The 63,163-nt window shown below is 38.1% G+C and overlaps 1 protein-coding gene across 3 annotated transcripts; it reads left to right on the forward strand.

The window, feature by feature from the left end:
• Nucleotides 1–32,869: 32,869 nt before the first annotated feature.
• Nucleotides 32,870–60,141, forward strand: CHODL (chondrolectin). Of its 3 annotated transcripts, none has more exons than XM_027449272.3 (8): nucleotides 32,870–33,082; nucleotides 47,503–47,815; nucleotides 48,493–48,650; nucleotides 51,899–51,946; nucleotides 52,317–52,400; nucleotides 55,386–55,488; nucleotides 57,797–57,875; nucleotides 59,592–59,730. In XM_027449272.3, the coding sequence occupies exons 1-8, from the start codon at nucleotides 32,938–32,940 to the stop codon at nucleotides 59,592–59,594; spliced, it is 933 nt and encodes a 310-aa protein (XP_027305073.1). In that variant the 5' UTR covers nucleotides 32,870–32,937; the 3' UTR covers nucleotides 59,595–59,730. The 3 variants fall into 3 exon arrangements, with proteins under 3 accessions (XP_027305073.1, XP_027305074.1, XP_027305072.1); XM_027449273.3 differs by lacking the exon at nucleotides 57,797–57,875 and adding an exon at nucleotides 57,593–57,665 and having other exon boundaries at nucleotides 59,592–59,694; XM_027449271.3 differs by lacking the exon at nucleotides 57,797–57,875 and having other exon boundaries at nucleotides 32,871–33,082; nucleotides 59,592–60,141.
• Nucleotides 60,142–63,163: the final 3,022 nt, after the last annotated feature.

Raw genomic sequence — 63,163 nt, forward strand, 5'->3', positions numbered from 1 at the left:
CAGTGGAAACTGGATTGAGGAAAGAAAGCTTGAAAATGATTTTAAAAAATGACAAGGAAAGAATTATCATCACAATGCTTTAGAAATAATATTGTAAACAAAGTATGTATAAAGAATAGGAGGAGACAAGATAGGATCTCTTGAAAGCCATGTTGATTTACACCACCTGAGAATCTGGCAATGACCGTAAGAGGACAATCAGGCTCTTTCTTCCAAGCACTGAACTGTTCTTACAACAGTACTATTATATTATAATATGACTAGGAAATGCTGCAAATGGATCTAATTATTATTATAATCCTAACATTATAATCTTGAAGTCCTTGTCAAATGTTATTTCCAAGACATAGAGAGATGTCCTACAGGCAGAAGAATTAAAATAAATAGATTAAATAATTTCCTACTGGCGAGATATCCTAAAAAGCTAATAGGTTTACATTCCAGATTGGATTCTGTACCAAAGATATTTGATTTACTTGTCAAAATTTAAATATCTTACAGTGCTCCATCAATCATTATGTATCAGATTGGTTAATATAGAAAATCAAACTCAACAATTACCATCCAGAAAATATTATAGCAAGGTCTCTTACAGAGGGATGAAGTAGGATTGTGCCTTTAGTCTTACATTTTTACTGATGTTGGGTATATGTGTAGTTAGTACTAGTGAATGTTTTCTGCTGTTGGAGAGGAGAGGAGAGGAGAGGAGAGGAGAGGAGAGGAGAGGAGAGGAGAGGAGAGGAGAGGAGAGGAGAGGAGAGAGAAGACTAGTGGCTTGCAAATCCTGTGAACACTGAAATACTGCAAAATTGGAATGACCGACTCTTATTTATGATTACTTGAGTGATAAGGATTGAAAGCAAGAGAGATAAATAAGTAAATCAATATTTGAACCAAAAACATTCTTCCAACCCCGTCAACTTTCTCTCATCTTTAGAAAACTGTTCTGATAATTCTTCATGAAACATCCACTCTTATTGTAAACAAAAGTTCAGAATTGCTTCAGTTGCTTCAAAAGGGATCTTATGGTTTGAAATATATTGGACTGGAAATAAGACCAGTCATTTAATTTGACCTTTGTGACATTTGAATAGTTTCCAGATGACTTCCAGATGGCAACAGTCCCTCTTTGGAAGTAACTCTTGCCTGATTAAGGGAATCAAGTTCATTAAAAAAAGAAAATAAAAAAACTCCATGTCCATAAATATTATCAATCAGCTCAGTGGTGTTTCAGAATGAGCCAGCATCCCTTATCTTACTTTAGGTTGAGAGTACTGCCATCTGGTACACTTAAAAGCTTTCAAACTAAGAGAGAAGAAATATTCTGTTAGTAAATTCTGCTCACGTACCTTCTGCACTTGTGCTTGGGGTCCTGACAAAAAATCACCTCTGGTATTCTTTGTCTCATAGATGTCTCTCTAGAGTCTTATGTGGTGGAGTTAAAGACATCATATGGTTACTACAAAAGCTACTCCACTTCTGGTGTGCCTCTCACTGAGAGAGGAAAATATGAAAACACCTGATTCTCTCTGTGCAGTCAGCAAAGCAATTTGGTGAAAGGATGGATGAAATGACAGTCATAGTGTCAGCTATGAAATCATGCACAACCACCACAGACCTTGTCAGCATGAGGATATTATGTTTTCTTATCAGCAGTGACTTAAAGTTTCTGTCCATGTTTGGCATTTTTTCACTTTCATAGAGCTACAAAAAACTATCCCTGTTAAGTGCACAAAACATCATTCTTGCCCAGAGGCAGATGATTCTTTGGACATCTCACATGTGAGGTTCTGAAGAGAGACCTTGCATTTGTAGTTGTCCATATACAATTGCAGACTACAAGCCTGTCTTGAGCTATCAAGAATTGGAGAACAGCTTTTCAAAATACTGGCTCTAGTCCTCACCATAACTCCTAGCTAATATTATAGTCATGAATATTGTTATAAATGCACAACCTTATCAATAAGCTTCACCTTTAGGGACAGTAGGGATCTGAATCTTGAGTCTTACTGTGTCAAGATTTCATTCTCCACTCCGATGCAGACTTCTATGAACTACTGTCAAATCACAGTTTCTGTGCCTCAGGTTCTATGCTATAAAGTCGCTTTCCTGTCTCTCAAGCATTTTGCAGGGATATGTGTGCTAAAGTCAGAAAGTCAAAAATTTGTGATACTGAAGGGAAATGAGGCTTGCTGAAGTTCAAAGAAAACATGAGAACATGCAACAAATAAATCTGAAGAGTTAACTGAGGGACAAGGTTGCTTTAAATATTATTAGTTCCACAAAGGGAAAAAGTCACAATTTGTGCACTTTCCAAAATACAGGTGCTAAACTTGCTAATAAATTAATGATTAATTATACTAATTAGTATAATGTAAATTAGATGTATTGCCTGTGGTAAATACTCTTATGTTCAAAATATTGTTATGGGCAAAGGGAGTATGCCATTTATTGCTTTTCCAATTTGCATTTTAACTGTTAAATATTTCAAGTTATCCAATAAAAAAGCCTCATTAATATTACAGACCAAGTTGTTACATGTACAGAAACACCTTCCTGGTATATACCCCTTCTCTCTGGTGTTGTCATCAATCTCATGGCCCATTCTATGCTACTCCACACTTTGGGATGACCTGGGACTGTCAGGCCCTTACCCCCAGGGCACTCACAGAGCTGAAGCTCAACCAGGCCAGGCAATGGGCTCTGGGTCTCGAGGCACTGGGGAAACCCAGCTCAGCCCTGCACAGGCCCAGGGCAGCGCGGCCACGCCTGGGGCCTGGAACAGAGTGACCACGAAATGGTGGAGTTCTCTATTCTTGGTGAGGCCAGGAAGGGGACCAGTAAAACTGCAGTATTGGACTTTCGGAGGGCTGACTTTGGGCTGCTCAGGACACTAGTTGGTGGAGTTCTTGGGAGGCGGTTCTGAAGGGCAGAGGGGTCCAGGAAGGCTGGGAGCTCTTCAAGAAGGAAATCTTAATGGCGCAGGAACGGTCTGTCCCCATGTGCCCAAAGATGAGCCAGCGGGGAAGAAGACCAGCCTGGCTCAACAGAGAACTGTGGCTTGAGCTTAGGAGAAAAAAGAGGGTTTATAATCTTTGGAAAAGTGGGCAGGCCACTAGGGAGGACTATAAGGATGTAGCGAGGCTGTGCAGGGACAAAATTAGGAAGGCCAAAGCTCATCTGGAGCTCAATCTGGCTACTGCCGTTAAAGATAACAAAAAACGTTTTTATAAATACAGAATCAGAATCACAGAATCACAGAATGTAGAGCTTAGGGATATGGTTTAGTGGGGACTGTTAGCGTAGGTCAGAGGTTGGACTCAATGATCTTGAGGTCTCTTCCAACCTAGAAATTCTGTGATTCTGATTCTGTGAAGAACAGCCTTGACCCTGCCTCTCCAATGCCAAATACATTGGCATACAATGTACAAGTTGGCATACAAGTTGGTATGCCAAATACATTGGCATACAAGTACAGTGACTGGGTTACAATGTGGCATAATTAATTAAAAGTAAATAAAATAAAATAAAATAAAATAAAATAAAATAAAATAAAATAAAATAAAATAAAATAAAATAAAATAAAAATGAAGGGAAACTACACAGCATTCTGTACTGAATTTCACACTGAGAAATACTGACAGAACTGATGGGAAATGTATATATATTTTTTAATAATATAAATTCTTTTTAATAATGACTTGCAATTCCTTTTTTTTGATAAAATTAATGTTATGCATATTCTCATAACATATTTCATAAATTATGAGTGATTTATGAAAGATCTGCTTGTGATGAAGAATTAAAAATATGCAAACACAGATTCAAATCTTAATTAAATACTTTGTGTTTCCTAGTAATTTGATAATAAATCTTTCACATTTTATTGCTATAGGCTAATGTTAACAGAAAAAAATCATTTAGTTTTCAATAAAGAGGTTAGTTATTTCTCTGCTTTATTTCACCATATCCTGTGTGATACAAGGTAAGTAGCAGGTGTTTCTCACTTGTCTGCAGGACTCCAGCCAGTGTTCAGACTAGAAAAAGAACATTACTTATGCCTGAAAGGAGACCACCAAATAAACAGTCCCTCTAACATTAAATACTCATCTAGGCATATAATTATCTAGTCTGAAAACTATGAATTTCCTTTCTTTATTGTAAATCTAGGCCTTATTTTACCAGAGAAAGCCATTCCCATTCACTTGGCCATGAGGCACCTATGAAAGCCAGCACAGCCCAAGGCAAGTCCAAGGTCTATGGTTTTCTCGTAGAGATGGGAAAATCATATTTATCGGGCTACCAATTGCATTAATCCTTCAGTGCTGACCTTAGCAGGGCTACAACCCATAAGGTATTGCCTTCATTCAGGCAAATGAACATCATGCTACTAAAACCAATATGTTATCAAGTTTCTAATAGGAGAGATTGTGATGCACTGATGCATGGCAGAGAGAGCATTACAGAGATGCTCTTACTTGCACAGAGTAAAATTTCTTCTCTCTATCTGAGAATGTGCATGGTTCCTTTTAAAAGAAGTAACTATGTTCTGTTTTAAGTGTGCTTGCCACTCAGCTTCCCAGTAATTTTTCTATCAAAACCAAAAGACCACAGATCTAAACTACATTTCAAGCAAAATAGTAGCAAGACTCAAAACTGCTCTTTTACTTTAAGCCTTTTAGGTGTTTTACTTAGTCTATGACAATTCAATGAGTATTTGCATACCACTGATTTCCTTCTAAAACTAAAGTCATTAGAGTATTGGTTCAAAGACAATTTTACCAAACTTGGATGAAAGTCACAGCATAAATTTAAATGTATAGCTAGAATACTACTCTGAGATTTTCTCCAGTTGTTGAACTGTCAAAATAAAATGCTGAATAAACCCTCATGTCTTGTATCATTACATTTGTTGTTGAAAACTACTGGTCGATATTTGCTTACATATTAACTAATAGCACTGACTATTTCACTGCCTATAGAGTATCACAGTTAAAAGCAATCAAGATACCTCACATCACAATAAAAAATGGCCTAAAAAAAATCAATAGATTCCCTGTTTTGTATCCGGGAAGACAGATAAACAATAAAACATGTAATTTGAAATGATTGTTCAGTCTGACAGTGTGCAATTCAGAACCGGTTTGAACAATAGGTAGAGTCAAATAAGAATAAGAAATTCATCTATGATTTTGTAGCTTCTGTTTAGGGACAGGTCACTGCAATAGTGTCTCAATGAATTTTCTGAGCAAAAGTGTATAGTACAAGTGTGGAGTTCACATTACCAGTTCTGTCTGGTTAGTGCTATTAGTGGACTATAGAAATTAGAGCAACAAAATTTGTCTCATGGTGTACCATGAGTTTGCAAATCAAACTGTAATTTGCAACAAATATAACATACATTCAGAATAAACTGAATGAACAAAATGAACATCCTTGGGTTTTAAATAAAGCGTCCTAACGTTCTTTCAGGAAGAGACATTTACCAACAAGAAGACATCCGGCATTTACCAATACAAATCAACAAGCAGATAAGGCATGCAGGCTATGACAGTAATGGTACACACACATCAAAATGCCATGGCTTTCTGGCATTTGCTTAGACAAAAGAAATATTGCTGCTTTTAAGAAAAGAGTTGTCACAGTTTCATTATAAGGATTTACATACAGTTTTATTGTAGTTTCGAGCCAAATGAGGTATATTAAAGATGCAGCATCAATGATGTTTTAGCATGACAAAAATCATCTTAATTCATACTCATGGTAGAAGAATCTCTTATCTTTTATATCGGAACAAATAATTGCTTGCTGTGAGACAAAAGTGCTGTTTATATTGTGCAATCGTCTAATACATCACAAATTCAGCATGGATAATTGCTGAATATTCTTGACAGGTAGTCCTCTTGGTACCTCCTAATCAAGGACAGTGTCTTTCCTGCTAGTCCTATATTTCACTGCATTGGAGCTATGTTTCAATGTTTCAAACTCACTCCACTGTATTCCAGAAAGATTTTTCTTTGTACCAGAACAAGAAGTGTTTTGGAGTTTTTGGAGAAAATAATATTTGAAGGATATCTCAAAGAATTAAATACTGTAGTTTTTTTTTTTCTTTCATGGTCGCAATACTTTTGAGTTTTGCATTATTTTGCTTTCTATGTAACAAAAATAAATAAATAGCAAATAAATAAATAAATAAGAATGCACAGACACAAATCCAAACCTGCAACCAAACCAAATGAAAATCTAATACATATTAAATTGATTAGCTACATTATACAGATTTTAAGTTCTTTATTTTTTCCTGACAGATTAAAAAACAAACAAACATGAGCACCTTGAGGTATAAAAGTAGTTTAAGAGACATTGCCTTATTTAAAAAATGACATTAAAAAGTCATGTGCAACAAATATTTCCAAAAATCAAATAATACTTTTAAATTTGACCAATGTAGACTAAAGGAGTGTTAGATTGTAATACTTTTATTTCAGATTTCTAAGTGCTACTGCAATCATAATGTAGATAAGGGAAAGAATGTAAATGAAAAGGTAATTTTAATGTAGAAATGTCAAAATATGAGAATTTGGAGAAAGGAGAAATCAAGGTTGTAAGTAATTGCTGTGTATTTGTCTTGGAGAAACTGGAAATTTGTAAGCAGAGACAAGGAGAAAAGAAAAATGGACAAATGGAAATAGAGTATACAGGAAGGAAGAAGTAAGATGTATCTAGGAGAAAGAATTGTTAGGATATTGAGAAAGTAAAGAATCTGAAAAATGAAAATGAACAGAGACATGACAGGTCCCTTTTCTACCTATTGGATTTCCTGACAAGCACAATACGACATGACTGAACGCCAGTCTCATCTGTGTGGCAACTATTGATTGTGGTTCCATATGCACAGCCAGTGAAAGCAATGAATTAAAGATAGTTATCAAAAAGATTTTCATCACTGTGGTGAAGTAGCTTCTAGCAAAGGCTTGAAGATATTTGCCACATCAGTTTCTAATTGTCTGCCTGCTATCAATTAGTCAACATTGCAAACATTTTGTCTCATCTTTATTTCTCTAATATCAAAGACTTGCTAATTAGATGCTTTGAATATGCATTTAGTTTACCCGTGTTATTTTTTTCATACATTTACATTTTTCATCACAACTCATGAAGACTAGCAGAATTTTTAATCTTCACACTTTTCATGACATTGCTTTTATGCTGGTGCCAATAATTTCATCAGCTGAAATTACAAAGCAGTGTGGTTGATGATTTCTCATTAATTTTCCTAACAAAAGTTATTGAATTGTCAAATGCAACTGTCTGAATTGCAATCAGATAAAGATCTTCTTTGTTTTGATTTTTTCATCCTATTATAAACTTAAATAAAACTGGGAAATTATTCTCACCATAGGGAAATAAGTGGGGACCCCTTCCATTTTTTGTTACTAAACAGAACCCTAACATAAGCCTACTTCCCTGAAGATGTTTTCCAGAATTCTTACTTCTTCCCCTGACTCCAGAATCTGGAACTACTAGTAAACAGCTGTGCTATCAAAGCATTCCTGTCTCAAACATATCAAAAATGCCAAACTGGAACTGAATGTTCTGTAAAAGTATTCTGAGCCTGTACACCTGAAGAGAAAGTTAAAACTGTAACATGGGGATATTCTTATTTTAAAGGATGATTTGCTGAGAAGCCAGTTACAAATTAGGATGAGCTAGTGGTAGCAGCAAGTCCCTAAGAAGCATAATAATTATAGTAGCAATAATACATGCATGGAATAAAAAATAAAAATAAACAACTTGTTCAGAATAATACAGATATTCTTTATTTTCATTAATTTATTTTTTACCATAGACTTCTGTGATGACTGCTAGGAGTCACATTTAAATGGATCTGAAAAGCATTACTAATATCTAAACTTTTTTTTTTTTTTAATTTCTTGGGTAAAGAAATTCCATGTAAGAAATTAGATTTCTTAGCTGACTGAGACACATTTTAGAGTCTACAGAGAGGTAGAACAAGATAACAACTTTTTTCTCCCACTAAACACAAGAAAAAAACAGCATTGTCTGGCTATCTTTAGAGTCCTCTGACAGATACTACACCTTCATAAGCAGGAACTACATGTAATTCGGGAAGATCCTCTATTATTCTGATGTCACAACAATCCAAATATTTCCATGCTTCTTTGCTGCCCATTTTGAGTGATGCATTTTTGTCTAGAATAAAGTTTAAAAATATTGAACTTTATACAAATAATGTCAAAGCAGTTTGGTTTTATGCCATGTTAAATTTGATACTTTGTTGTGGTTTAACCCTGGCAGGCAGCTCAGTACCACACAGACCCTCACTGACATCCCAGGTGGGATGGAGGAGGGAATTGGAAAGGTAAAAGTGCAAGAATTCATGGGTTGAGACAAAGATAGTTCACTAGATAAAGCAAAAGCTATGTGCTCAAGCAAAGCAGAAGAAGGAATTAATCTGCTACGTCCTACTGCCAGGCAGGTGTCAGACACTTCTCAGAAAGCAGGGATCAGCACGTGGAATGGTTCCTTGGGAAGACAAACAGCATCACTCCAAATGTCCCTCCCCTTCCTCCTTCTTTACCACAGCTTTTATTGCTGAGCATGATGCCTCTTGGTGTACGACATCCCTTTGGGCAGGCCAGGCCAGCTGTCCTGGCTGTGTCCCCTCTCTGGTCCTGGTGCACCCCCAGCTTCCTCGCTAGCAGGGCAGTACCAGGAGCTGGAATGTCCTTGGCTCTGTGTGAGCGCTGCTCAGCAACAGCTAAAACGTCACCATGTTATTGCCACTATTTTCATCAAAAATCCAAAATGCAGTATCATACAAGTCTTTACGAATAAAATTAACTCTATCCCAGCCAAAACCATCATATACTTCTAGACTCTTCCTGTCACATTAATCTGTGTGATTTATTGTAGTAAGGAACACAAATTCAGGGAGATGGAAAGAAATCCTAACAGCAAGTTTGCTCTAAGTCTACTGTTATCACAAAGAACAGTTTTTCCTAAGGAGACTGCCTACAGATAGATGCCTACAGATAGATAGGTTTCATCTAAAATTTAATATCAGCTTTTATGATAGAAAGGGAAAACTGAAATAAAATGAGCATAAATGAAATAAATTATACAAAAATTACTATAATTACGAACATCAAAGTTGCTTATCAAAACTCCATCTTCTTTATGCTAATTATTTTCCCAACAGATTATTCTGAATAGGATGAAGCCATCTCACTTATGAAAGAAAACTAGTGTTTTCCTGTTCCCTGATAATTAGTCATTCATATTTAGATAGCCTTCATTCACTGCTGCACAGGTGCCTCAACCTTTGCCTTATAATGTTGAGCTGTATTTAAAGAAATACTCTTTGAATACTTCTAAAGGAATAATAAAAAACTGTGTTTACAGCTTAATCACCCTACATCTCTCCAAACAAGAGACCTGTCATGTGAAATTCATCTGTTTTGTCAAAAGCATGCACAAAACAGTTCTGACAGACTAAAATACGGCAACGTTGTATCAGCAAGCCTGCTTCACCAGCCCTGTTAATTTAACACCCTATTCAGGAGATATTCAGTTTCCATGGCTGCTGGCCATGAAATTTCAGTGAACTTCTATGGGTTGGCACCTGCAATCCATATAATAGATTTCTGTCTTCCTGATGGCAAATGTGTTAACTGCTGACTATGACTCTCCAGCAGAAGCATGTCCTATTCACATGCCTATATATCATGCCTATATTCACATGCCTATCAGCATTACATGTCCATCAGACTTGTAGACTTAGGTTTGGATAGACCACAACTGATGACATATGAGTGGGAGGAAAGCCCGTGAAGAATGACGGAAATACAGATGTGCTCAGAAATGCCAACAGGAGAAATGTTCCCTGATAAACACATTCCCATTTGTGTGGACTCTGAATAAATTATTTACTTACTGTAATAATAAGTACTAGCAACACTTTTACAATACATAAATAAAATAAAAAAATCTCCAATATCTTCTGTGCTACTACATGGCTTCATAGGCAAAGTAATGTAGCTGTGTAACCTATTCAATTATCACTGCCTCATCAACCATAACACACCTTAATCTCCCACTGACACTGATTGGTGCATTAGGACTGATTAGTATATACAGGGAGTTCATAGAATATTAAATAAGGGAATAATAATTCTAAACCACCAGGCTATTTATTTTTACCATCTCAGTCACAAAACATCTCAAAATCTCAAATATGATCTATTTTAATCATAAATTTCTAAACAAAACAATTCAATGTTTTCAATTAAAACTGTCATGAGATGTTTAATTCATAAGATCAAAATTCCAATATTTTCAATATTTTCACTTTTTAACATGATTTATGGTTAAAATTCAATGAAATAAACAATGAGATAGTAGTCTGGTATTTCAATCAGCTACCTAATTGAGTGTCATCCATGAACAGAAAAAGAAATTGTCAGTGAAACATATATCACTACTTTTAATTAAAAACAAACAAGCAAACAAAATCCACCCGGATTAACTGTATCCCTGCAAATACATAGTAAGCAGATCAGGCCAATTTAGAAGGCAATGGGAAGAGCTACAAGAGTTTCTCATCAGATCACATTGGCTGATCTACAGTTGTGCTCCCAGTTCAGTATTGTTAGATCCTTGCAGTTTCATGGGCCATTTAAAAAATATTAAAATAATTGATCAGACGATAAAGCAAATATAATTGCTTGATTGCTGGAATAAGCAGGATATTTTTTTTCTACTGTTTATTTAATCCAGATTCTTGAATTCTTAGTGTTAGACATATTCAACAGGGTGTCTATAGTACAGGTTTTATGGTAGAGATACTTATGTTAAACAAGCTGATTCAAAAGCTAGAAACTACCTAGACAGAAGAACAGAAAACTTGGCATGGAATAGTTTGTCATGCAGAAATAAATTAAAAAAAAAAAAAAAAAAAAAAAAAAAAAAGTATGACACTGATTGATTTATGTACCCTAAATGTACCCTAAAAAGATCATACAGACTGCATAATGTCCAAGATGCTGACTTCCTTTACTTTCCTCCATTATTTTTTTCCCCCTCTTACGTCTTTTGCAGCAAGTAACTGTATTTCAGATGACCCTTTTGGATGATCAGAAGGGTTTCCATTAACAGAACTCCAACAGCCTTAAGCCGGAATAACAAAGAACTGCCTGACTTACCTCCTTTGCTAGTAAATATTAAAAGGGATGAGAGATGTATGTGCCATTACTAAACTGATCTCAGTTGATCTGATCACCTTAAGGAAAGAATATAATTGTTGGATGTACTTATTTTTATTGCATCTTTAATCATTAAGAACCACTTGTATTTTATTCCAGCAGAACATTCCTTGTTACACATAGAAGAGCTATACTTCTATCTTGACCGTCCTCTCAGTGTCATTTGACTGGCTACTGAAAGATTAATGACTAGCAAAGTACAATTGGAATTGCAAAGTTTTACACCAGGAATGTTGAATCATGATCTCTAGAAGCTGTCTATCTATCTCTTTCAGCCAAGATATATTAGCTTGCCAATAGCTATCTGTCCATTTGAAACCTTTCATTAACCAGTTCACAACATGGCATGCTAAATAAGAGTAATAGGAAACCCATGGAACAATAAGAATAAAGAGAAGGACTTGAGGATGAAAATAGAGTTAAAAGAGGTAGAAAGAAAGCAGAATGACACCATACTAGCACTTCTGAAGTGCAAGATGGTGACAAAATCAGGAGAAAGACGTTAGAAGAAAAAAATAAGAAGGGAGAAAAGTAAAGGAAGTCAGTAACTTGGACATCTTTCTGTCATTTGACATGGAGTTTTCATCACTTTTCTATTGACACTATTGAACAGCTCTTGAGCTTTTTGTTATACAGGGAAAACCTGGCCTGTCTCTGCTAGTAACCTGAAGAAATCTAACTTTGCAAACTATTCAGGTGAAAGATATCACTCAAAACCACATCTATTATTTTTTTTTTCAACCTTCCTTCACGTAATGATGAACTCCTATGATGAATTACACATTTGTAGTACTCTTCTGAGTAGTGCACGCAAGAGTATTGAACAGAATATTGCAGACAGTGTAGTGGGTTATTCTTGGACCAGGAGAAAGCTTTTATTTTCTATAATGTAATAAAATATACCAGTGCTTGCACGTTAGTCAAAATATCACAACCAGTCCTTCAGTCTTTTCAGTCTTTTTTTTTTTCCTTTTTAAACTATTGGATAATGACCAGTGTGCTGAAGCTCTCTTATGACTGTTTTTCCTCACTAATTTGGCCTCATTTCACAACTGCAGTTTGCTTGTGCCAAGATTTTATACACTGCTTTTTTTTTTTTTTTCACTGTGCCACTAAAAATATTTTTCATTTGAAGTCTTAAATTTAATTCTTTCAGTGTCACTTAAAGGAATAAATCTATCATAGAGTAAGGTACAAGTCAATAAAGTAATGTACATACATCAAACAAACTTTTTACCAGCTAAGGTACTATTGTAGAGATAATAGAATTATTTGAAATATAATATAAGGTAATATTTTAAACTGTAATAATTTCTGCAGTAAGCCAATAAATCTGTGGTTTTATGCTCTAATAAAGGCCAGTTTTAAAATATCCTAAGACACCTTAGATTCTTTTAACCTTTGAATTAATTGCTCTTTTGAGTTAAGTTGGAAATACGTTTTATCACTTTTTTTTCTTTCTTCAGAAATGATGGAAAAAAGTCTCTGTAGTTAGTAGAGCTTCCACAGAATATCTGTAATGAAGACCTCTACCTCCTAATAGACTCAAACTTACTGAAACTGTATGGTTTCATAAAATAATTATTTGGAGGTAGCAGTAGAAGTAAAATAGATACTGACAAATATAGTTCATCATCTTACTTATCTGGACAGCCCACCTTAAGCCAGAGGGAGCTGTGCTCAAGCCAGAACCTTACATTAACAGACTGATCTTTAGACTACCTAATACAGTTGGCAGGAAGGTTTAACTGTATTTTTTCAAACAGTTTGCTGGGAAATAAAAAAGCCCAGACAGCAAAGGGATCTATTTTGTGGAGTTAGCTCTCAGTGTGCAGGCTGAAATGTTGGCTAGACAACCTTTAGGCTGGCTTCTGTCAAAAATTTTGATGGAACCATCAAGCTGTCCACACAAACATAATGCCATCTGTAGTGGGCATTACAATTGTATTAAAAAATAGTCAGATGAATAGGCATAGATATATTTCTGAAGTTATGTTATGATAAGACAGATTCACCTTATTTCCCTTGCCATGTAGGCATTTTCATTTCATTTTTCATATAGAACCTCTTAAAATTTTCTTTAAAACAGTACATAAGGAATGATATGCAAGATTTTGGTATTGTAAACAGCTTCTCCCAGACAAGCCATATGTCCATGCCACATTACACTGATTTCAGACTTCTGTGTATGCTGTGAGTCAGTAACTTTATGATCAAATTTACTGTGATCATATGCAAACTGGTGTTTTGTTTAGATTTTATTACTAACAGCTTTGTCAGACCATCCTTAAATCTGAATACCAAGCTACTTTTTTCCCCTGTTCATGTATTTTTCCGGTAGCAACGAGCTCTCCAAGGGCCTAATTTCACCCACGCTTCAAGTGGCATGAGTCCCATTTCAGGAAGCTTAGATTGAGTTCACTTGTTCAAATGACATGCTGCACAAGTTGCAGTATACAATTCAATAAAAAAAAAAGAAAAAAAGGAAAAAAAAAAGTTACCATTCACTGGTTAACGTCATGGAAGGAGCATGGTAGGAAAGTAACCACAGATATCTGAATACTGAGCAGCTAACTTATGAATGCTGTATTTTTTATTTTATTTTTTTTCCATCATTGAAGGCAATAGGCAAAAAGAACTGTTTTTACTACTGTATCTATTTGCTGAAGAGTTTGCCAAGATTTCCAAGTGCCTGCTGATGTTCCAGTGACAGACAGGTCAGAAGACTAATTACCAGCCACCCCAAATGGTAGCAGAAAGCAGACATTTTCCTCTTTTAGGAGAAAGAATGCTGATTAATTTGCAGATGAAATTTATCAGAAGAGAGTATTTTGCTCTAATGCTCTGCTTCAACTATGACAGTGAAGTACAATGCATTAGCAAAGACAAGAGACACAAATTGCTAATGACAAAAAAAGAAGCAAAATCATCTTCAGAGTCTCTATACAAACTAAGATATGTATCATCTCTTCTCTGGAATGATTTGTGCACAGCATTATTGTTTTCATTGCTAAATTGCCCACAAAACCCAGCCATTATTGTTAGCACCTGTGCTAGTATGTTCTAGAAGGAAATCTTGCCTTCCTCAGATAGAAGTCTACTTTAAAAACAAAACACAGGCAATCAAATTCCACAATGCTGGAAAAAACAGAAGTGTTGTCCCTCTCAAAGACTGGCCTTGACAACAAAATGATTGTTTCTTGTCATCTTTTCACTTATCTATTTTTAGAACAAGAATGACAACAGAAGCCCATCTGACAGCCGTTCTTCTGAGTGCTAACACTGTGTTACTACACTCTGGGGGACTGGGTATCCAGTTGGCTGATTGCATATTTCAAGTAGTTTGGTCCCATAGGTTTATATGTTTTTGAGGCAGAATAAAGGGGTTTTAGTTATTACTAAGGTTAGGCTTTGATTAGCTAACAGAACAGAATGCAGCATTACTGGCTTACCAGGGTTGCACACAATACCTAAAAACTTCCATCAGATGACACCTGCTGACAGATAAACAGTAACCCAGCTGACATTGGGAAAAGCCTTCTTTAGTGGATGTAAGGATGTTCAAACTTCAAAACAGGCAACAGGTATTTGCCAAAATATTTGACATATATCTTGATATGTTTTCCTGGATTCAGACCTTAAATTAAAGACCTTAAATTCACAGCTTTGTGAAATGGCACAGTGTGAGTGAACTTCAGAAAAAGAAATATGCAGAGATAAGCAAGTGAGTAAAGGAGGAGAGCAAAAGGGCAATAGAGAAAAACTGTAACAGAAGAGGATAATTGAAATAGGACCTAATTAGTCTCAGTTTGTCAGTAACTAGCATGGCCTAAAATGTAATGTACATATTGAACATTATCTCTAGGCAAATTTAAAACAAGAAAGAGAAGGGAAAGCCATTTATGCCTGCTAAGCACAAGACAGATGTACAACAGACCTTCAGGACCTCAGTGGTATGTTACAGTTCCAGGGCACATTTGGGAAGTAAACACAAAAGATAGTTTGACCCAGTATCAGCAATAAGACATTGTGCCTTGCAGGCCAGGATGCTTACAAATGCTGGAGCATAGATTTCTCAGCAGGAGAGAGACAGACTAGCGATAGCACACTCCCAATCCTCATTTCAACCCTCAAATTCCAGACTGTGTTCCCTTGCCATTTGAAACAAACATTAGACTAAAAGTTTTCCCCCAAAAGGGCTACATGTGCTATCTATCAATACCAAAACAACTTTAGTTTCCTATAGGATCTTCCTGTTCCCACTCTCCTGCAGCTGTACTCTGTGTTTAATCTTTGTTGTAACACTCTCCCCTGAATTTGGCCACTGACAAGAGCAGAGGTTCAAAAATGGTCATTCACTTTTGAAAATAAAAAGTTCACTTGTTTTGATTTTCTTTGTTGACCATTCCACTGCAATGCTGAATTTCAGGCTACGTTTATTATTATTATTATTATTATTATTATTATTATTATTATTATTATTATTATTATTATTATTTAATGAATGAACTAGAAGCAAGGTGTTATTAGTCAGGTCTGAAATAAAATCAAACTTTTACATTTATACTTTTGCAGCTTCAAATTAATTTTTTTTTGTTGTTGTTGTTCTGAATGTTCTTATTCACATTTCATTTTAGTACTTCCAGGTGGAAAAATTAAACTGTTTCTCCAAGGGAAAAATTCTGCTTTCTGATCAAGTCTACCCCAAATTGTAAAAATCAAATCCACAGCATGCAGAGAAGTCTGTGTTCCAGATAAACACCTTCCCTAACTCAAGTACTTATTCTGACCATTTAGTTCACCTTTGTTCTCTTCCTCTATTTCACAAAGATGACGTGAGTAATGATTATTACATTAGCTCTGGTACCATGAATGCTACAGCAGACTGGCAGCATAATTGTCTTCTTCCTTGGGGAATTGGTATTTTTATTCACAGCACAAGAAAACCAAGTTTGAGAACAGAATATTTTCCCCCCATTTCTGTTTCTTTATTTGGTGTTTTGATGCAATAAATTGATTAGATAGACTAGACATAGTTTCATAATCCTGTTCTGAGCTTACCAGAATTAATTATCATTCACATAATACTATTCAGGAAGTATGTTTAAAAAGCAGAATCCTCATTATGATATAATTTTCAAAGATGCCATCCACATGGTATAATTCCCAGTAGTTACGGGGACTGGTTCTTGCATATTGCAGAAGGGCAAGATAGTTAGCAGGTGGGGAGCTAGCCAGTAATGCCAACTGGTGCAATGTGTGAGGCTGTCACAGCATAGTTCTTCCTTCTGCCCCATTATATTAAATTTCACCTGCCCTGGCTACAAGTACCAGTATTACACCAATGGATGTTGATGAGGTTAAATAGCTAAATAACAGCATTTCCACTGTCTTTAAGACATTTGGTGCCTGGACTTCAGCACAGTCCTTTGCACAAGGCTTATGACAATTTTGATCTAATTCCCTAGACTCAAATAACACAAAGACAAAATAAAAGGCATATGAAAATGTATTTATCTGGAGACCTCTTTAGTGTTGCTGTTTTGTGAACAATTCTCAGCATCCACAACTGAAGTAAAGTGACAGCTGCACTTACAGACTGTGAAACTGTAGTTTCCAATTCATCTTGTCCAGCTTACTTTTAATACTGCACTTTTATCTGATGTGTCCCTCAACTAAATACGGGAAAAACCTCTGGTCTTGTTAATACACAAACACAAGCACATTCCACAAAGGACTTAGCACACTCATAAATCTTTATGATGGCTAAATTTGTTCTCTAGATGAATGCAGAAGGGTTTTCTTTCACTGAACTCTCTTTATGCCCTGAAAGGTAGCCATAGCATCCTTTCTATTACAACATTCTCACTAAACTTATCATGTTTATCAGTGAGTCAAGAGAGTACTTAACGTACCAAAGCAGTACAAAAATTCTGAGGTTAGTACAAAAGGAATGATTCCTCAGGATGATCTTTCTACAGCAGATGGATTTAGTGAGTTCAGAGAACCATTTCAGTCCTGCAATTACAGAGATAAACTTATCTAAAGCTTAAGCTTGAAGATTGGAAACCCTTTTCTAGGGTTTCTTCTTATAATTACATTTGCACACTTTACTACTCCTCATACAGAGAAGTGATCATAGTTGTCCCTATATGGACCCTGCTGTTGTCCTTGCAATGTTTTGGTTTCTGTAGTAATACACCTGGAAACACACCTGTTACACACCTGAAAAACTACACAGCCGTTAAAGATGGAAACACTTTAAAATCATTAGAAGGGATGGGGTATACAGATCACTACTGAAGGTGGTCGTTCTCGCAATAGTGGTGTATAGATAAATGTAAAAAGATTTTCAGAATATAGATGTTGTACCATAGAATCACAGAATCATAGAAACATGAGGTTGGAAAGGGCCTACAAGATCACCTACTCCAACCATCAACCTATCACCAATACTACCCATTAAGCTATAAAATCGTATCTTGTAGCACCTTTTCTAGGTGTTTCTTGAACACCGTGAGGGATGGTGACTCCACCACCTCCATAAGCAGGCTGTTGCAGTGCCTGACCACTCTTTGAGAGATTTTTTTTCCTGATCTAAATCTCCCTAGGTGCAATTTGTGGCCATTTTCTCGAGGCCTGTCATTAGCTATCTGAGAGAGAGGTTTCATCACAACCTCTCTTCAGGAAGTTATGGAGTGCAATGAGGTCTCCCCTGAGCCCCCTTTTCCCCAGACTAAACAATGCCAGCTCCCTCAGCCACTCCTCGTAAGACTTGTATTTCAGACCCCTCACCAGTTTTGTTGCCCTTCTCTAGACATGCACCAGGGCAAGCCATATTGAACAAAAGTAAATATGTGAGTTTATATTTATAAATGAAATATCGCCATATTGAACAAAGTAAAGTTAGACAGTGAAGATTCATGTCCTTTCCATCAAAACTTAATAAATGGATACAGAAATTACATTGATTTTCATGAATATGTGAGTAGATCTGAAATCTGAAAATTTAATGAAATATACTTGTAAATTATGGAATAGAGAGCATGTGTGATGATCTCATAATAGGAGGAAAAATCCATTATTTAGAGAAAGTATGCTAGACTTTGAAAGTTTATTTTTACACATTGTCACAACAGGGTTGCTTTTGTTAAACATATGTTGACAAATTTATTGTGCCATTAGGATTCTCTGAAGTCTTTACTCTAACCATAGAAAGCCCTAATGTGGAATACCTAATTTGTCACAAAGAAAAAATTGTAATTGTGAAAGCAGTAATGTGAGAAAGGTAACTTCAGCCAGTGCAACAGAATGAAGTAATATAAAAGAAAAACTAAGTATCTTGTAGTTTTAAATAAGAATTTGGCAATCAGATTCCAGATTCATTGCTTTTAGAATCATCAGGTGAAAACAGTTTTACCAGAGATAAAGATTTTCTACATAATAGTTCCCTCTGAATTTATTTATTTATTTATTTATTTATTTATTTATTTATTTTTAGACAATATGTCTCCACAGATTGCTATTTCTAATAAAGATTTATTCTAACAAAATCATTTTGTTTTGTTATAAAACAAACATGAAACCTTTCAAACGTGTAACTCAAATACTTTTGTTTTGTTTTGATTTTGCTTTACTTCCCCCCCCCCCCCCCCCCAAAAAAAAAGACAGTATTTTTCCAAAATTACTTTGGTTAGTTTCTATAACTACTATGATAACCACCACAATATATTATTAATAAAGGTCTGAAGATGCAAGCAGACCATCTTGGTTATTTTTATCTACGTCATAGAGCCAAGTCACAAAGCTTAACTATGGAAAACACTCAAGCATCATAAATCCAAGTGTTATGTAGAAGTCAAGAAGATGCAAAATGGTGCTTAACAATCTCCATGTTTCTTGAACTCTGCAAACTGGTTGGAGAGCTCAAGAAGGAGCTTTTCCATCTTTTGACAACAGCTTGTTTTTCTGAAGTTTTTACATTGTTCATTTCTGTTTTATTTCTCTTCCCTTCATGTCCCCAGAAGATGGCAGTATAGGACGCTTAAGGAAGTAGTAGTAGGTCAACGTTTTTGTCCAATTTCCATCAGAAAATGTGTATTTTTTCCATTTTTTTTCTTTTTTTTTTTTTAATTAGATTTATGTCATGAATATATTCATATTAATTACAGAGGAATAAATTCATTTTCCAGAAAGCTTTCCTCCATTCTCCAGAACCTTGGAAATTTCATCTACCCATACATACAATGTGCATTCACCTGGGAGCATCAATGAAGATATTTGTGGAATATTACTTCTGGTAGTTCACCTCTCCTAGACCCTATATTAATGCAGGCCACACAACTAAGACTCAGCTTCCCTCAAGTCTACAGGCAACTCTGTACGGATCATGTGACTCAAGACAATCCTGGTTATGGCTCTACAGGCTCACGGCAATGTGGGAATTATCTGAGATGTCTGGGGATTGTTTGGTTACATCACATCAGTCTAGATCAAAAACATATGGAGTCAATGTTATTTGTAGAAAGAAGATTTGCAAGTCTTGCATCATTCAAGTCACCATGGAATCTCTCATTGGCCTCAAGGCAAGTAGGATAAGATTTGCAACACACATGAGATCATAATAGGATACTTTGAGAATTTGAAGTTTTTCTTTAGATCAAAAAGTTTTATATTTAAACTATTAGTTTTATATTTAAACTGTTTGGATGCTCAAAACTTTCTAAATACAGTTTCTCCTATAATAGACAAGTGAACAACTCATTTCTAACCTTTTATTTCAAGATGTGGAGTGAATAGACAACTGGGGTAGAACACTTAAGGAAAAAGAAGAAAAATAAAATTTTAATTAAAATTCCATTTCCATTCAGGTATTTCTACAGTACTACTTGCAAACATTTGCAAATTCTCGGTGATTATAAAGATGGCTTGTTTTTAATTTATTTTCCTTAATATGCTTGGGAAAATTTTTGAAATACAGTGCCTTACTGTACATGTAATTTAGCTCACAGCTTTACTGATGGCTATTAACAATTAGACCAAACCCAATCCTTTCCTGAGCTAATCCAGCACCATGACATAACTATGCAAACTAAGACCACAACTTCTAGGACAGTTGCAGTGCAGACACTTGGCTGCAATCCCTTTGTCCGTTTCACTAAGAAACTCTCTCGTTTTCTGTATTAGGCAGCTGGAACAGCCACAAACACTAAGATGTTTTGCATTTAATGCTTTCATCAATTTTTTCCCTTTTCAGAAAACAGAAATATACACCTTGTATATGCTAAATGTTTTTCTTTCGTCTATGGTTAAATAGCCTCATATTGTCAGTGCTTTTATAAAGAAGGATGTTGTTATTAGCATTCCCTTGCTATAAGGAGGAAAGAGGACCAGAAAACTGCATGCAACAAACACTGCTGGAATAGAAGTCATAACAATAGAGGAGGATATTAAAAACAAACAAAAACAAACAAACAATCAAAAAAAAAACAACAACAAACAACAACAAAACAACAACAACAAAAAACAGTGTCTGAAGGAAAAGATTCAACAAGTAAGAGATTATGAAGTATTGGAATGGAATCATCTTCTTCTGTGGGAAATTTAATCCTAACCAGAAGAATGGTTAAGCAGGATGTATGCAATAAGGAAAATCAAGAAATCCCTAGATAAAATCGGATGTTTTTGTTGGGAGTCAACTTAGTTGACCAACTATTGGTCAACTTTATCAAATAACAGAAGAAGACTGGTCTCATGGTAAAATCCATGGAGAATCTACAAAGGAACAGGAGAATCTACAGAGAAAGAAGAGCAAAATAGCCTGATATTCATATTTTCGGATAAATAGGGATGGAAATACGGTAGCAGTCGTTATGTACTTATCACAAAGATACATTCCTGCTCCATAACAGATACATACCCCATACCCTGCCCCAAAACAGACACATTTGTCATCTTTTAATAAATTGTTTAATTGTATGTTCTCAGTTTTCAGCTTTCCTCCCCCCCTCCCAAAAAAAAAAAACAACCAACCAACCGAACAAACAAAAACACTTAAAAATTTGGCAACTACTCACAATTAACCTCTTGGCTACAGTTAAGTTAGGCAAACTGTAGCAGCCTAACATTCCTGATTGTATCAGATATGTCTTTAACTCTCTCTAGATTCTAGCACAAAGACAGATACGTGACCTAAATGAAATGATCAAATTTTTCAGTTTTATGACTGTAGCAGCTTACATGTATACAGAATATAGGAAATAATAGGTTTTTTGTTTGTTTGTTTTTTGTTTTGTTTTGAGACAGGTAACTGTGTTTACAGCACTTGATTACTTTATAGCTACCATCACTCTACCTGGATAGTAGGGTGTATTATACTCTAATATCTAACATATATGTATGTAAGTATATAATTTATAACAAAATATTACTTTATATTAACATATTAGTATAAATATGTGTGTAAGTATATATATGTACATATAATACATATTATATAACTCTTGTGGCAGCTTAGGTCTCCCTAAAACAAAGTATTTAAAAAAAAAAAACACACATATTTTCAATCTTGTCCACCATACAGCTAAATAAAAACATCATACGATGGGTGAGCAATTGGCTAACGGGCAGGGCCCAAAGGGTTATGGTAAATGAGGCTGCGTCAGGCTGGCGGGCGGTCACCAGTGGGGTCCCTCAAGGCTCCATTTTAGGGCCGGTACTTTTCAATATTTTTATAAACGATCTGGATGTAGGAATAGAAGGTATTTTGAGCAAGTTTGCTGATGACACCAAACTTGGAGGAGTTGTGGACTCTTGAGGGTGGAAAGGCCTTGCAGAGGGATCTGGATAGGTTGGAGAGCTGGGCGATCACCAACCGCATGAAGTTCAATAAGAGCAAGTGCCGGGTCCTGCACCTGGGACGGGGAAACCCCGGCTGCACGTACAGACTGGGCGATGAGACGCTGGAGAGCAGCCTAGAAGAGAGGGATCTGGGGGTCGTGGTAGACAGCAAGTTGAATATGAGCCGGCAGTGTGCCCTGGCAGCCAGGAGGGCCAACCGTGTCCTGGGGTGCATCAAGCACGGCATCGCTAGTAGGTCAAGGGAGGTGATTGTCCCGCTCTACTCTGCGCTGGTGCGGCCTCACCTCGAGTACTGTGTGCAGTTCTGGGCACCACAGTATAAAAAGGACATGAAACTGTTGGAGAGTGTCCAGAGGAGGGCTACGAAGATGGTGAAAGGCCTGGAGGGGAAGACGTACGAGGAACGGCTGAGGGCACTGGGCCTGTTCAGCCTGGAGAAGAGGAGGCTGAGGGGAGACCTCATCACAGTCTACAACTTCCTCGTAAGGGAGTGTCGAGAGGCAGGAGACCTTTTCTCCATTAACACCAGCGACAGGACCCGTGGGAACGGGGTTAAGCTGAGGCAGGGGAAGTTTAGGCTTGACATCAGGAGGGGGTTCTTCACAGAGAGAGTGGTTGCACACTGGAACAGGCTCCCCAGGGAAGTGGTCACTGCACCGAGCCTGACTGAATTTAAGAAGAGATTGGACTGTGCACTTAGTCACATGGTCTGAACTTTTGGGTAGACCTGTGCGGTGTCAAGAGTTGGACTTGATGATCCTTAAGGGTCCCTTCCAACTCAGGATATTCTATGATTCTATGATCTTTGCCTCCTACTGAAAAAAAAATAAAATAAAATTAATTAAACAACAAGTCTAACAGAACATATAATAATAATGTGATCTTTCAGAGATGAATGTTTTTTTCTTGCTGCTCTTAGGAACAATCCCAATTCATATGAGCAGTCCTTTTGAAGTCTGAGGCTTTGCAAAGTGCTAACCTGCATGAAGTTAGTAAACTCCAAATAGACTCACAAGTCTGATTTTATACTCACTTTTAACCATTTTTGTTCAATTTTAATATAATTACTCATTTAATTTTCTTTCACTGAGCTATGAAAAGTAGCTAGCATTTAGTGTTGGTTAAGTAGCATATTTACTTCACCAATGTGTTTGTTAACAGGATTTTGAGAAAGAAGAGAATCCAAACACATTCAAGAGATTAAGTGTCCTTTGTTTGGGAAGGTGAGTGCAAAAGGCTAAGAGTAATCATCAATTATCTTGCCTTGTGAACTAGCCACATGGTGAAAGCTTTGTCAGTGAGACTAACTCTGCAGTTTTGCTATATATATTCCATAATATCTGAGTTGTTCTACAGCTAGTTTAAAAAACTAAAAGTTAAGAGTTTACATCACATGCAGAAGAATAGCCATGTGATGTCAGAAGGAACAATAAACACTGAAATAACTTTTTCTGAAGTGAGTTTCCTCCAAGAGGACATGAAGTATTTTCCATCTCATCCACTCATGGATACATCCTGTCATTTGGCATTCAGCCCTGGTTACCTGAAGGCATTCCAAGTTTGGAAACCTATAAAGCCATGGGTCAACTCATGCAACATAGATTTTGACAAGAATCATTTTAATGAGCAGATATCCTTAAGGTATTCCACATATTTAAAGTCAGCGTATGTATCACATAAGCTTATTACATAGAGCTTTCATTGTGGAAAGTGTAACTGGCATTCTTGGCATACCAGTATTTGTTTTTGCTTACTTTTAGCTAAGACTAAATCCCCAAATATTCGAAGTATTACCCTGGGTGACATACCCTCTTGCAATAAAATAACCTTTGCCAAATATTCTCTAGGAACAGAATCGTCTCTTCTTTCTTTCTATAAAGCTATGCAGTTCTTTCCAAGATTTTACCAACCAATTTTCTTAATACAATCGAGGCTTTAATTCAATGACATAATTTTGTGAGATTATCCATTGTTCTCCTTAAAGATGAAGTAAAATCTACTGATCAGACTTTCTAAAGGATGATTTTGTATTTCATGTTATCTATTAAACTTGTTGTTTCAGGGTGTTGTTGTTGTTTTTATTATTATTTTATTTTATTTTATTATTTTATTTTATTTTATTTTAAAGAGATTCTCAGCAAGAAGTTGCAGGGAAAAGGGGAAGAAAAGAAAGGAAGAAAACAAAACTATTTAGAGAAAGTAACATTATCAGACGGTATTTCTGGCTGAAGCTCAGCTTTGGACAGAAGCACGAGAGCCAAGACTTTAGAGTTCCTGGCATCCCCCGTATTGATTAGGCCTCATTGGGAATGCAAGAACTGTAGTTATATCTGGCATTCCTGCTTCTGCAACGTAGGGAGGATCACAAGATAGCTTAGCTATGTGAAAAAAGATACCAGTATGTCTTGAAGAAAATGAATTCTGCTTCCTGCTGAATCAGCCACCTTACCCCCGCAGAGTCTAATTAGCAAAACATTTGACAACTGCAACTGAATTAATCCCAGCTCTCCAGGAATTAGAGTCATGAAACAGTGAGGAGTCATTGACACCCTATTACCACCATCTGAATTACTGGAAGTTATGAGTCCATGGTAGTTCTCTGAATTGAAAAGAGATCTATGACCAAGCTACCGCTTATTGGAGAAGTAATCTCCCAAGGTATATTTAGCTGTAATAGACCTCGTGTCTGGAAAACACCACCACCTCAAGAGAACAAATCCATGGAGATCACTTTTCTTTAGTGTCATGTGTTAGGTTACAATACCAATACCACGTTTGGTTCAGCCTCTTCCAGAGCTTTAGCATCACAGTTTATTTGATTCTGGTAGGAGAACTAGATCATCTTAATGGGCCACAATGTCTCATGTTTCAAATGAAACACTATAAGGCCAGTAAAGGAGGCAGGGAACACCACAAGTATGGAAATGTATGCCAGAAATGGAAGGTGATCATCTTACTGTAGAAATACTGAGCATTTTCCTTAATCAGAGCACAAATGGTTAAGTGTGTTTGGAATAACAGTCTATGCTTTTGCCTTATTTGTGGCTAGCTCCCAACCAAACTCAAAGTATTTCTCCCTCCATCCCCATTCCCCTTTTTTGTATTTATAAAAGCAACCCATTGTCATTACAGAAACCTTTTAATTTTAAACTGTATCTATACACAAAAAGCACAGATATATACAAGTCTGATGTGCTGGCTGCTCAGACAGAAAAGCTGTGATCCATCTGCTCTGGGATCCAGTTGCCAGCAGCTGAACCAGTAAGATGGTAAGACAGAAATCTGGGATCTTACAATAATATCACCAGTCACCATCCCTTCTGTTTCCACCAAGGGGCAGCTTTCAAGAGTGTCTATTTTTGCAAGACAAGTCCCTAATCTTTATACTTCATTTTCCTGGGGCTCTTTACTGTTTGACTACAGCCTGCAGAGTAGAGATCTTGGCCTCTCTCTCCCCAAGGCTGGCCCAGAGAAGTCATGCTCCAGAGTATCATCCTTCATCCCAGGAATAAGCAGAGCTCTTTCTTAGAGGAAACTTGGACTCAAGTGACAGAAGATCAAATCAGATGCCTGCAAATGAGGATATCATAAGCTGGGAGGCAATGTAAAATTTCAAGCTACCAGCATTTGAAACACCAATAGGGAATTGCAGGTTAGAGATATGGGGATTTCTGACTTTATTTTTTATATTAAGGACATAGGCCTTGCCAGCCTGGAACTTCAAGCAAGATTGACAAATACTTACTGCACCACATGATTGTAAGGTGACCTTCTGGTGTTAGGCCTCTTCCTCTAAGGAACTTTGGACTGACCCTTAAAAAAGGAAAACATTATTAACTCAGGAACCAGATTTTTTTTTTTTTTTTCCCAAGTAATATTGGTATTGCTGGCGAGAACGTCTGGATCAGAAAGGCAATAAGAAAAGCTTGAAATATCTGCTGCTGACAACCAAATGCAACAGCATCTGGAGCAACACAAAACAATTTACGCATATGTGTATTTCTGATTTCCCTTTCCCTTTGCTCTTGCATTTCTGCTATATTTGATCATGACACTCCATAAATGTACAGTCTGCACAGTCCAGCCAGCATAGATGTAAGAAATCATCTCTGCATTCACAGGCATGTCTTGCACAGTGACTGCATCCAGCCTGACTTTAATTACAGTTTCATATGTTTTGAGACAGTGTGCAAGGTCTCCTCATTCTCCCTCTCTGTGTCATAGGCAAAGACATTGGGTAGGCTGACTAAGAGATGTGAGCTGAACTGTCCAAGCTAGGAGGAACAGACTGAAACTCCTAGATTTGGAATTACAAACTGCCAGCATCATCATTGTCCTCTTCTTCTTCTGCCTCCTGGAAGAGACAAAAACAGGTGCATTACAAGCTTCATAACACAATGCTATAAATTTTGTGAGAGTTCTTCCTAACAAACTGAGTGTTTTGCTCAGAACACATTAAGAAGCAGAATAATGCTGTGAAACAAAAGTGGCTTTCTTTCTTTCTTTCTTTCTTTCTTTCTTTCTTTCTTTCTTTCTTTCTTTCTTTCTTTCTTTCTTTCTTCCTTCCTTCCTTCCTTCCTTCCTTCCTTCCTTCCTTCCTTCCTTCCTTCCTTCCTTCCTTCCTTCCTTCCTTTCTTCCTTTCTTCCTTTCTTCCTTTCTTCCTTTCTTCCTTTCTTCCTTTCTTCCTTTCTTCCTTTCTTCCTTTCTTCCTTTCTTTCTTTCTTTCTTTCTTTCTTTCTTTTATTTTTTCCCCCTTCCCCTACTCCAGTGAAGACATGCATTAGAGTTACTTGGGTCATTACAAAGCTGAGACATTGACAAAAGCAGACACTGAGTGACGGGCAGGATTCCTTGTTCTACTTAAGAAACACTAAGTCCCTCCCAGAGAAGGCGAGGGAGAAGACATCCTTACACTCATAGCTGCCTGAGTACTCCCACAGCTTCGGCTGACAAGTCAGGTTCCACGTCTCAGCCCTAGGAGGCAGCAGATCTAGGAAAGGAAAATAGGCGTATTGGTGGGCTGAGATGAAAGAGAAAGGTGTGGCAGGGAACAAAAAAGGTTCTGCACTTGGCCATGTCATTGCTGCTAGAAGGAGATCGGCCTTAAGGGACACTACATAATTTATTTCATATCATTAAAGGGCACATGGAGTGCGATTCAGATTTATCAGGCAGAGTATGAGCTGCAGCCTGGGTATCAGTAGAGTTAGTGGACTCAGTGGCACCAAAAGATACTTGTGTTAATGCTCACAGAGTTATCACATTAGGGTAACAGGATAAGGAGCAGAAGAACAGAATAAGCATTAGTAGACCTGAGAAAAACAGAAGTACACTGAAGGAAGGTGCTTAAAAGGAAACAACTCTGCATGACCAAAACTAATATGTGGTACAAACTTTGCCTCTGACAGCCTAGACAAGCCTTTCAGTTGTGAGGTACAAATAACTCCATTGGTAAGAAATAACAGTCAAACACAACCCACAGCACAGTTTCTGCAAGTGAAATATGGATCTGGAGGCTGCCAGGCAACCTCTATTGTTGAGCAGGCCTAATAGCACTCAACCTTTAATGATAACCAGATCATCCTAGAGTCGCATTTTCTTTTCAAATGTCTGAAAGCAGCTGAGAAAGGGAGCACAAGTGTGTTTGTCTAGCAGTCATGCTTGAAGGAACAGATAAAGGTGTTGGGGAGAAATGAGACTATGACTAAAAAAGTATAAGATAAAATCTGTCTTACCTCTTGCATGGTGGCACATTTACAAAAGCATTTGATGGACACTCCTAACAAATCTGTCCCACTCAATTGTTGTTACAATAGTATTTAAGAGTAAGCAAGAAAAACAAGGCCTGAAAATTTGATGAGTAAATCCTGTGACATTTCTGAACATACTTGCTACCCAGAAAGTCTACAAAACTTCCAAACTGCAAAAATTTTGATAAAATACATGAGTGAAAGATGAAATTAGACAGTCAAAAGGGTCATAACAAAACAGAAATGTGTGGTTTGATTCTGGGCATGGCTTATATAAATAGTTCTGGTATCTGTGATATATAGAGACTCTAGCATCAAAATGAGGTCCCATCTTTGTCTCTGACACATAGGGAAAACAGGATAACACAGTGAAAGAACAGTATTAACCTCAGTACATCTATTCTCACAAATTTGCAACACAATAATAATTAGGATTTAAGTTCTCATTCAGACAAATCAAGTCAAGATATATAGAAGCTAGTGTTCACTCAAAGATACATAACAATCTCCTGTAGTCGAGGCCACCAGGTCTTTGAAGCTGGACGCTTGCTAGGCACTAGCTGCTTTCTCTGAGAGGACAGAGGAAGAAGTGGCTAGAGATTTGATTTAACTGCAAATTCTGATAAACCATTATTTTTAACCAGAAAGACAAATTTTCTAACAGTTTTTACTTACCTCCTTGCCTTGAACATGTTTTCACAGTAAAGCTTTGAAGCTATAAAAATACTCATCTAGGTAGTTTAAAACAGGACTTACTGTCTCAGTCTGGGACAGAAATACTGTTCACTTAGAGTTGATATTTTGCATCTGGTTTGAGAATCAGGCTTAATTAACAGGCATAGAATTTCATTCCACTGATTATTCTGATCTAAATCCAAAAAACATTAATAAATTAGGTGTGTAGCCATGAAGAATTTGCTGAAGAAAAGCATATTACTTTTCTAGATACAAGATATAACAATTGAAGAATTTAAAAATTCTGGGAACTCACAATTTTTGTGCTAATATGTAAAAATATTTTGTGGCCTTTAAGAATGGCTGTTTATCTAAATGGTTTTGTTCATTTTTTAAAGCTACTTCTGCTATATATTATATCTAAATGGATTATAATCGAAGGAAATTAAATTACTTTGGTCCTCCTTGGCAGGACTTTGTGTAACTGTCAGTCGTACTGCATTGCATGTACAACCACGATGGTATTTTGCACTGTGCTATGCAGAACTATGCAGAAATGCTTGAGTTAGCACTGAATTAGCTGGCTTCAGAGCTGGATAGATTAATGGGGGAACGGTGCCATTCTAACTGGGCACTGAGTTATCATAGCTCAAGCTAGCGCCTCTCGCTGTCCCCAGCTGTGCAGACTGCTGTCTCACAGGTATTCAGGAAATTCTAAACCACACTGGATTGTGCAGGGCAGAGGTACACTTTTGCACACTTGAAGAGAAAACAAAGTACGTTTTTTTTCTTCTCCCCTTTTCTGCTCCTCTTTTTCTTTTGATTCACATCAGCTTCAAGGGAAAATGCATGATAATGAAGGGGCATAAATGAAGTTTAAGATTTCTCTAATCCTTTCTCCCCTGTAGTACATCTTACATCTTCTCAATCATTTTTAAGTTCTGTACTGAATTATTTTTCCATAACTAAATAATAATAATAATAATAACAACCATTAAAAATATAATGCTATTATACTACCAAGAAAATTGACAGGGGAAGCTAAGTAGCTTAAACTGTTTTTGGAAGCTAATGGAATATCAAATTGATAGAGCTCTAGCAATGTTATTTGATAAATTGTCCACATGCAAGCTATTGCACAGTAAATGTACAAAAAGTTTTTCCTCCTACTTTCACTAGTACACTGGATCTCTATAAATACTGCATCATCTGGAGTTGTGGACAAATGGTCGGAAGAATTTTAGATATGAGTGGGTAAACTAAAAAGAAAATGAAAATAATTACTGATGAGAAATTAACAGTGTATAAACGTAACTCACAGTTTAAGCAGTACTTCAGGAAAATGAAGTATTTCCTTTCACTACCACTTTGATTTTGATGAAAGAAAGGAACTCATAAACCATGTTAAAGGGATACTATTCCAGCGTAGCTTCCTTTTTTTCCCCTTCCAGGCTTGTTTGAAAATTGATTAGTGATACTAAATAATACCTTTTTATTTTTATTTATTTGTTTATTTATTTTAAGATTGGCCAAATCTGGTCTTTAAAGCATTTAAAAAGCAATAAGGAGAAACACATCAGCATTTTTAAATCATAATTATTTACAAATTCATATGCTGAATTTATTTCATGATTTGACCACATTATGGAATATAAACACACAAGCGTACCCATTTTCTTCTGTGATAAGGCATTTAATTTGTCTCAGACTAAAATTTTCTTCAGAAAGATGCCTACCTCTGATTTGAAGATAACAATATTTTGAAACCCTTATGTGCAGCTAAACTACTTTTTTTCTTATTTTGCTTTCCTCCGACTAGGAAATAAAACCTTGCAATGTGACTAAATAGTGACACAAGACAAATGAGACTCTACATTTCAAAAAGTTGTTTCAGGTACGTATAAGGTATTAGGATTTTACCCTAACGTTTAATTAACTATTTATTTATTTTTTTTTTATGTTCTGGGTACAAGACCCTTGAAAACTGCATTGTTTGTTGTTGGTGGTGGTGGTGGTTTTTGAGTTGCAATACAATTATCATAATTTGTAAAAATTCTAGGCTGCTACTTGACAATGTCACTGTTGTGCACAATTCTGAGATGGGACATATGTTAAGGATGAAACTGGAGTAGCAACAGAATGAATGTATCATAAACACCATAAGACTGGTCCCAGCAGTGAACAGTCAACTGTTCCTCTTTTCATCATTTAGAAAGCCCAGATGAATGATGCAAATTATGGAGTTGCCAGGTCTGGAAAGTAATTATTTTTAACTGAAAGTGGAATCACCCTTTCCTGAAAAAAGAAATACACTTCAACTACGAAAGAGATAAGGAGACATAGATAGATCAATGAGTATTTTCATACTGATGTGAATTGGTACTCTTAAAGAAAACTCCTCTATGCAGCAACATAGAGCTCCATGCTTTCTTTCTGCAGAAAAGAAAGGAGCAAGTGGTTGAAAGAAAGATGAGGAAGAGCCTGGAAAGTTTCTGCAGATAAGAACTATGAAAATGCAATCTCACAGCACAATTATCTGTATCTTTTTATTTATGTATTTTTAATTTATTTATTTTCTGTGTGATGAGAAATGCAGCAAATATCAGCAGAATGCCAGGAACTGTGACTGCATATACCATTTTGGCTAATAAGCCCACATAAAGCAAGTCAGAAAAAGTGCTGCATAATTCACTAAAGATAGAACTTGTGTTATGCTTCCCTCTGCATGCTCTTAATTCTGCTGGAAAAGATATGGTGGCCCGGAGAGTTTCTTCAGCTGTGCAAATATACTAGCATTCCATTTCAGTGTTGCTTTAGGAAATAATAATTTAAGACATTTTTGAAAAAGGAAGATCATTTTGGTGTCTATGGTAAGCATTCAACATAAGATTCCCACAAGCTCTGTGTGTGTGTGTGTTCATTCCTTACTATTCATATAATTTCTGAGACAGTAGGAGACTTTGCACTCTGGAAAACCTTTATTTTTTTTTCTCATTTTCCCCACCTCTTTTGGTTGAGTATCACTTGAGAATTGGGACAATTCAGTGAAACTTGAACTCCCTCATATTTGTAACACTAGTGTAGGTTAGAACCATATGGAGCTGAAAGGCTTTCATTACCAAACTATTTTTTTCAAAATTTTCATCACATTTATTATAAGTTTTTGGTTGTGCTCTTCTCTTTCTGCATAACAGCCTTACATAATGAAAAGGCTGAATCTCAGATACCATGGAGATCTCAGGTAACTTCTCCATTCCAGAACATATTTTTCAGTATGACCAGTCTGATGACGTTGCTCAACATACTTATGGATTTAGAAAAAATAAATAAATAAAAATAAATAATGGCATTGAATTGGAAGCCTAAAACCCATGTGAAAAAAAAAAAATAAAAAATCTCATCAGTCAAACAATAACTTTGTTATTAGGAAATACAAAAAGCTGGTAGCAAAGCGTAGCAGAACTGGAAATAATTTTCCATTACTGCTTATAAACTTCATGTGGGTTTTGTACTGGGGAACTGATCCCAGGTAGCTTCAAAGCTGCTAGGAAATCCCTCACGTATTTTAAAATCCATAGTAATCTGAGATGTATTGACTTCAAAACCTGGCTATAAACATCCAGAGAGAAAATGACTTACAAATCAGACATACATACATGGTCTCTAGCTGAGTTCTGAGAAAGATGAAGTTGACTGGCAAGCCATCAAATAGTTTGCATACAAGATGTTTAAAACCTGTTGTCTATGATAATCTACCCAAAGTAAAAGCAAGCCATTCACAAGAACCTATGTAACAGACTGATGTGCAGAAAGAGTGTGTGACTTTAGAAATCTAGACTGTAATTAAACAAAAACCCTTTGACAACGGAACTCTGGAGGACAATGACTTCGGAGTGGTCCTTGAAGGGTCCCAAAGAGTTAGCACGGAGTGCCTTAGGCGTGATCGTTGCTGCTGTACCTCCCATGGCAGGGAGAAAAGGGGCCTCTCCAGCTCGTGCACCTGCACGTGGGCACACGTCCGCATGTTTAAGCTGTCAGCAGCGCGTTTCTCCTCGCGTCAGCTATCGGGAACACCTACAGAGCCTCCAACATCCCCCTAAATCCACGCCGCCCGGACGGCTGCGGGCGGGGCAGCCGCCCCAAAACCCGCCCCTCTCCCCCCGGCGGGAACAGGGGGAGCCGGGGGGCGGTGGGGGACGGCGGGGGGCGGTGCTGGCCGCCCTCCCGGCCCGGCCCCACGCAGGGGAAGGGATAAATCGCGGCCGCCCCGTCCCCGCCGTCCGTGTGCGGTGGTGGCGGCGGCGGCGGCGGGGGGCTTGGGGTCGGGCTGCCTGGAGGGGGGCGGCTCTCGGCGGGCACCGCCGGCATGGGGGCCGGCGGGGGGCTGGGGCTGGGGCATGGTTTGGGGCAGAGGCAGGGGCAGGGGCAGGGGCTGGTGGCCCTGCTTGTGGCTGTGCTGGCGGCCGTCGCGCTGGGAGGCACCGGGGCGCTCGCCGGGCGCGTCCTCAGCGGTGAGTAGCGGGGCCGGGGGTCGGCGTCGAGGGGGTTTCGGCGGCCGGGGCAGCGGTGACAAAGCAGGGGGGGTGCGGGAGCAAGGCAGGAGATACATGAACTTGCAGGCTGGCGGCCGGCTGGTGGGCGTGCTGGTGGGCGAGCGGCTTCGTGCTTGGCCAGCCCGGCTTCCCTGGGGCTCCCGCAGTAGTAGCCCCGCGTTTGGTGGCCCGGTGGTGGACTAGTGGCTGGCAGGCTGAGAGTGAGCTCGGCTGGACCAGTGCGCCCAGCAGAGCCTGGAGCTGCTGGGATCCCGGCTCGGCAGAGACAGGAGGCTCAGCGGCCAAACTTCTGCATTAGCTTTGAGTTGGCTCCTGGCACCATGGGGTTTTCTTGTACAGTTTTAAGGCTGCCTGCCTGTCCTGAAATGTAGGCACTGCTTAAAACCAGAGCATGGACTTGCTACGTTGCCGTTCTGAGAAACAGCTATGCAGTGAGATGTGTTTCAAACGACAGGGGAATGTTTCTTCTCTTTGTAACATAGGTGGGAGGAGGAAGTAAACTATTAAGGATGTACAGCATACGTAATTTTGTTATGTGCGGGTGTATCTACAGCTTTCTCAAAGTGGAGAAGAAAACAATACTTCAGAAATCTGTGAGGTTAAACTTAGTGTAAAAGCTTTAGGATCCCATTGTGTGTTTCCAACACACAGAAATATATATGCTTGGAAGCTGCTAAAAGTAACAAAAAGGCTGTTCTCAGTTGGGCTTTGGGTCAGATCCTCCAAGCTAAAGCTAATGGGCTCTTGGAGGTGTGTTGGGCACACAAGCAAATCCAAACGTTTATCTTGAAACAAAGATTTACACACTTGGCTGCACTTATCATAGAATAATAGAATATCCCAAGTTGGAAGGGACCCGTAAGGATCATCAAGTCCAACTCCTGGCACTGCGCAGGTCTACTCAAAATTTTAGACAATGTGACTTAAGTGCACAGTTAATAAGTCGTGTGTAAATCTCTGTCTATGCAGGTAAGAATGTTGTCTCTTCATAAATTGACTGCAGAACAATGCAATTTATTTTTATATGAGCTGTCTCAGAGACTGTGATGGTGAAACGTCAAGGAAAGTCGTAAGGTTTTTGGTAGTAAGCAGTAGGTTGCTGACTGCAGGCAGTTTCCTTGTTAGTTGCTAATGGAGTAGTCACTGCCCACTGCAATGATGTCCTATTTATTGCAAGTTCATGTGCACAGCTGAGGTGTGCTTTTGTGTGTGAGAGAAATTATCTTTCAGGAAAAATAAAGTAGCAATAGTTTAAAACATTTTGTAAAAGCTTGCCTGCCTAGAGTGTACCTAGATGTTTAATCTCTTTCTGTTAACATGTAAACTGTGTAGTCATATACAGTAGAGCAAAACTCTTAGTTTAACAATTTGAATGAATAATGTACTGCACTTCATTGTTGTAAGTAATAGTGAAGGTTGCTCATCCATGAGATTGCACTTTGCTTTTAGTATTCTTGGTATGTCTGAAGGAAACCTGGACCCTTAATCTTCTACCTGAATCTTGTGCATTTAAGTGACACATACAGCACAATGAACAGAGGTCCAGCTTTTAAAACAGTGTACATAATGTGTACCACATAATCAAACAATTCCTAGGTGCACAAAAGGCTTCAGGTTTTAGAGAGAATACAGGCTACACCCTGTATATCAGTGAATTATTTAAAAGCATGTGATGAGTCTTATGTTTCTCTATTATGCTAGCTAATGTTTGGCTGATTTAATACAGGAGATTTGAAGTCACTTGCAGAAGAAGTCCTTTATGTACTATTAAATATATTGGCTGAAGTTGTATTCAATAGACAAAGGGAATCCATTCTAGGCAGTAACTGTCAAAGATATTTAGCATGCTTATTTCCAGAAATACTGGCAGGAAGGAGGACTGACTGTTTCCCACCTGAACCACACCCCTCTCCTGCCACGTGCACATGGATAGGTCTAGTCCAACTACTAGTCTGCACTCTTTCAAGCAAGAAATAGTACTGTTGAATTATTGGACAGTGTTTGCTGTCCACATCACTTCAGTCTAGCTTATCTGTATACAATAACCAACTGTTTGGACTTAAGCAGGCTTCCATTAAATGTAGAAGTCTACATCTTATACAGAGCTGATTCTGAAAAATCAGTAACTTAGCCTTCAATCATCATAATCTACAGTAAATGCAAATCTCTCCACTTTCCAAATATGTTTAAAAATAGAATCCCTATAATTCACATTAAAAAAAAAATATGAAACTGACGAGTACCGGTTGAAATTTGTGGAAAGGCTCCCAGTAACTGCAGTAAGTTTCCAGCAGTCCTAGCAATAATCGCAAAATTGCAACCATTTTGCCCACAGCAGCAAGAGGGCACAGAAGAAAAGGTCTACACTTTCAAAATGCTATTTCCTTAGCTAAAGGTTTCCTGTTTCTTTTTTTTCCAAGCATGTTAGTCTTCCTGTGGGTAGATTATTTGCACCAGGCCATTCCTATTTAGGCATTATTTCTGTCATCTTTAATTTGGCAATTGCTAAAGAGAAGTTATGCCAGTGTTTTGTAATTCTTAATGTTGCTAGGCAGATGTATTGAGCAGTGCTCACAGACTCCCTATCAGAGTATCTAGTCTTGCCAGGGAATTGATTTTTGAAGAAAAGGATCAAAGCAGGCTCAGGAGAAACTGCTGAGTCTGCCTTGCTGTCCCATGACATCATGAAGAACATAAAGTGATGATAATGCAGTTTGCAAAGATGCAATTACTTTAAGTATCTATTGGGCAGGAAAGATGCAAGCTAATCTTATTACTAATCATTTAACAGCCTATGTATTAATCATAAAAAATATACTTTAATGACCACCATTTGCTGTCCTTTTATATTTCTAAGGCTTTTAATTTTTTTCTCTTAACTGTGGCAGTGTATCAATAACAGGTTAAGTACTAGATACAGTATTTTAGAGCAGTATGTGCCTATTTTGGTGTAAAAGTAATTGAATAGAATACTGAATAAAGTTGAATATTTGGCAGGCCACGAAACAACAATTTTTTCTTGAACTATAGGCTCATTTGCTTCAGATACCTTTGAGGATGTAGATGTGTTCATTTGCACAGTTTATTAACTGGATTTGAGATAGCTGTAAAATCATTAAAGATGTATTTTCATGGGTAATAAATTGGATAGACATAACAACCCCTTTCTCAAAAGGCAAAATTTAATTTAGTTCAGCTGGCTTGGACCGTTTATGACACATGAGTTTTGTCTGGCTTTAATGTCTTTCAGTAGTTTTGGTAGGTGAAACCTGCTGGTTTTAGTAACACGGTCTGTTATTTTTAAGCTACATTAATAGTTCAGAATTTGGAACAGTGTTATTAAAAAAACACTGCATGTTTCATCTAGAAGAGATATGGTGTTTGTTACACAGCTATCGCATGTGTACTTTGTTGCAAATGTTCAGCATTTGGTTCCATACTGGAAATATTTTTTTTTAATGGAAATGCATATACACGTGGTACAAGATATTTTTGTTTGATTGATTTAAACATAGAATCACAGAATTTCTAGGTTGGGAGAGACCTCAAGATCATCGAGTACAACCTCTGACCTAACACTAACAAGTCCTCCACTAAACCATATCCCTAAGCTCTACATCTAAATGTCTTTTAAAGACTTCCAGGGATGGTGACTCCACCACCTCCCTGGGCAGCCTGTTCCAATGCCTAACAACCCTTTCGGTAAAGTTCTTCCCAACATCCAACCTAAAACTCCCGTGGCGCAACTTTAGCTCATTCCCCCTCGTCCTGTCACCAGGCATGTGGGAGAACAGACCAACCCCCCACCTCACTACAGCCTCCTTTAAGGTACCTGTAGAGAGCGATAAGGTCGCCTCTGAGCCTCCTTTTCTCCAGGCTGAACAAGCCCAGCTCCCTCAGCCGCTCCTCGTAGGACTTGTTCTCCAGACCCCTCACCAGCTTTGTCGCCCTTCTCTGGACCCGCTCAAGCACCTTGATGTCCTTCTTGTAGCGAGGGGCCCAAAACTGAACACAGTACTCGAGGTGCGGCCTCACCAGAGCCGAGTACAGGGGGACGATCACCTCCCTAGCCCTGCTGGTCACACTGTTTCTGATACAAGCCAGGATGCCGTTGGCCTTCTTGGCCACCTGAGCACACTGCTGGCTCATATTCAGCCGACTATCCACCATCACTCCCAGGTCCTTCTCTGCCTGGCAGCTCTCCAACCACTCATCTCCCAGCCTGTAGCTCTGCTTGGGGTTATTGTGCCCCAGGTGCAGGACCTGGCACTTGGCCTTGTTAAACTTCATGCAGTTGACCTCAGCCCATCGGTGCAGCCTATCCAGATCCTCCTGCAGAACCTTCCTACCCTCGAGCAGATCGACACATGCACCTAACTTGGTGTCATCTGCAAACTTACTGAGGGTGCACTCAATGCCCTCATCCAGATCATCGATGAAGATATTAAAGAGGACCAGCCCCAGCACCGAGCCCTGGGGAATGCCACTAGTGACCGGCCTCCAACTGGATTTGACTCCATTCACCACGACTCTTTGGGCCCATCTATCCAGCCAGTTTCTAACCCAATGAAGCGTACGCCAGTCCAAGCCAAGAGCAGCCAGTTTCTTGAGGAGAATGCTGTGGGAGACGGTGTCAAAAACCTTGCTGAATTCAAGGTAGACCACATCCACAGCCTTTCCCTCATCCACCCAGCGCATCACTTTGTCATAGAAGGAGATCAGATTCGTCAAGCAGGACCTGCCTTTCATAAACCCATGCTGGCTGGGCCTGATCGCCTGCTTGCCCTGCAAGTGCCGTGTGATGACTCTCAAGATATCTGCTCCATGAGCCTCCGCTGAGGTCAAACTAACATGCCTATAGTTTCCTAAGTCTACCTTCCGGCCCTTCTTGTAGATGGGCGTCACATTTGCTAGCCAACAATCAGCTGGGACCTCCCCTGATACCCAGGACTGCCAATAAGTGATGGTTATCGGCTTGGCCAGCTCCTCTGCCAGTTCTTTCAGTATCTTCAGGTGGATTGCATCTGGCCCCATAGACTTGCATACATCTAAGTGCTGTAGCAGGTCACCAACAATTTCCTCGAGGATTGTGAAGGCCACATCCTGCTCCCCATCCCCCTCCACCAGCTCAGGGTACTGGGTATCTAGAGAACAACTAGTCTTGACGCTAAAGACTGAGGCAATGAAGGCATTAAGCACCTTAGCCTTTTCCTCATCTCTTGTCACTAAGTTTCCCCCCACATCCAGCAAAGGATGGAGATTCTCCTTAGTCCTCCTTTTCATGTTAATGTATTTATAAAAACATTTTCTGTTGTCTTTAACAGCAGTAGCCAGATTGAGCGCCAGATGAGCTTTGGCCTTTCTAATTTTGTCCCTACACATCCTTACAACATCCTTACAGTCCATCTGAGTGGCCCACCCTCTTTTCCAAAGATCATAAACCCTCTTTTTTTTCCTAAGCTCTAGCTACAACTTTCTGTTCAGCCAGGCCGGTCTTCTTCCACACTGGATTATCTTTCGGCACGTGGGGACAGACCGCTCCTGAGTCTCCCTGCTTGAATCTGTGGAATTGAATAGGGTTGTTAGTACCTATGAAGTGTTATACTTTGGGTAGCTTTGTAGATTTCTTTTAATAAGCATAATTAATTGCCGGGGAAACAGAAGAATGAGTACATATTGTAAAATGCCAAGGAGCCTGTTGCTCGCAGGAACAGCATTGCTAGACCTATCGGAGACAGAAGGGGGGGAAGTGGGTCTGACATCAGTCTTTTCCTCCTTCACATAAGAAAAGGGAAGGCAACTTGCAATTTTTAGGGGGTTGTCTTAGCAACTCTGTCAGCACTTTATGTGCATGATGAACCCCAAGGACAGTGCAACTATACACTGGCTCCTTATCCAAGCAAATGGCTGTCTGCCATGATCACTCCTGTGATATATACCCATAAAGTTCACATGATCAGAAGAAAGGAAAACTGTTATTAAAGGAGAAGCTAAATGTATCTCAGGCTTTAAATTTACAATGTGCTAGATATCTGAAACAGAACTGATGTCAAAAAGTAGGTATGTTTCACTTAAAAGAAAGAAAAACTGTCAGGGCTTTAATGATTTGATGGGGGGAGAGGGGGAGAGAGAAGTGCTTATGAAATACTTAAAAGATTTTTGATGCCTATATATCACACAAACCAGCAACTAAAACTGCTTAATTGTTTCATAAAAAAGGATATTTATTTTCTAGTTGAATGCATTTACCCTGTATTGATTCACATAATTGTAATTGTATGTTTTTCTGCATGGATAATTAGAAGCTAATCAACATTTCACCACCCATAATGAGATGGTGATATCAAGCTACTTCTTCATAGCTCTGTTAGCAGTGTGCCATGTGTGCCAGTGCTGTTAAGCTAACTAGAAGAAATAAATGTGTGTTATTTTCTTTGTAAAACAAGTGAATAAACCTATCACTGCTTGGAGAAGATGACAGCCTTTCATGAGGGCAGGTATTGCAATTCCCAGTACATCTAAAACAAGCTAGTGTCATTTTAATTGTGTGAGCCAAATGGAAAAATCCAGGTGTTAGTGAAGGGGGCAGTTATAACTAATGATCTTTAATAGCCAAATCAGCACTGCCCAATGCCATTTTACAAACAGAACTGTCACCTTCTGATGGCTTGTTTTTGTAAATGTGTAGGTCTTATTTGTCTGAGAGCAGTTGTTATTCAGAAATAACCCATTCAGCTCCCTGTCCCCAAAAGCACTTGGCAACACAACAGCATAAATAACAAATGCTGGTATTTAGAAATTTTTTCAGCAATAAATAAACCAAAAATCAATTCCCATGGCTATAAAGAGGAAAATAAGACCTGGATTGGTCTAAGACAAATGCTTCTTGTATTGCTCTGTATTCTGTTCAATTGTACTGAACTGCAGTGTGAACAGTATAATGCAGTATCTTTTCTTACAATTTTCCTTTTCCCATTTTCTTTCTGTGCGTTAGTTCTAGAGATGGGTGTTTGGCAGGTGTCTGAGGCCTTTATCATCATCTTTGATTCACAGGATATGGAATGGTTAATAGCTGAAGATAGACACATAGGTAGCATCTATAAAATGACAAGTAAATTCTTCCTGTTCTTTCTGAAACACAGGCCAAATAATCTATCATTTTTACATGCTAAAGCATAAGAATTTGTCAAGAAACAGATTCTATTATGAAAATTATTGTAAAAATTCTGGGTCATACATAAGTTTTGCTTAAGAGAAGGACAGCCTCTCTTAAGAATCTTCACTTATGTGATAATGACCATATGATAGGCACTCGGACTTTCTGCCTGTACAAATACCTCCCTGAAGTACAACTACCTAAAAGACAAATGGCCCTCAAATATTTTATATAAATACTTAAAGGGAACTCAGAATCTTTGAAAGTTTTTTTTTTTTTTTTTTTTTTTTTTTTTAATAAACATCACTTTAGAGAAATTGTATTATGACAGTTAAGGTATAAACCCTAACCCAGGAAAAAAGCTATACATCAATGAGTGACTATTCTCTCTGCAGACTTAGATATGAAGAAGGTGGGAGGAAAAATGTACCTAATGTGCCAAAAAAGATTCACCAAAAATTGAATTCAGTAGACTGGATGGATACAAGTATGACGCAGTAAAACATGAACAACAACATATCAAAACATGACCAGCAGCTGAAACAAATCAAAATATAGCTAAATGATACAAGGGACAGTTGACATGATGTATCAGCTTTGAATCAAACTGACTAGGAAATTTTCATTCCTTTTAGCCCCTACTGACTACATTCTAAAGTGGGACTTGTTGTGGAACACCCTCTGTCCTGCATACTGGTTACACAGCCCTTGAGGTCAATGTGCTCACACACACAAGTCTAAGACCAAGCCTGGACTTCATAACACAAGGAGAGAAATATATCTAGCCAGTGGAATGTTTTGGTTAATTTACATTGACTTCCATCATGCTATTATTTCATGATCTCTTTCACAGAAGTCCCTATGTCTTTGTTAATTTATTTTCAGAGGCCTCCATCAGCCTCATTCTGGCCTTTGGGATTCTGGTTAGTGTTAAATGTTCCACATTTCTGTGCACCAAATGTTCCTCTACTTTTTTCTGCTGAATTCATTATCTAGTAAAGAAAAAAGTCAGTATGAAAACAGGGGACTTTCTACAGCAGGCTTTGTACATTCCTTTGTTCGCTCTTTACACATGCTATGCACATTCATCTACTGTTCCCTGCAAATCTAGGTGAACACTAATGGTAGCTGAAGTGAGCCATGGACTGTAGATTATTTTATTAGGTTCAAGAGGAAGGGAGATGGGATTTACCAGCAGGGAGCTTGTCTTTTATCTGGGATTTCCAAAACCTTAAGCTGAGTCACGTTCATTACTCAAAATAACCTTTGTGCCCTTCTTGGCCAATGGGTTGTAGATGAAACTGAGCCTGTGCACTTAGAGAGGTGGCTCTTTGAGATGGGTGCTCTCTTAGTAATTTTTGTCCTCATTGACATCATCATGAATTCTGTCATGACGGACCTAAAGGAAATTACTGATTCTGTTTAATGAGGCATCATTATTAAAACATAATGGAGGCATAATTGATTGAAATACCAGCTATTTGCTTGTTTCTCCTTTTCTCAAAGGAGATTGTTTTTTTTCTTTCAAAATTACCTACAGAAATAGTTTAACTAAGTATCAAGTATTTGAATTAAAGCTAGATTTGGTTCAATGTTACCAAAACATTATATTATGGAGCTGCTGTGTGACACCCAAGGATGAAAACTGAGCCATATTAATGCAAAGGTGGTTAGCACTTCTGAGATCAAATACTTGCTTTCTTTAGCTAGAGATGGTGAGACAAAGTGAGAGAAAAGGAATTTAAATCAGATTCTTTGCACTAGGCAACTGGAATTGCTAAGGCTGAGCGGGCTGAGGGAACAAGGCCAGAGTTTTGTTGTATGGCTGGTGTATTGTGAAAGGGAGAAAAACATAATCACCTCCAGGTTTGCTCTCTGATGAGGAAACTGGGGAGACCTACCCTTGCAGTTTTGCAGTGCAAGAATGCGAGGGAGAAGAGGGAACATTCTGTCAGTTAATTGTTGCTTCAACACACCACTCTTCCCTCAACAGACTTATTAGAGCTCTGGTGTTGATGAAAAGTTAAGATGTGGGTTTATGTCAGCAAGCCAGGTGCATGTTTTTACTTTTCTCTATGCCTTTTTCTGACTGGGATCTAAGCAGCCCTGCTTGGGAGAGTGAAGGTTGCTCAAGGATTAAGGAACTAATACACTCCATGCAAAGAAGGGTATGAGTACTCCACCTTCACATCTACAGGTACGGTTGTTTGAAACATCAACTTGTCTGAGCATCTGTAAGGTATAACAGTGAGAATGAATTCTTAGATCTTATTAATTGCATTAGTTAGATCTTTGGTCTCTTGTTCAAGGGAGGAATAAACACATTTACATCTTTTTTTCTTTCTGGATGTGCTGTGATGAAACAATGTTTTCTTTCAAGTTTGTTTTTTCATCTCAGACAGCCTAGGGCAAACAGTGTGGAAGGGTTGCAAGGGCCTAACTTACTATGCAAAGTGAATAAATATAGGTATCTTTTCCTGATTCATCCAATAGACTTGTTTTCAAAACTATTTCTATTCAGTTGTGATAGAAAATTGGAATTAAAGTAATGTTGAAATAGCAAATATTGCTTTAGGATTAACATTAGAGTGTTGACTGCCATAAAGATATTAGAAGAAGTTTAAATAGTCTAGAGTTAATGTTTCCATACTTATCTCCTTTACAGTGTGGTGCATTCTGTCATTTTCACTAGCAAATTGTTTCTGCTTTGTAGTTCATAAAATAGTAGTGAGACAAAGCTGTAAAAAATGAAGCTTGAAAGCTTGACATCTCAGTGTGCTCTGAGAAGAGCACTAAAATGTTAACTGATTTGCCAGCTATTAATGCACAACTGCAGATTGCCATTAACACATTGAACTAGCTCCACGACAGCAGATAAAAGTCTCCTTTAAAAGAAGAAAGAAAAGATTCATAGAGGGTTATTACCTAAACACAGGAACTAAATTAACTGGAACAAAAAATATTCACAGCTTCTTCCAGGAAGCTTACTACTCTGCATCACACTTCATTCACGCAGGTTAGGTCTTAAGCACAAATATTTCTTGCTGTTTTCCCTGCTTGCTGTTTTCTGTTTTTGTTTTGATGTATATTCTTGCACAAATGATCAGCCTGTAAAGTGGAAATGCTTTTTAAATTTTATTTTATGCATATGTGTGTGTAGAGGGCAACAAATGAAAGGGCACTGGAACAGCCTACCCAGGACAGTGGTCACAGCACCAAGCCTGCTGGAGTTCAAGAAGCATTTAGACAATGCTCTCATACACACGGTCTGGTTTTTGGATTGTCCTGTATGGAGCCAGGAAATAGACTTGATGATTCTTGTGGGTTCCTTCCAACTTGGGATATGATTCTATGAAAGAGAAGTAACTTAAAAGTTGGCTTGTATATGAAGTTTCACTTGTTCAATTTTTTAGTTTTATAATAATGAATTTTAGAGTTAACAATGCACAAATACCTACAATAACAAAATTGTCTACAAAAAAATGGTTCAGATCAGTCTGAATTATATAGGAATAATAGTGTACAAATCTTCACACACAGGCTTTCACTAACCATTTTAGACCCTTGGGTACGGGCCAGGCCTTTACTTCTGTATTCTGGATGGTGCCAAGAAGGCTCAGGGTGCATTAACAGTGCCAAGCTGTTACTGGGCTTCATGAAACAGCATCATACCAAGTGTTGCAGTAGCACCTATTGCACAGTTTGCTGCCACTGTACCTGTCTTTCTCCCAGCTCTATACAGTCCCATGTTTTCTTCAGCTTGGTGTCAGTCATGGAGCTGTTAACACTGGTCCAATATGGAAGGTGCATCAGCATACAGTGCAACTTGGAGCTTATGGGCACACACTCTATAGCAGCTCAGAAATGGCACATGCTAGTTGGCACCCTAAATTTCCTAGTGGCACATGCACCTGACTGGAAAACAAGTACACTGAATAAACCTGGTCAGTTGGCCAGCAAGGACCCATTTCTCCTGTTGGAGATATTTTGTTACCTGAATTTGCTTGTTTTGTTACCTGAATTTACTACTTAATGTCAAGGAGAACATGTGCACCAAATGAAAGATTTCTATAGGAGTTTTTCTAAAAATTGTCTGGGAAATAGAAACAGCAAGACAAAATGGACAAAGGAACCTCCTTAAATCTGCTTATACATCTTGAATTAAAGCTTTGAATTCAATCTTTAGTTACAGGGATGGGTGTGGTCCACTTGCTTATAAATGATTACCGTTTTACATAATTCAGTGCTAATCTTGCACTCTTATGTACATATGTGTACTCTGGCAATAAGCCATAGTCACTCACCCAGTGATGAGGATCAGAATGTTGAACAGCTCCTTCCTCACTGTGTGCTCTGTCCTGTCAATGATACAAAGCTCCTGGGAAAAATAAAGTTGTGTTAACACTAGGAAAATTTGAACTGCAACATTATATATAAACGAGTTGAGCTGTGATTTCATATGCAGCTTTCATTCTTGTACTTCACACTTTTGAGCATTTAGATTTATCACTTTTTTACTTTGATAATAGGGGGTCTTTTTTCATTTTGTTCAAAGCAGTCTGATGAAGAAACACATTATTTTATATGCATCTGTAATGAAGTGCCTTCACCTTGATTCTTCAGCACCATTGCCCAGCTAGGACTATGGCTCTTTCTACATTCAATGTTACAGGAAAAAAAATAAAAAAATAAAAAAATGTCTGGTTTATAAGTAATTTAGATAATGTCTAGTAGTTCTTATTACATTGGTATCCTTGAATAATTCTTATTTAGTTTGAAAAAATGTAGGAGAGTTTATTTCACGATGGTAACAAAACAGACTGGAAAAACTGATCTTTTAAAAGGTGCTTAGTTTATTTCCTTACATACTTTTTAGAACCCTTCCCGTGTCCTCCAAATAAACTCACTGGAGTCCAGCTGCAGCAAAGTGAGCTTGCTCATACCACATCTTGTATATGTTGAATAAGCTCTAGAGAATCTCTCTAGTTGAAATTCCATTTCAGAAAAAGGGCATCTGTCTTTCTCAGCCTAATAACTGGAAGGAAAAGACATTATTTCATCATTTGTCTTTTTATTTATTTATTTTTATTCTTTACGGACAAAACTCTGAAGGGCAAGAGAAAACCTTTGTGAATGCAGTAGATTGAGTGATTTTTGAAAGCATCTTAGGGATTTTTTGTGGTATCTGGATAGTACTGCGATATCTGCTAACGTCTGGAGCTTCTGTTGGCTGTGTTAGGAGTGTGGCTGCCACCTCCAGCACCTCTTGTTCCTGCTCTTCTCCTGCCTGGTCCTTGGAGTCCAGCCTGGTGCTTGGGGTCCCTGCCAGGGCTGGGCGATGTGGCTGCAGCTGTCCTATTTACAGGTTCAACCTGTAGCAAAGCTGAGCATGTGTCCCACAGACACACAGACAGGGCTGGTCACACAGACTGCTGCAGACAAGGCTCTGTCTTCAGCAGCACCCACATGTGGGACCCATGTTATAGATAAACAGACAGCTGTGTCCGCTCCTCCTCAGGCTCACAGAGACAGAAGGGCCCTAGTGAAAACAGGTGTGCACACACACGCATAGCACTCTTCAAGCTCACAAGCATGCACACATTAGCAGATCCCTCAAGCACCAGCAAGGCCTTTTTCTACCCATCACCCTGCCTGGATCCCTCAAGTACCAGCACAGTCCCTCTATGTATTTAGCACCCAGCCTGGATCCTGATCACAGACCCATTACCCGCTTCACAGGCACCCTACTTGCCAGCTGGCCCAGCTTGAAGCTCACTTTACACACTCATCCCTCATCTACACCACATCTGCAAGTCCCCTTGGGCATACCAGCACTGAACCTCTGCCCTTGCCCTGGACCTAAGGCCTCTGCTACTTGTTGTCTGGTTCAGCTTAAAGTTTGATGATGAATACATGTGCACACCCAACCCACACCAGGCTGGGGAAGATACAGACTCTTGCACCCTATAGCAGCTGTCACCAGGTGCACAGGCCCCACTCCAGCTGCCAGCATGTAGCCCTGCACTCTCCTCAGGTTAGTCTTCCCCAGAAGCTGTTTTTTTTGGGACATGCGCCACTCCTGGTGGTGGTGATAGGGGCCTGGCTTGGAGATGCTGCCTGCTCCAGGAGCTGATGATGAAAGTACACCTATGCACAGGACAGAGAGTGAAAATACATGGAGAAATAATTAAGGAAAGATGTAATAAGAAGACAGTACAGACTGCAGTCATGAGGTGCAGGGTTCAGTCAGGCAAGCATACTGACTGGCCCCATTTTACACATGAATAGCTGCTTTTATACCCCTTTCTGTTTCCTCCTTGTTCCTCCCCAGTCTCTAACCCTGCACAGTCCCCAGTGTGCATCATCCCACTGACTCCCTCCCTCCCCCAACATCCTGGTCACCCAGGTTTGCATCCTTATCAGTTGCTAAGTCCTGTTTACGTGGAGTTTCTTGATTGCCCTACAGCTGGTGTCCGACAAGTATTTTTTTCTTGTCTTTTCCTCTATTACATTTGTCTGCCAGTTTTGCTAATGTATATTGTTCATGTCTCTTTTTTTTTTTTTTTTTTTTTTTTTGTTATTCCTTTTTGCACTGAAGAAGTAATTGATCAGGTACCCTTAGATAAACCAATGCTCTCTTTCCATATACACCTAGAGGTTGTATTTAGAGATGTAGAGATGCTATAGTAGAGAGTACCTATGAAGTCCTTGTAAAAGCAGCCTCTCAAGGTCAGAACCAAGAATGTGTTAGCTTCTTCCTGCCACTAAAATTGAGAAGTTTAAACTTTTTCCTGGTCAAATAGTTTTGATTACCAAATAGAAGTGGAGCTGGCCCATTTCAATTACATAGATACAAAAAGCTACTTTCCAAATCTTAGCTTTAACCGAAGTACCTGATGGTACAGTCATTAAAGAAGAGAACATTTTTCTAGAAGTCGGTGGGAGTTTTCAGTTTCTCAGAGACAGTTTAAGAAACCTTGGGAAGAAAGGCATAGATTCCTATGTACTAGTGGGATATGAGCTATGTTACATTCAAGCTAAGGTTTCCAGCAGTGTCTCTTTATCACCGTAAGTCCTTCCACAGAGGTGCTTAAGAATAAGTCTACCCTCCTTCTACATCACTGTATTCATGCTATGCTGTACTTTTTTCTTCTTCTTCTCATTTGTCATATTTGTTAATATACTCACCCACCTTTTTTTTTCTTTTTTTTTTTTTTTTCAGGTCAAAAGGTGTGCTATGGTGACTTCAAGCATTCTTGTTACAAGATAGCTTATTTCCAGGACTTGTCTAGACGTGTGGGTTTTCAGGAGGCCCGCCAAGCTTGTGAAATTGATGGTGGGGCTTTACTGAGCTTAGAAAGTGAAGCTGAGCAGCAACTAATAGAGAACATGTTGCAAAACCTCACAAAGTCAGGCTCCGGGATTTCTGATGGAGATTTCTGGATTGGGTTGTGGAGAAGCAGTGATGGACTAGCCACCTCAAGTGCTTGCCCTGACCTCTACCAGTGGGCTGATGGAAGTGTTTCACCATTCAGGTAAGTCTGTAAAACTGCTTCTTGAGAAGGTTTCATGGAAAGAAATGGAGGGTGAAATGCCTGGCAAGTCTTCGGTAGAGAAAGAAGCAGAAAGACTTGCTGCCCCATGAAGTTAACAGCATGACCCCTTAAATTCTCCAAAGGGGAGCTGGCAGCAAGGGTTTTCAATTTCAATCTGTGAAAGGATAGCATAGTGTAGGTCCAGTCTAAAATTGTCTTTATTCCCATTTCAGACAAATTCTGCAAGACTGGCCTCCTCAGATCAGGCAGGCAGCCAACAAGTAAATTAATGCATGTTATTTAATTCAAATCATTCCAGTTTTACCCTGTCTTTTGAAAAAACTTTCTTTTCCTTAAGAAAAAGGCCAGAATAACAACAGCTCACAGGAGCAGGTAAGAGTCAAATGGGAATGAAAATGGGCAAGAAAGCAGCAGAATGTTATGCCTGCAGTGATGATTTTGGCCAGATTTTTATTAATAATATTTTTAAGATCCAGGTATTTGTAGCCTAGGCCCTGAACTCCTTTCACAGAGGTGTTGTGGGAAATGCAGCTTATCTTTGTAGACGGTGGGGCCACTGGGGTTGACATTTCTTCATTGATATTAACTGTTTTCCTTGATGTTCTGATGAAATTTATCATCAACTTTTAAAATTTTTTATTTATGTGTACTGCTAGAAATTGGTACACAGATGAGCCTTCCTGTGGAAGTGAAGCCTGTGTTGTGATGTATCATCAGCCAACTGCAAATCCTGGTCTGGGAGGGCCATATCTTTATCAGTGGAATGATGACAGATGCAACATGAAGCACAATTTTATCTGCAAGTATGGCCTAGGTAGGTGACACTAAAGTCATATTTCATAGATGGGACCATTTCTTAGAAAAACAATGCCTCTTGTTTTATGAGGGAAGCTGCAAATGTCATGTGATCACACCATTAGACCTGCCCATGATACTGATTCCTTTAGCGTGTGAGTGGTGGAGTTGATATTAATAGAGGATGTAATGTATCTATTTATTGATAATTTAAGTAAAACTACCTGTATGCAATAAGAATGTTTTCAAGGTTAGCTTCACTATCACGCCTTCTCAGGCTTACTTCAACTCATTCAGTAGTTTATTCTCCATTAAGTATATTAAATGGCCATTTTTAATTCCTCTTCTTACTATCAAGTAGGATGACAAGAGCATCTCTTGCGCCTATTGCAAAAAATTAAACCTCATACCTCTGATATTTTATACCAATGTATGTATATGAGAACTATTTCTAAGAGTTTTGGCTTAAAGAAAAAAATAGCAAGTCCAGAACAGCAGGAAAAAAATTCTGCATTCACACTTGTAGATTTATAGATACAAAAAGCAGATGCACACTAGTTCAGATAATGACAGAAAAAGACAGATCTTAGGCAATTTGGCTGTACTTTCAGACATGACATAGGTTCTGTATAAGTCAGCAGAGGAAACATCAACTATAACCTAGAACACAGTGCAATCAGAAAAAGGACATGAAAAATAATAATTTGTGGTGTGCCTGCTTTTTCAAAAACTAAGCTGGAAGTCAGAATACATTTGAAATCATACTCTTAGTAGCTATTTAGCCCACCTAATTTGGCAGTATTTCCTACTGTTTTCTATATTAATGATCTAGCAGTGATCACAGTCTTTGGAGATGATACATTTGTTTTAGAGATTCAGGCTATTTTCTTCCACCAGCTTTGGTGGATAGAAAATTGTGTCACTGTCTATTGTCTTAATGGTGTTAATAATGGCAATTAATATTGCAAGTAAATACTGAATACTTGGAAGGTTTGATATATTCACACACTTAACACCCCACCCTCTATTGTTTCTTCTAAAATTATTAGTGTCTATTATTTGTTATTTGTCTTTTGGTGATTGGTGATTATGTTGGTCATACAGGCCATTCAAGGAACTGTGATCTGCAAAATTCTATCACTTCTACAGCTGATCACAATTATTTTGAAATAAGAGAATAAAATACAATAATAACAACTTTTATTATAAAAATAGCAGAATAGCAAAATTATAACATCCAAAAATGTAAGTTTGATTAAAAAGTCTCAGTTTCAAGCTATTTCAATCTTTAAAAACAAACAAATTTAAGTGGAATAATCATTCTACAATAGCAAACTACTGACCATTCCAGCTGTGATTCGATAAAGACATTAATTCCTATTGCTTTCTCTATCAGAAAAAAAAGTGTTGGATATTTTGAGTTTCCAGAAAACAAACTGATAAAAGTAACAATGAAAATGAATTTATATTTTTTTTCACCATGTATAAATAAATCACTAGTGTATAATGAGGAATGTTACATCAATAAGGCAAACAATAGACAGATTATTATTGACATTATTATGTATCTAAATACACTAATGCAAAATCCTAGCTATTTACTTTCCATGCTGCTGGAATTGTGCTTGTCAGCAAAAGACTATTCTCCAGAAATATAGTTTTGTATCACATGGAAGAAAAGAATAGATGTATACATGTATATAAAAAGGCATATAACATTTCTTTCACTACCTAAAGAAAATACCGCAGTGTAAGAAAATTACATTTGCCATCTAAAACCCAGGAGGACTTAGGAAAGACCCTCCTGTTCTCTCCAATAGCTTCAGTAATAGCTTCAACTTCAACTATTAGTAATAAAAAAAAATGCAGCCAATTTACTAGGACTGTTATGGTGACATGTGGACATTGAATTTCAATTTATTATCTGAGCGTGTTGTTTTTCACAACATTCCTGTCTGAGTATGATACCAGTCATAGGCCAAAATGGAGAGGTTGTATGTGTTCATGATGTAGCTGCATCTGATTTTATCAGCAGCAAGTTCAGAGTAGTCCTTCATTGGGCAGTCATACTCAAGCAACAACTGCATTTCTGGTAGTCACTTTCATGTTTAAGCATTTAAGCATTGTTGCAATGTCCAGTCTGGCTTTAAATCATATTGTTCATTCACTGATCTTAAACTTAATTATAGGTTGGTAATTGCAACCACTTTTAGTTCCTGTCCAGCTCCTGTAGGTTTGATTATACAATCAAATTAAAAACTCATCTCCTTTTCTGCTGTCTAGAGTGAACAGCTCAGTTCTTAGTGGTATTTTGATATCTTTCTTTATATATGGCCAAATGTAGCCAGTTTTTACCAGAGGAGATGAAATAATTGCTTTTGTTCTATTAGGCATTAATGCCTCTTTGATTTCTCTTAGCATTTTTAGTTTATCAGGACACCTGGAACTGCAGGCTAGTAGCACTATTATATTAATATTATCTTAGGATATGGTATTCAAAATATCATGCAGATTCTACTCCTGTGCTCATCCTTTCAATGTGAGGTTATTATTTTTGTAATCTTTATATTTTATTTTTTTTTATTTTTATTTTTTTTTGTAATAACCATAAGTAAACTTATAAACCTCTGCAGTACAACTCAATGCCATGATTTGGTCTTTCAGTTTCTTATGCATTACAAGGAATATGATACTATCATTCCTATTTTGGTAGTTTCACTTCCTTATGTGATACATTAGAAACCACTGCCCATTTAGGGCTGCCCATTGTAAAACCAAATTACATGAAACTGACATCTGACCTCAAAAACTTGAGCTTCTTTTTTATGCTTTATAGCCAACATTCTTTAGGCATTATTTTAAAAATCTGAATAAGACTTAAGTATTAATCAAGAACACTTCCTTTCTTGTACTGTTTTAGTATCAACTGCGTAAATGAAACTTTGGATATGTTAAGAGTTTTATTTAGCACAAGAAATTAAGAGATTCAGTGATTAAGCCAATAACCTAGCAGATGCCACCAGGAAATAGAATTTCAATTAACTGTATAGCCCTTTTCAAAGGGGAGGGGGGAAGTATGAACTAGAATTGAATTGACACTAGTATGCAAGTAGTCTTTGGTAAGAAAACTGAATGCTGAAAAAAATAAGTAATTATTATTTTGGAGAATATATCTATTTCTGTGATACCACAAGCAAAACAATGAAAGTATCTGTTTTATTACACATCTAACTCTTTAACTATTGATTTCAAATATTGATTTAACAGACAATGTCTTAGAAAAAGAATTAGGAGACAGAGCAGAGCCAGATTACGGTAAGAAATTCTGATACACTGAATTGAATTGCAATAATAAATAACTATAAGGATAATTTACCAGACGCTCCAAAATTACTCACGTTTAACAGACATAGGTTAGTACTGGAACATGTGAAAAATTTATCTTATAGAGACTAATAGCTACAAATATATGGCTATCATTTTAAATACTGCTGGTCATAATGCTGGTTCCAGATACAAGCACAATTTTGCAATAAAATTTACACACTTATATGCAGCAGTTTAATCCTGGAAAAATTATTTTTTCCAATGTAAATGAAAATGTAATTATGATTAATTTATTAAACAACATAACAGCTATATTTTATACACACAGTTTTCCTAAAAGATCTGATATCCTTTCCAGGTATTTTTCCAACAGTGCCAGCAGGAAATCCATATGACACACAGAAACCAGAAGATCAGTATCACATTATAGCTACTGAAACAGGTAATGTGTTCATAAGAATTTAGAGATATGGTAAAAACATTAACAGAGGACTCAGTTAATTATTAACAACTTCCATTATTATCTATGGGAGGAAGTAATCTGTCGCCCCAGAGAGTGCCCTGAAGAAGAATGCTTTTGAGTTGATTTCAAGAGTCCTACGTGGTTCTACTTGTAACTGTGGAAAGAAATATTTCCATGTCCCCCCAGATTTTGATCCAAGCCTGCAGTTTAGCAGTCCTTGAAACCTGCACTGCTGTCTCTGACGCAGGTGAGTCTCTGTTAGGATGTAAGATTTCACCAGCCCTCATCCAGCTGTGGAGCATTTCCTTCTAGGGCTGTGATAGCCAATGCCTTGTCTCTTCATCTCCTTCCATCTTCATACCCTACATGATAAACAAACATATGGTGCTTATCTTTTTATATCTGATGCCTGGGGATCACAAAGACAGCACAAAGGAATCCTTCCTAACAGACACAGCATGAAGTTTTCAGTTATCTGCAGATTAAGCACCATGTCATATGTCCTGAAATACCCTGTATTTTAATGAACATCACACAGAATCACAGGACGGTTTGGAGTGGAAGGGACCTTAAAGATTGTCTAATTTCACCCCCCCACCATGGGCAGGGACACCTCCCACTAAACCAGGTTACTCAAAGCCCCATCCAGCCTGGCCTTGAACACTTCCAGGGATGAGGCATCCACAGCTTCTCTGGGCAACCTGTTCCTGTGCCTCACCACCCTCATAGAAAAGAATTTCTTTCTAATATCTAATCTAAATCTAACCTCTTAAAAACCATTACCCCTTGTCCTATCAATGCACTCCTTGACAAAGAGTCTCTCTCGCAATTTCTTGTAGGCCCCTTTAAGTGCTGGAAGACTGGTATAAGGTCTCCCTGGAGCCTTCTCTTCTCCAGGCTGAACAACCCCAACTCCCTCAGCCTGTCTTCATAGGAGAGGTACTCCAGCCCTTCGATTATCACTGTGGCTCTCCTCTGGACTCAGTCCAACAGGTCCATGTCCTTCTTTTGCTGGGTGTCCCAGAGCTGAACGAAGGGCTCCAGGTGTGGTCTTACGAGAGCAGAGCAGAGGGGGAGACTCACCTCCCTTGTCCTGCTGGCCACACTTCTTTTTATGTAGCCCAGGACATGGCTGGCTTTCTGGGCTGCAAGAACACATTGCTGGCTCGTGTTGAACTTCTCATCAACCAAGACACCCAGGTCTTCTCATCAAGGCTGGTCTCAATCCACTCTTCACCCAGCCTGTATTTATGCTTGGGTTTGCCCTGGCCCAGATGCAGAACCTTGCACTTGGCCTTATTGAATCTTAGGAGGTTTGCACGGGCCCACCTCTCAAGCCTCTGGATGGCATCCCTTCCTTTCAGTGTGTCAACTGCATGGCCCAGTTTGGTGTCATAGGTAAACTTGCTGAGGGTGCACTTGATCCCACTGTACATATCACCAACATTAAACAGTGCCGGTCCAACACCAACCCCACATGCAAAGAGAGGTTAAATGCTTTGCTGAAAGTAGTAAAGAAGGTGCTTGATATTTTGCAGATGTATGCCTAGGGTCCTGAATTATGTCCTATGCCCTGCAGTTCTTGAAGAGTAGTAGCATAGCCTTAATTCAAGGAATGGAACAACTCTAAAAAGCAACTCAGGGTTTTACAGGATTACAGCACGGTATTATAGAAAGTTGGCACTCCCTTTCCACATTTGTTGGCTGAATTTGAGTGAGTTTCCCAACTGATGTTCCCACTGTTTGCAACTCCAGAGGAACAGATATATTGATGAACTGTGTTTTGAAATTTATATTACTATTAAAAAACAAACCAACCATCAAACAAAACACATTCAAAGATTAATCTAACACTAACAAACAAACCCAGCCTTTATCCTTGCTAGTGAAAATATGTTCAGAAGAGAACAATGGGTAAGAAAGTCTTCACAATATGTACCCTATTTGTATAGTATTATAAAACACAGGTATACACTTATTGAAAAACAGACCCTTTCTGGAAGCTGTAAACCTCATCTTCTATTCTAGGCAGATAATAGAGTCCCAGCTTGTACCACTTCCCACTCCTTTTGCCCAGGAACCTGCAGGGGAACATCATCATCTCTCTCCACGTTATTCTGGGACAGTTTACATATGTCTTTTAAAGGGAATGGGAAGAGCAGAGTTTGTTCCTCTTGTAGTGCTGTGTAGTCAGGAAACCATAATTGGTTTCCTCACCAGGAAACTCACAGCAATTGAGTAGACAGGTTATATGCACTGTGGAAATCATTTTAAATACTTGATTTTTCAATCACAAAATTGGAAATCTTTCATTGCTGCACAAAGAAAATGTCAGAATTTAAATTGTCAAGGTATGCTTTGCATATCATTGGGGAAGTAGTATTTTATTATTGATATTGCTGAGTCATCTTTTTGGAGCTCTTCCTACAGAAGAAATGCATAAATGCTATTCTTTCTTTCTTTCTTTCTTTCTTTCTTTCTTTCTTTCTTTCTTTCTTTCTTTCTTTCTTTTTCTTTCTTTCTTTTTCTTTCTTTCTTTCTTTCTTTCTTTCTTTCTTTCTTTCTTTCTTTCTTTCTTTCTTTCTTTTTCTTTCTTTCTTTCTTTCTTTCTTTCTTTCTTTCTTTCTTTCTTTCTTTCTTTCTTTCTTTTTCTTTCTTTCTTTCTTTCTTTCTTTCTTTCTTTCTTTCTTTCTTTCTTTCTTTCTTTCTTTCTTTCTTTCTTTCTTTCTTTCTTTCCTTCTTTCCTTCTTTCCTTCTTTCCTTCTTTCCTTCTTTCCTTCTTTCCTTCTTTTTCTTTCTTTCTTTCTTTCTTTCTTTCTTTCTTTCTTTCTTTCTTTCCTTCCTTCCTTCCTTCCTTCCTTCCTTCCTTCCTTGTGTGTAATGTAATGTATTTCTGATATTTTACTCACGTGGTCAAGTGTATATCAACATGGGAGGCATTAATGAGAACTTTTTGTCTTGTAGGTATAATTCCAAATCTAATTTATGTTGTAATACCCACTATACCACTGCTGCTGTTGATACTGGTGGCTTTTGGGACTTGCTGTTTCCAGATGCTTCATAAAAGGTAAAATATACTGATTCAAAATGGTTCTATAATGCAAAATTCATGTTTCCATTGGCAAGCTATTCATACTGAAAGACTGCTTACATCTGTTCCCAAATATGCAAAGCACCGTCTTTTCATCTATTAAAATGTAAGTAGTTTACAGCTGTTAGAGCTGAACATTCACCTTCAGACTTTTCCACAGATAAATTAGAATAGTTCCATGTCTCTCAAAGTAGGTTGCCAGTAGGACTTTACCTGTTTCTGAAGATTTGCTGACCAATTGATACACTGAGCTACTGTCAGCACTTTTATTTCACCTCTTCCATCATGATTACCTCCTATATAGCATCTGGGCTTAGGTGGGGTCCTCAGTGATACAGGGCAAACTCAAGAACTCAATTCACTTTCTGACAAAAAGGGACGATTGTTCTGAGCAGGACTAGCAGCTGTTTAATGATGTTTCAGTTCACATCCCATATGAACATGATGGGCTACAGGAGCAGTAAAATTGAAAACAAAAAGCAAAATTTAGTTTTGAGCCACACGCCAGTGCAACTTTTTTGTACGTCATGTATCTGTCAAAGAAGACACATAAAGTTAAATAGATAAGCATACACAAGTATGTTCAAACAGTCATTATTATTATGCAAACAGGAAACATTTCAGCTTTTGAAACAGGATATGTTTTGATTCACACTTAAATACTTTTGACCTTTTTCCTTCTCAAAATGTGTTGTACCAAAATATGACAATCTAGATGCATTTTTTTTCTGAACTAGTCTTTCTGTAACTTTCAATGATATTTTTCATTCTGCATTCATTTCATAGAGTGTTCTCAAGTTATTGTAGTCAGAGAAGTTTAACCTGAAGTATATTTTATGGATAAAATTTATTTTTACAAAATAAAAAGAGCAACAGATTCAGAAGCTTTGTTATCCCTATTCTCTTGAAGTGCAGAAACGCTAGCAGGGAATTTTACATCACTGTTACAGAAAATTAGAAAAAAAAGATTTTTTCCTCTTTACTTTTAGTCCTTTAGTTTGTGTTTGTCATTTAACTCTTCTTAGTAATGTGTCTCATTGAGAGAACTGAACATATAAAAATGGTATTACGAAGTCTGCCATATAAAATACATGTAGATTGTGTCTTAATGATACACATTTCCCTATAAAGAAAAGGAAAATGCATGCTTTCCAAACTCTTTATGGCAGGCAAATTCAGGGTAGTGAAAAGTTGTATGCACTGTAGACATAAGACCTTGGCAGATGGACTATAAAAGGCTGGCAACTCAAAGAAAAAAATAATAAAAAAGGAATCTAATGTATAACAATAACAATTATATAAATAACCTAAATCTGGAATACATGTTATAATGGACCTGGATTTATTGGTAAGTATAATGACATATATGTTCATACCTTTTCTGGAAGATTTTTCTCCCTCTGAAAGAGGATTGTGGAGGCTAAGGCTCTCAAACAGTCTTAGGAAGACAATGAGAGATTCACGGCCCACTGAAATCAATAGAAATAGTAGTGTTGACTTCAGCGGGCTTTGATCAGGCCTTTGATGCTATAGCAGTTCATACAGAATTAATTAATCTGAACTTCCAATAAGTAAATATTGCATGACACAGGTATTGGAAATTCATCTTGGAAGATTGTGCTGTTAATTTATTGGTTTGAGAGACTAAATGATACAAAAATTAGGAAGAAAATAGATTGAACCAGAACAAAAACATTTTTTTTTTCCCAGACCATTCATTTTGAGTTATACTAAAGCTTTTAATAAAGGAAGACAAAATCTTTTTTTTTTTTTTTTCCATTAAAATTCATCTGTATTCTGATATCATTGAACATTTGTTTGTAACTGTTGAAACAAATCTTTCTTTTTAAAAAGTGTTTCCATGGTTATTTTCAGTTATATTTCCACATATGATATACCTAACAAATCATTTTGGTTCATCCCAAGTACACAGTTCTTGGGCAAAAAACAAATGAAAGAGAGTCAACCACTTCAACTGATCAGCTGCACAGTGCGGAGCTTTAAGAAAGGGATTCTGTCCTGCCGGGGAAGGAGGGACCCCCAATTTTCTGAATGAACCTGATTTCTCATTCTTTTTTAGGCTTCTACAACATGGTGACCTTTCTTCTGAAAGCCACAATCCATGGCCAACCAGGACATGCCTAGCTTGAAAGGTCATGACTAATTTTGCCTGGCGTTGGGCTCTTAAAGGGTAGTAATAAGGCAAAGCAAATCATCTTCCCTGTAGCTAGTAGAAATGATCAGCTCATTCATGCTTAGATGCTCTCCCTTTCGTTTCTTCCAGGGAAGCAAGGAGAAACTGCTTCAAAGACCCATCTCCATTATCATCTGAATGCCTTGCAGAAAGTTTAAATTCCAACCTGGTATATGTCTCAGTTTCTATGATTGCATTTGATGGTCAAACCAGCAATATGCTCAGCCTATTTATTGCACCTTTCTTACTAAAACCTGTTTCCTGAACCAGATGTATAGCTGTTGGAAATCAGTGTAGGTTCACTGAAGATAAGCTTGTATTACATAGCTATAGTTCTGGCCCAAGTTATTTAGAAATTGTTCCTACTCTGTGGCAAGAACTCTCCATTCAAAGCATTTCACAAGAAATTTAAAAAACATGCCTGATTTTGCTCTATTAATCTGAAAAGCAGTAGTGAATCAGTTTCTTAAAGAAAGAGGCACTGAAACTACTTGATCCATTGCAATTACTTTGTTTATAGCATTGTGGCCTGATCTAAAGTCCACTGAAATCAATAGGAGTCTTTTCAATTACTCCAATGGGCTCAGGTACATAATGCATTACTTTGTAGGACTTCAGAGGTAAGTCTGGAGGGACTGAAAACTGTTCATCTCCCTCAGAGTGCATTTCAAATCAATTCTGACTCACTTATATTAATATACCAGTAACTGAGTAAAACTGAATGTATAGTGCTGTTGGGATCTTGACTCTCAGGTTTCCAACTTACAGAATTACGTGCTGGCATAAAGGCCACTTCTCCTCCTCTGCTTTTTACTTAATTGGAAAACATATCAGTGTGAAACATTCTGTCCAGTGACTGAAATACTTTTACCAAAATGCAGCTGCAGAGGCTCATAAAATGCCTGTTCTTTTCAGCAGACTGCAGCGCACTGTCCTCTAGCATGTAAGTGAGGGAAGGTGGTGCACTGTAGAAGTCAGACCAGAGAAGATGCTACCCATATGGAGAGACTAGCCTCATTTTACAGTGTGCTTCAGGGTTCCCTGTGAAGATTAGAGTGAATGGTTTTGCAGTGTTCCAGAGCAAGTATTTTGGGACCGGTTTTATCTTTTTTACTCAAAACAAAACAAACAAAAAAACACACAAAAAAAACTACTATCAAAAGTGTCGAATGAAAACTATGCCTAAGGAAGCTTTCTACTGGTCATTCATTGCTAGGAATCTGACTCATATCCCATTATTTCATTAGAAATGAGGTAGAGCTCTGAAGGGAAGAGGCTTTCTGGTTTACCTCTACATGCTGGCACCCATTAGCGTGTCACGGTCACAGGGGTACAGCTCCAGGATATGTGTGTGGGCATGGTTGTGGTAGTCACCGTGGGTGGGTGGGCTTGTGCGTGTTGGACACAGGTTTGGGGATGCGTATACTCCTGTCCTCCATGCATCCTTCCATACAAGGGAAGTGATCAACCTTCCCCTGCCCTGCTCAAACAGTGGCCACACAGTCATCCACACCTATTCCTACAGAGTAGTCTTCCAGAGGGGTTTTAATCTCTGGCCAGAAATGGAGAAGACTATACTGTATGAGTAGGTGTGGATGAATGTGAACTGAAAAATAAAAAATAAATGCTATCCAAGTCACTTCACTGCATGGGAGGAACTCCTAAAGAGGGTGGTCTGGTAATGTTGGTAACAGTTTCTTACCCTGACCTCACCACTGTGGCACTGTGCTTGACGCAGCATGGGCATGACCCTTATGTGGTTGGGGAATCTATGGCAACAAAAATGGCCATCAAACAGGGGATGATCCATGTGTGATCACAAACTTGATTCAGGGCCTGTACAAGTACACACGAACTGAAAATAGTTTATATTTTTATTTTTCAGTAAAGGAAGAACAAAAACAAGTCCAAACCAGTCCACACTATGGATTTCAAAGACGCCTAGGAAGGACAGTAGCATGGAGGTATAATGATTTACTGACTGAAAGCAAAGCAAAAATAACATTTTGCAGTCAGGCTGTATTATAATGTCATCTAAGAACATTAGCTTGGAATGGCTTGAAAATGCAAAGGATCTACGAGAATGAACTCTAAGCTCCCCCTTCAGGCAAATGTTCAGATCATTTTTATATACTGTTTGATTATTAATTCAGTAACAAAATATGCCATGCTAAATAAAGGGTATGTGTTTATTTTGCTAAGAGATGTAAGTTAGCTAGTTGTGAGTAATGAAATGAACAGAGCATCTGAAGTTTTTATGAGGACATATCTACAATGTGCATCAGTTTTAAGATAGATTGTTTGTAGTTAAACAAAACCTCTTTGTTTCCTTTAGTCTCTCATGCATTGTAACCTAGTTGATGTACTGTAAATGGAACCGATAATTTTACAGTGTAACAATTATTTATCTTTGCATAAATGTTTGATACAAAATATTTGTTTAGTATTTATTTGCATGCTTAAGACAGTTTTTGATCCTAAGGCACAAATTATTTTAGTATTTATAAACCATTCGCACCGGCAGAGACTGCTGCCATGTTATGACATTGATCTGCTGTGGCAAAATTCAAAGATTAAAAGTTGTTTAATGTTATATAATGAATCCACGTTGCCGGGGAGTGACCATATCTTCTTGACATATGGTACAAGGGCAACATAAATCACTTGGCAAGCGATAAAACATTAGTGAGGTGTCCCTTGAATTCAGCCTTTGGTTGTAACTAATTATTTCTTTTTTTAGTTTTTCTGAGGAAAAAAAAAAAGTGTAAGTATCCCAATAGGAAAGAGTTTAAGAATAAAATTACTTGTTTCAGTAAGTCTATGAAAAGAAGACATTAAAGATTATTTAAATATAGCTAACATTTTGATATGAATAATATAATGTTGGATCAAAGAAAAGACAAATGTCATGTCTTGGAAGTAGTACTAAGAAATTGATCCCAACATTACTCAGACTATTATCTAGAAAAGTGTTAATTATGTTAATTGATAGATCTAGAGGTAACCACAACGCATTCAAAGTCCTTTTTTTAGAGATATTACTAATATCATTAACATTCATTCTCTCTGGTTCTATAAGAGCTTTCTGTGCTATAAAATGGATTTAGCAGTCATTAGTACTGCATCTCAGGGTGCTAGTAAAAGCACTCTGGATGATTTGTTAGTGACAGTTTGGTGATGTAGCAGAGAGGCTAAAGGGTCTTGCTGCACTTTGCAGCAAGAGTTCAAAAGCATGAGTTCACACTTGTCAGGTTTTCTGTTAATATAAATAGAAGACTACTATTGGGTGGAAACTGGGAAGAGATGGACAGAACCAACAGCATTGGGATGCCTACGCTGTGCTAGCTGATGTTTTTGAAGCTTTTGATGATGAGCTTTTGAAGGTCAAAGAGAAATGTGTATCATTTTTTTTCTGAGGAAAAAAAAAAGCATTTATAAATATTCACTGCTAGTAATACTGATGGTACAATGCTATTACATTGCTGAAACACTTCTGGAACCATCTTAAAGTTGCAGTTATGCCATGATTTTTACTTCCTCTTTGAAGGCTTTTCTGTAGTTCACGTTAAGTATTGCCACTCCTCCTATTTACAACATTCTGTATCTGTTTTTCCAATCAGCTTTAACATCTTTCTTTGCTCAGTCTCCTAATTCAGCTCCCTTTATAGTGATTATGAACAGGGAGAAAACTTGATAACCAAGTCCAGATATATATATATATTTTTTTTTTTTTCTGACCTAATTATTGCTTAACTCACCTGAGGCCAAGAGCTCCATCTTTCCTGGGAACATCTGGGCTAATAAGAACTTGGTCTTTAAACATTAACTCGCTTAAGGAAATAGGGAGGGAGGGAGAAGGTTCACATAGAACTACAGAGCTACCATTTCTTCATACTTTGTGCTTCTAAAAGACATTGACAGTCAATATTGGGATTAGTATAGCAGAAGTGTCAGGAGTAGTTTCCATATAGCAATCAGGAGAACTCAAAAACCTTCAGATGTCTTTCCTAAAGGGAAAAGGTGATTGCTGGGCATTTATCAGTGTGGACCAGTATCATTTATAGAATCATAGAATCATAGAATATCCTGAGTTGGAAGGGACCCTTAAGGATCATCAAGTCCAACTCTTGACACCGCAAAGGTCTACCCAAAAGTTCAGACCATGTGACTAAGTGCACAGTCCAATCTCTTCTTAAATTCAGTCAGGCTCGGTGCAGTGACCACTTCCCTGGGGAGCCTGTTCCAGTGTGCAACCACTCTCTCTGTGAAGAACCCCCTCCTGATGTCAAGCCTAAACTTCCCCTGCCTCAGCTTAACCCCGTTCCCGCGGGTCCTGTCGCTGGTGTTAATGGAGAAAAGGTCTCCTGCCTCTCGACACCCCCTTACGAGGAAGTTGTAGACTGTGATGAGGTCTCCCCTCAGCCTCCTCTTCTCCAGGCTGAACAGGCCCAGTGCCCTCAGCCGTTCCTCGTACGTCTTCCCCCTCCAGGCCTTTCACCATCTTCGTAGCCCTCCTCTGGACACTCTCCAACAGTTTCATGTCCTTTTTATACTGTGGTGCCCAGAACTGCACACAGTACTCGAGGTGAGGCCGCACCAGCGCAGAGTAGAGCGGGACAATCACCTCCCTTGACCTACTAGCGATGCCGTGCTTGATGCACCCCAGGACACGGTTGGCCCTCCTGGCTGCCAGGGCACACTGCTGGCTCATATTCAACTTGCTGTCTACCACGACCCCCAGATCCCTCTCTTCTAGGCTGCTCTCCAGCGTCTCATCGCCCAGTCTGTACGTGCAGCCAGGGTTTCCCTGTCCCAGGTGCAGGACCTGGCACTTGCTCTTATTGAACTTCATGCGGTTGGTATGTATCATTTCACCTTACCAAGAGAAGGAAATAGTTTCTATGCATGTATTTCCTTTGCCTAGGACTTGGGTTCCTAAATACAAGGGTAAAATCTGAACAGTTTTAAGAGTCCTATGTTAAAAATAACAAATGGTGCACGGAATGAACTGTGTAGTCTTGCACCAGTTAGTCCCATCTTTAAACTGATGATTCTCTTTCATGCACAACATATAAATTCTATACATACACAATTTCTTTCACCTTTATTTTCCTATTTCCATATGCAAAAGGGAGATAGGGCTAGTAGTAATAGAGGAAAGGGGGAGAAACATGTGATTTGCACTTGCAGACTGAACACCTAGAAATTAGACTTTGTGTTGGTATTTCCTTTGGATTTTTGGGGGGCTTAAAGAATCCAGGAAAACCAAAGCTATTTATGTGAAACGGTATAGTAGTGATAACAGAATTGCTATTAAAAAAAAAAAAAAGGCAAAGAAACTCCACCACTTTTCTGTCCTTCATATTCACATTAAATTCTACAGACTGGAGAAAGAAGCAGTTTCAGGTGTCAGATTTCATCAACTACAGCCACTCTGAATCAGCTCCTTGGCTTCTA

This window comes from Anas platyrhynchos, chromosome 1 (assembly GCF_047663525.1).
Source record: "Anas platyrhynchos isolate ZD024472 breed Pekin duck chromosome 1, IASCAAS_PekinDuck_T2T, whole genome shotgun sequence".
In the NCBI taxonomy this organism is placed as follows: domain Eukaryota; kingdom Metazoa; phylum Chordata; class Aves; order Anseriformes; family Anatidae; genus Anas; species Anas platyrhynchos.

Bases quoted from the DNA above. Each gene is read 5' to 3' on its own strand.
- CHODL (XM_027449271.3), top strand. From the start codon at position 32,938: ATGGGGGCCGGCGGGGGGCTGGGGCTGGGGCATGGTTTGGGGCAGAGG. The intron at 51,947-52,316 runs GTAAGAAATTCT...TATCCTTTCCAG, and splicing joins CAGAGCAGAGCCAGATTACG to GTATTTTTCCAACAGTGCCA. The intron at 55,489-59,591 runs GTAAAATATACT...TTTATTTTTCAG, and splicing joins TTCCAGATGCTTCATAAAAG to TAAAGGAAGAACAAAAACAA.